Source organism: Rhipicephalus sanguineus, chromosome 4 (genome assembly GCF_013339695.2).
Source record: "Rhipicephalus sanguineus isolate Rsan-2018 chromosome 4, BIME_Rsan_1.4, whole genome shotgun sequence".
In the NCBI taxonomy this organism is placed as follows: Eukaryota; Metazoa; Arthropoda; class Arachnida; order Ixodida; family Ixodidae; genus Rhipicephalus; species Rhipicephalus sanguineus.
The window spans coordinates 180,370,550-180,442,638 of NC_051179.1; the positions used below are offsets into that span (position 1 = coordinate 180,370,550).

General features: G+C 47.9%; 1 protein-coding gene across 2 annotated transcripts; it reads left to right on the plus strand.

Moving 5' to 3' along the window:
• The first annotated feature begins 52,675 nt into the window (after positions 1-52,675).
• LOC119389144 (uncharacterized) lies at positions 52,676-58,669 on the plus strand. Of its 2 annotated transcripts, XM_049415506.1 has the most exons (5): positions 52,676-52,910; positions 55,834-56,124; positions 56,365-56,425; positions 56,490-56,655; positions 58,448-58,669. In XM_049415506.1, the coding sequence occupies exons 2-5, from the start codon at positions 56,065-56,067 to the stop codon at positions 58,563-58,565; spliced, it is 405 nt and encodes a 134-aa protein (XP_049271463.1). In that variant the 5' UTR covers positions 52,676-52,910; positions 55,834-56,064; the 3' UTR covers positions 58,566-58,669. The 2 variants fall into 2 exon arrangements, with proteins under 2 accessions (XP_049271463.1, XP_049271464.1); XM_049415507.1 differs by lacking the exon at positions 52,676-52,910 and having other exon boundaries at positions 55,136-56,124.
• Positions 58,670-72,089: the final 13,420 nt, after the last annotated feature.

A 72,089-nucleotide genomic window follows, 5' to 3' on the forward strand; every position in this document is an offset into this window, starting at 1 on the left:
CACCAGGGAGTAATATTTTGCTGATCCTCACCGCCTTGCATCATGCAAACCACAATTAAACTTTGCAGCGGGATATCTCGCAGCACAGACATGCTAGAAGAATTCTTCCAAGTGGAACTGTGTAGAAACACGACTGCCTCCAACTTTTCAATACAAAGATGCCCGCTTGCTGTAGTCACTAAAAATTTCATTATTTAATCTTAGTTAATTGGGCGGCTGACAGCAGTAATGTCTTACTTTGTGTCCCCATGGACACATAACTTACCTGCAAAGTTGGTTTTCATGTTTTTCCCAGGGCTGAATTTTAATGCAACCATAAAGCACAATCCTGAATGTGTCAATGTTGCTTCCTTAGCTTTGTATTTTGTCTTTTCAAAATCTATTGAGTGAGCGGCTCTCTCGACTCGTGTGTCATGTTTTAATTCATATCTTATGTGCAGTTATCATTTTTAAAAGTGAACTTTCAATTTTGTGATAAGGCAGTAGTGCATCAATTCACTATTTTATTTTCACCTTAATATTCACCGTACATTTTGTAATATTTTTTTTTTCATAAGGGTCATTTTTTTATTTTATTTATACAAGTACCTGCAGCGCCACGAGGGCATTATTGTAGGGGGAACTGCACAAACGCTTTTCTAATCATACATATTCCATTGTCTTCCGGAAATTCATTTCCTAAGTGCAATCATGTGATGTCCTGCTATGATGCCTAATCATATTTAACTTTGTTAATGATAACTTACAGAAGGCATTCTGAAATATTGAAATGTAAATCTCAGCATTGGGAGATGAATGGTGGCGACATTTTTTAAACTACACTGTTTTGTCTGCTTGCTTTAGTTGTGTGAAGTATAGTAATAATAAGTGTTTGGATTTAACCACAATATGATTATGAGGGACGTCGTAGCGGAGAGCTCCTGAAATTTCGACCTCCTGGGTTCTATAAGGTGCACCTAAATCTAAGTAGATGGGCCTCAAGCATTTCTTCCTCGATCGAAAATGTGGCCACCGCGGCCGGGATTTATTCGCGTGACCTTCGGTTCAGCAGTCAAGGGTGACTTACAGTGTACTACTTTTGTGTGGGCTATAGTTTGCTTTAAATTATGCATGCTAAGTATGGCATTTTGGTGCCAACCACACATCTCTGGTAGTGCACTGATGTTGTGTTTGCCACATTCCTAATTTATTGCAGTATTTAATTTTAGTATGCATTTATTGTGAGCAGCTCTGGGTAGCACACTGACGTTTGTCACATTCCTCATTTATTGCAGTATTTTTTATTTGTGTATTTATTCTGAGTTTGTTTTGAAGTTATGATTGTTCCACTTCTTCCACTCTAGAAGGTTGCATACATTTGTAATTAACCCATGAAGCCCAACAAGTCACTCTGATACACTTAGGTGTGCAAAGCTTATCTAAGAAGCCCATAGTGTTTATAATGCCTTGGAAAGTGCCTCTTGGTCATAAATTGCTGTCATGATGAGTTCCTTAAAACATTTGTTTTTGCGTTTTTCAGAAATGAATGTACTCTTCATTACCAAAAAAGATACAGAACAAGTTAAACCTTTTAAAATGTTAATGATGTGTTGAGGCGTTATGGGGTTAAGCCTGATCTGTTAATCTTATTTTTCTTCAGCCGCCGACATATGTACGTTGCCAGTTTGAATATTGTCTATGAAGTGCTCTAAACTGTACAGTGTAAATGATAATAAATGATTAATATTGCAGAGTTTTGTATGCGTGTACATCCAAATTATAGCAGCCGTAATATGCTGCATCATACAGGCAATGCAATGGCCTAATTTCTGGTCTGCGTAAAAGGTGGCTACTTATAGGACACATACAGGACGGACACTTTGAGGAGACAGAAAGTCAGCGGCCAAATCGTGACATCTGGGAGACATAAAGGACGGTTACATATCGGATACATACAGGACGGTCACAAATGGGACACATACAGGACGTACACTTGGAGGACACAGAAAGTAAGCGGCCAAATCGCGACATCTGGGAGACATACAGGTTGTGTCCTCATGCTGCCTCGGGGAACCATACAGTACACTTCCAGGACGTCACCATTTTCATAAGGGATATCCCGCTGAATACAGCTGGCTGACCTGGTTTTCAAAGCTCTCCTGTATCCTGTGAGGGCATGATCTAGCCAACGCACCTTCCAAACACATGCAAGCAATGGCTCTCTCAACTACGTTAGATTGGGCAGCGTCATAGGGCATCAGCTCTTTGCTCAAACGAGGCCAGTAGGCCCAATAGATATGTTCTGAGAGAGTGAGGCTCGAATCTAAAAACTGAATTTTGTCGTTAGTAGGTAGCTCATGCGTGAAGGACGGCCCATTCGTATGTCGTAGAAATTTCTTTCAGATTTCGTCCACCAAGTTTGTGGGTGTCAAACCTGGTTTAGCCTTTAAAAACAACCAAAAAGTCATCCAGATATCTGTACACCCTGTTCACTTTTTCATTGTCAAAAACCTGAGCTAACGCGATGTCCGAACATGCTAAAACATTAAATTAAACTGTTAGGGTTTAACGTCACAAAACCACCATTTTTTTATTATGAGAGACGCCGTAGAGGAGCGCTCGGGAAATTTTGACCATCTGGTGTTCTTTAACGTGCACCTAAGTGCAAGTACACGGGTCTCAAGCATTTTCGCCTCCATTGAAAATGGAGGGACCAGGCATGTTTTGTGCGAGTGAGCGCTCCCTTGGGTTGTTTGAATTTTATATCGAAATATTCTTAAAGTGGGGGGGCAACGTCAAAAACAAGCGCTTAACCAAGTGCACGAAACGACAGCACGAAACGACAGCATGAACGACAGCACGACAGCACGACGGCACGACAGCACGACAGCACAAACGACAGCACGAAATCACGACGCCAACGGTTAGCCTCGATAGACCGCGCGCATCGAAATACAAAACAAAACTTCTAACTGCATTTGCTTTGAGGGATGATTCTGTGGTTAATGTAGCCCTAATGTTGTTCTTGTGTAGGCTCTGGTGTAGTTCTAAATCCTGCGCTGCAAGCAACTCCACTACGGTGACCTTAGAGGCACGGGCAAGCCAGCTACTCCCTTGGAAATTGCGGAAGTCAGCAATCGCGCGCTTGTTGAGGTGGTAGCGCCCTCTCTTGCGAGGCGCGGGTATCAGCCGGATGTTTCAGAAGCATGTTTCGCGATTTTAGATAGGTTATTGCGTATAATTCTTGGGTATTTCTGTAGTTTCTCCTATTTTAGACACTGTAAGTTTATTTTGCGCTCGTTTTGAGCATTGTGTGCCGTTTCAGGCCTGTACTGACCACTGCGCCACCATGCGACATCACAGTGGCACAAAAATGAAATGGTTTATATCCATTTTTGACATGTTTGTTGTTTGTATCATATCAGACATAAGCATATCATATCAGGCATATCTTTCAGGCGTAGGGCGCGCGTTGGCTTATACCTAAAAGACCATGAAAACAATTTAACCAAAGTCTAGCCACTTATGCGGTTATTTATTACATAAGACCATGTATCTTAATTATCAGAAGCCACACACGACGCCTTTGAAGAGGTCTGCAGGCCCTTGACTACATTACAATTCTGCCCCTTTGGACTATGAAGCGGTTGCATATTACCTGCCCTTTGATGGTCCAAGGGGGTAGTACCATTCCATAATTTTAGGACTATTGCTATTTTTGACCTTATATACAGCAGTATTACCAAAAGAAGTGGCAGGCAGTTGTATGACTCGCATTATTTGCTACGAAAATGCCCCCGCTTGAATCCTGCGCTGACGTGCTATGCAGTAAAGGCGAGGCAAAGGAAAACTTCGTACGATCTTGTTGTTGTTCAGTTAGAAAATTTTTTCCGCTTAAAACAAAAACTACCCTTTTCAAACTTCCTGTACGTCATACCCGCAAAACATATTACACAACGATGCAAAAGTCATATATTTACTTGGACCGCTGCATTGTGAAAATGAAGCCACAATATGGGTCAACACGCTGTTTTTCCCAAATTTGTCACACTATTGTGTCGACGTTTCTTCTTCTTTCGATCCCGCAGTATTTTTATCACTTACTATAGGAACCTACAAAGCCCTCAATGTGAATATATTACTCGCGGAAAAATCGCTGCTCTTTCTAAGAAATGCTAAAGATGCAGCGTTTTGCGACTTTTCGTCAAGGCCAACAATAATGAAAGTTGAAACAAAAATGAAAAAGAAGTATCATAGGCATGAGAGAGCAGCGCCTTGAAATTAAGAAAAAGATTGTTTCGCAGTAATGGCTCAAACCAGTCATTTTATATAAATTGTTATATACAACACAGTTGCACTTGTGCGCGCTAAGTTCGAAGCGCCCTCTAGCTACATTCAAAACCCGCGATAACGAAATCCCGAGGGAACGAAATTCTCACCGCAACGAAATATTTTCGGAGCACCGGCGAACGCCCATAGGAGTCAATGCATTTTGTAACTCGCGACTACGAAAGATATTCATACCGCAGTCCCTCATTAACGAAATTTTTGAAACACAAGTGCGCAAATAATCTAATCTCGCAACATTAACTACATTCTAAAACTGCTGAAATGCATTTTTTTTTATTAAATGGGTTTAAGGAGAGGTTGGTGCCTATACATGGCTCCGGCTACTCATCTCCCTTACTTATTAATTAGCGTCACGGGCTTATAAATAAAAGTACACTCACTCACTCACTCACTCACTCACGGCAATGTCCTTTTAAAAGGAATGTTCACACGCCGTGCCTAATGTCCACGTGACGACAACAATGTTCACACACAAGACACAGAAGAATCGTTCGCACTTTGCCGAAGAGTTCAACTCACAGTCTTTTGTAGAACGCGATCACATCACACAAGAGTCACTGGGCATTGCCCACACTTTAAACACAGCTGTCTTGAATCACAAAAGGCAACGCGAAACATGTGGCCAGAAGTATGTCAACGTGACTCAATATCTTTCTGATACTCGTGACTCTTCTAAAAACTGTACTAGGGCTAAAATGCATTCATGCTACACTGGCTGAAATGCATTCATGCTACACTTAAATTGTGCAAAACTATCGCTCCAGCGCACTTGAGAAGCAGCCGCCATCATTGTTTACCAAAAAAAAAAACATAAAGCTGGCGACAATGATGATGATGGTGACTTGCCGAAACAACTGCTCGTTATCGCGCACTACGTAGCCAAATCCACATTCCTCACGGTACTGGTGACAGCGCAGTGCCGCGGTCACTGACCAGTGCAAGGGGCGAACTTTGTGCCGTGGCAAACGAGATTCATCGAGAGGCACGGCACATCGAGAGGCATAAAATTGCTGCATGGTAAGGCCCGCCAAAGCAAACTTACTGACTTTTGGAAATAAAATGTGTTTTTTTTAAATTCCATGTCTTTTCTGCCGCATTCTCGCGCCAACGAAATTCCCGCAAGAGCGAAATTTTGTGCTTTCCCCGCCGATTTCCTTATTGCGGGTTTCAACTGTAACAGAAATTTTTTTCCCGAAATATAACGCCTCAATAACTACTTGTGACATTCGCACATACCAGCCAAATTCTTTTCAGCATGATTGGAGATGGTCGAAAATTTACCTGGTACACTTGATATGGAATGACACAATATATATATATATATATATATATATATATATATATATATATATATATATATGTATATATGTATATATATGGATATTCACATGATATCACGGCCTTTCGATGTGCGAATTAATCCGGTGTTCTCCACCTCCCGTTCTCACGCCTACGGCGTACCTTACAATCAAATCGCGTATTTGTCCCGCAAAACACCAGATTTCCTTGAATGTTTGGAAACTTTTGATGGTCGGACAATGGTGTTGCTTGTTTGAACCAACCTCGACGGGATGCGCGCATAAGTTTGCTCTGTAAAAGGTAGACGCTTTTCGGAAACCACTGTCTATTGGAACCACTGTGTACACATGCATCACACACGACGGCTTTTCAAATATTGCGAAATGTCTTCGGGCAAATGCTCATCCTTTGCAGAACTTGACTACCGACATTGCGCAACAAGAGATGCAGAGCATTGTGTCTACTTGGGCAGCTCAATTGTTCTCGCGACGTATCAGTCGCCGCTTCGTAATTAGACATGGGTACAGAGCTTTATCATCACAATTGTTTTTAACTGGTCAGCTGTCAGCAGCACACATCTCGAAGCCAAGAACAACACGTTTTCTGTAAACACGCTTGGCACGCGCCACTTATCAGTTCTAGGAGTGGCACGCGCCGTGCGTGTTTGCCACAGCTGAGCGGAATGGCCGTGGAAATCCACCCGGTGGGAACAGCACTGCCTAGTGGACGGCGCGATAACCTCGCGTTATCGACATGAGAGGTTCAAGGTGTGTATGCTAGCGCGGACGAGCACACGTGATTGTCTGATGCTGTACGATACCGAACAGAAAGCAAGCGCATCTCGCTTCTCTTGACTCATTCACAATGGGATGCGAGAAAGATGACGCGGCGCGAAAGAGAGAGCCAAATCGATTCTACATTGTTCATATCGCCCAAGCAAATACGTCTGTTTGGCTACGAACGGCGGCTTGCCGCCGAATACGTGCGTATTTAGACACGGCCTGTTTGCCACTCGAAGCGGGAGTTCGTCAAAGAGACGAGACGCCGAAACTCTGTTGCTCTATTGTTAGGCTGCGGAAATAACGCAGGTGAAACTGATAATTATGCGCTTACGAGTGATCGACAACTTATATCACGATTGGTAAGCAAGTGGTTGCCGAAAAGCTGCCTCATCTGAATTCCTCAAAGCACTCAATTTTACTTACCACAGAATTCGCCTTCTTTCGGGCACCACTTTTGGTAGGCCCGTCAGAATATTAACAGAAAGTCTTGACTTTTCCGACAAGGAATATTGTCACGATGCTGTCGCTGCAAATGTGCAGCACCTACGAACAGCTATACATGTCTAGGTAGTGGAAAGTGCGCATTTATTCGAACAGATGTAAAATGTTCGACAATTTAAGCGGCCAGCATTGGAGACTTTGGAAAATTTAGAGGCTCCACTGATTCGAACGTTTCTTATCTAAGTTCAGGAGCTTCCCGGAACAAACACGTCCTCCCCTACATTCCTTCTTCCTCTTGTGGCAACCGCAAGATGTGGTCAAATGCCGCCCATCTCCGCGACAGCCGGGTGCAGCTTATGCAAATTAAGTACGCTCATGCCTGGTTATGGCTATATGTTTATCGTATGCGACTTAGTTGTGTGGAGGAAGTCACCGTTCGTCTTACACTGAGGGTGGTCGGACGAGAGCGTTGTGGAAGGGCGTGGCGAATTGTCACAACCCGTGAATGGGATGCAGTCATCGGGCAGATTTCAAAAGGCTGACGTCACCCGAAACGCCCCACGAAAACACGGACGATCTAAGAATAGCTCTTTGGGTGCGTCAGCGAACGCCGGTAGTAGTCCAAAGAATGGGTCAGAGCGGACATAGAGAAAACACACATATTCTTTTTGCAGGCAAACACGAACTTTTTTCACAGACATGCACACTTGGCTGGTTATATCAGAGTATAGTACGATGGTTTGAACAATAATCAGGAACCGTTAATCGACTCGCGCTACATCCACAATCTTGCGCATTCAGAATGTAGAACACTAAAGGCCATTTCGTTTTGAACAGGCGTGCAGTCTAGTCCACGGCGTCGCACGGCGTATGCCTGTGGCGCTGCTTGCGCAGGCGCGACGCATCACGTTCACTGCACCGCCGGCCGGAGGTCGGCGCCACAGACTGGTTGCCACTTCAGGTATAACATGCCGCAGCGCAAGAGACGAGTAGACGCTCCTCCCTGATGCCTCACTACCTCAGGTACTGGCGCACCTTTGAGCAAGGGACGATGTCACCTAATGACATCACAAGATGACGTCATCATATGACGTCATGATGACGTTACAGCATGACACAATGGCGACGGAACATGCTGACACTACGGCAAGGCGTCATTAATGGCGTAAGCCACGAGGATTTTCATGCAACTCTATTCACCTGCCATGTTTCGCTCAAGGGGCTGCGAGACACTCAAGGCTTTCGGCTTATACGAAAAGTTGTAACAGGATCGCTCACATAATGATGCACATATATACTTGTGTTGACTCGCAACGAAGACGAAACAATGTGGAGCGTTTATAAATAATTCAAATTCAGCTAAGACAATCGGCACTCATTCTACGCCTCGCTTTTCTCTCGCGTGCGGTGCTCGCTTGCTCTCTGCTTTTTTTTTTCTTTTTGTGCGTGTGTTCTTTACCTCCTTCGACTCACACAATACACTTTAACATGTAAGCTGCTGCGAACAAGGTTGATCAGTTGATTCATGTTTTGGCATCCTTAGATTTCACGATTTAATTGCACGGTCCCAACTCTTTTTTATATTAACCGCACAACGAAACGGGGGGAGTCGGGTCCAGGTGTTTCCCCAATGGTGACAAGCAAGTATATCTGATTACTGAATTTTCGACCTTGAAATCGATATGCTCACTGTGTGAAGTCGGCCTGCGAAACGTTTTCCGTTGTTTATAGCCACTCTCGGGGAAACTTGCCATAAATTTTTTTATTACTTTGAACTCGAGATATTGTTTTCAATGTAGGATTTTTTTCGTCTTGTTTAGCTGGTGACTAACATCGATAGGAGCACAACCAGTTAAGTGCATCAACAGTCGTCGCTGCTCATCTAGGCCACCGGTTTTCACAATGTTATCCATAGTTGGACACGCATCACAATTACGTGCTCCTCTGCGCTGGACCTTATAGTTACGAATAGCACAAGTCTGCTCTTTTCGGGCTGCATAGAGGGAGATACTAGTAACCACTATGTCTAGAAAAACAAATCTGTTCAAAGGCCATTTTAAAGGGTCGGCGGTAACTTATTTCTGAAGAGTGCACCGCACAATTTAGGAATCGCTCAGCTTTGGTAGACTGGGCTCCTGTATACATAGAAAACGCAGCTTAGTGTGTTTACCGCAAATTCCCGGAAATATTTGTTTTATTATACAACAACTGCTTTCATATTGTTGCCATAGAGCCATGTAAGAATGCTGGAAAACCAAGAATGACCGGTCGCCTTACACGACTCATTAAAACTCGAGACACGGATGCACCATCGGAATACAAATCACTACGCACACAAATGAGGCTAGCTAGGACTGCTTACTACAATAACTTATTTCATCAATATCTTTCTGGAACCCCACCCCCCCAAAAAAAACAACAAAAAAAAGAGGTACTAAACGTGCTTTTAAAGAGAAAGCCCATGGCATGAACATAAGAAGTTTAGTTATTCATGGCAAGGGAAGATCAGCATCGCATCTGGGCCACTCATTAAAAAAAAATCATCATTTCTGACAAAAGAAAGCTAGAGTTCTGCAGCCTGCTTGCGCTGTGTAAATTTACGTGAATAATTACTCAGTATCAAGCACCTTTACTGGCAAGAGCGTCCTATGCAGAAACATATGTTTCAATTAGGCTTAACTAGGCGTTATTTGCATAATTTTGGAACATCGAACCCGAGTGCCTCGGTTGGACTTGGTTCGATGTCACACACATTAATGAGTCATACTTATAATTAGTCTTAACGCTAATTACATTGAATTTACCTTAATGAGACTTCACTCGGCCAGGACTTGGTATCTTCCTGAGCTTGGATTCGCTGTGCTCCTGGGGAATTCCGAGGTCAATTGCTTTAATTAATTGGGTTTAACTATATATGACCTAATTAGACCTAACTGTACTCCGATCAGTTTGACGATGCCATGGTCAACCATGCTTAATAAGATTTCTCTATACTTACCTTGGCGCCATCTAATTAGCTTAGTATGCATAGTGTAATTATGTCACGTGAAGCTCCGGTATTTCGGGTCTGTTTGGTTCGATCTCAGTCTAATAAATCACACATAAGTAGTATTCGTACTGATTAACACTAATTCAATATAAATTAGCTTAATTAGTATGGAGTCGGTAATGAGTAATTAGTATCTTCCTGGGGTTGGATTCTTTGAGTTCGTGAGGAATGGGACTTGGATTAATTGGTTACGATTAGGTTTGCCTTATTTGGGCTAATTATGTTCGATTAAATTAAGGAATAATATGATCAACTTTGCCTAATTAGATTTGGTTATACTTACCTCGACTCCTCTGGGCTCATCATAGCTTAACTTGGCTTAACATGAAAAGAGCAAGCTGGAATAGGCTTAAATATAATCAGCTTAACTAAATCAATTTATGCCTGGCTTTATTCGGTGATACCGGCTCAACTAGGTACGATTAGTTTCGGCTAACGTTACTTTGGCTTAAAGGCCAATTCCGACGATTTATCGAGGTCAATGGATCTCAATGAAATTCGCTGAGTACGTTCCTTTGCACGTTTCCGTAATATACGCCAAATTACAGGCTTGAGACATGCGCAGATTGTTTGCAAATGAATTTTAAAGATTGTCTGCAAACGCCCTCCTGGCTTCCCACAATTATTGACAACATTGCGTCTGTGACGTCAGTATTGGGAAGGCGGTGGAAGTGACGCAGCCGAGGGCACCGCTAACTTCGGCGTTTCGGCCGCTACAGCGAGCGTCTGCTGTGCACAAGGCGACAGACAGCGTTGGTTTGGCCGGCGCTTCGCTGGTCGTCCCGGCGGTCACAGTTTTCATACTCCGCGCCGGCGTGACCGGCATGCCTTGCACAACTTCCGGTTCGTTCGTAACAACGTCTACGTCATACGTAGACAGCACACTCGGTTGGGTTTCGGTTTCGGTGTTCCGCTTTTTTGCTTATTTAAAATTATTCTCCAATTTGCCGAGTATTTCTGCTATCGGGCCCTTAACAGAAGCGTCTCAGGAACGTAAAAGCACCATTACTTTGACACGGCCAAAAAATCGCCGGAGTTGGCCTTTAACTAGGCTCATCTAAGTTCAACTTGGCTTAACGCGACAAAGGCAAGCTGGGCTCAGAAAACTTAAGTTTGTATGCTTGGCTTCATGAAGTTATGCGATGCTAGCTACGGTTACTTAGGCTAATTAACCGTTGTTAAAAACGATGTGAGCCCGGCGCTTGAACCGGCCCCGCCGCAGCCGCGAAAAGAGCGGCACAGATTCGATGGAGCAACGAAAGTTACACCCAGTCGTCGTTTTGGTTACGAGAGCCGTAACCCCTAAGACAGAGCGACATGAGAGGCCACCTGATACCATGAGACGCGCATGCGCACAGCAGCAGGAGCCGCGTCTGTGGATGGCGCGTCGATGCATGCTGCCGCGTGATCCCGTGGTCTGTATACTTTCGCTCACGCCTGTACCTCGCTTTTGCACAGCCGGCGTATCCGCCGCAGCCGCTGTCGTTGTGTCCGCTTATGTAGTGTCTGCTAGAGTACTGCGCGGGCCGGCACTCGTTCACGTTTATCCGCCCGAACTCGGTCCGCTGACTCAAAGCAAGGCCTGGGCCCGGCCCGAGCCCGCGAAAAAGTTTCACCTACATGGCCCGGCCCTGCCCGGCCCGGCCTGACCTGTCGGGGCCCGATCCAATAATTTTGGTGGTGTTGCCCGAACATGGAATCGGCAGCAAGTCGTTTTATGTAGCGGGTTCGTACGCTTTGCTGGCGCATGCTTCGCCAACAATTGTACTTTAGCCTACGGTAATTCCTTGTACAAAAGGGCCTAACGGGGGAACACAGCTGAGCGGACATACTGGGTACGATGATGTTTCTTCGGCAGCGTTATACTTTACGTTTTTTTTTTCTACAAATAGAATGGGAATCACCAGGAGAGTTTTGTAGCCGATATTGTAGCAAGGAAAGTCATTTGCAGCGCGAGTTCAGTTTGAATAGGGAGGGAGATAAAAACAGTGAGCAGAGAAGACAACCCTGTTCGATTTCTGTTTTTATTGCGCAATGTATTAAAACCTAAAGAATGCTCTACCAACATAGACATCGTGCAACCTCTGGATATGTGACACCTGTCTTCAGCATAGTAGAACCTTGCCACTGCAAGCCAAATAGAGGGAAATATCGAACTTTATCATCTCTGTTGGAAATACACTAACCAAGATAAAAATTATAATGTACTGCATGCACAACGTGTACATTTCGAAATACGTATAAACAGCCGAAAGTAAGAAAAAAAAAGACTATTTCTTATAGCATTATTTTGATATATCCCACCGCAGCAAGTATAAACAATCTATACGTTACATATTACATAGTTTACAGTTCACTTCACTTGTTATTATGCAAAAAATGAGATTATCTAGATTCCGCCTTTAAGCACGCCATGCGCTGTTACATCACATATCTTGTCGCACTAGAGTTCCTTGTGTTGAGGTGTTTATTAGACGGCAGTCGGCGACGATGCTCAATGGCGACAGTCAAGCAAGAACACGAGCTCAGAGCGCGAGCGGGAAGAGCCAAAGAGGACGACCCACTAGAAGGCTATAGAGAGCGCAACCCATTACTCATCTCAAAGGCTTCGCTACAATTACCCCGGGTACGAAAAGGGAGCCGTCCGGCGACCTAACAGCTCGTCACTATGAGTGTAAACAACGAGGACCCGTGGTCGTAGATCAGGAACACGTCTTTACTACATGAATGCTAGCTCCGAATCCCTTTCGTTCTCCTCTTCCTTTTCCCTGTCCCCACCCCCAAGACTATGCCCCACTATTCTATTTTCAACATCCTCCGAGGGGGAGAGGACAAAAAAACGTCACATCAGTCATTTTGTGGCTTCCATTACACACAGGTTTTGCACCGGCCGGTGCATCACGGGGCCCGTAGCCAAACTAACGGAACAGGCTGTGACTATCTCGTCCGTGATGCAGTCACGTCACTGTTCTTGCAGTCACGTCAGCTGTTCTTGCACTGTCACCGCGTCTCAGACGCCAATCGGTGATGAAGCCTGCTCATCCGACGTGTAAATGAGGTGCGCGCTTCCATCTCCGTCGTTTCCATCTCGGTGTGGCATTGGTGGTGTACTCCGCACTCAGGTTCTCCTGCAGACGGTTTGCTGCAGCGTTTGGGAGTCTTCTCCATGTGCCTAGATACCTCCAGCGACGTTTCTTGCTGCGGCCCGAACCCTGCGAAGTCCCGAATTTCGAGAAGGTTGCCGATATCGGCGCTTGTTCTCCTAATCGGTTCACCACGTCAGTGACGAGTCCCTGTGCCTGACTCTCCCGCTTCTCTGTAGGAATATGTTTGTTGAGATGCTCGCACAGTAGGTTCGCGTGCTGGTGGTATTTCTTCGCCTTCGTTTTCGGGACCCTCTACTTCTCTTCCCGAGGCAGAAGCAGCGCTTTCTCATCCTTGTGTACGCGCTCCTTCCTTCGCCCAGTCATAACCTCGTCCAGTTCCACGAAGCTGAACGGAACAAAATCCTGACATCCAGGCTGTGCATCCAAGGACGAAGATCCCAAAAAAAAACACGGCACGACTGCTAGCTCCATTGAAGGAGTCATTGTTGCAGGTGGGTAAGCTGTCGGCAACTTCTTCCTTTCCACGCTTCATCAGTTGCTCACTGGACACAAACTGTTCATCAACTTCAACCTCATTATTCATGCCACAGCTTCCACCGTTTTCACGACTGCCGCCTGTACTTTCGAGAATGCCTATCGCTTGATCCTCTTTCGGTTCTTTATCCCTCTTCGGAATACTACCACAGTTCTCCAATGGCTGTTCCTCTCTTGTCCAATTAACCGCGTGCAACGTTTGCTCAGGAGGACCTTCCACGCACATCATCGTCGCTTGATCACTGCCAAAAATGACCTTTCTCGGTGGCTCCATATTTCTGCAGGTCATCACCACCGATTCGATGTTATTCTCTTTTTCGTCCCCTTGTGGACTCGCAGACAATCCGCTTTTGTGGTTGGACTCTGAGCCTTCGAAACTTGTCATGTCTCTTTGCATGCCTTCGGAGATGCTGTCACAGTCGTCGGCGATTTTACACAAACCAGCTCGGTTGCAGTTTCCGCTGTCACGTCTGGCGTAAGCAAAAGGAGGATAGCACGTGTCACGCAGCAGAACAGACTGTTCGCGTTCAGACAGGAAATACTGCCCATCAGCGATGGCATACAAGACCTTCTCATGGTAATCTGCAGACTCATCGAGTTCCTTGTCAAGTTCCTCGTCTTCAATAACGTCGAGGATCTTCCTGTCCAACTGGCGGAGCTCAGCTTCTTTGCTCTTCAAAACGTTGACGTGCTTCATGACACGGCGCGCTTCGGCATCGGGATTCTGCAGCACTTCTGTCAAGAGCGTAATAATCCGAGAGACGCTGACCCTGAGAGTTCCACGCACCTTCCGAAGACGCTCGGCCGAAGTCATTGTAGTCCATGAATGACCATTCCTGGGTTTCGGCACCAAAATGTAAACAACGAGGACCCGTGGTCGTAGATCAGGAACACGTCTTTACTACATGAAGGCTAGCTCCGAATCCCTTTCGTTCTCCTCTTCCTTTTCCCTGTCCCCACCCCCAAGACTATGCCCCACTATTCTATTTTCAACAATGAGTGGGTCATACTAGGCCTTGACGCGCTCCACGTTGACTATGCGCCCTCGACGGCGCATGTCCGAAGATGCTTCGATGGGTTCGATCACATAGTTGACCGGGGATGTGCGCTCGACGACCCGATAGGGGCCTTCGTATTTCGGCAGTAGTTTTGAAGAGAGGCCAGTTGCAGTGGTAGGGACCGAGAGCCATACGAGCGCTCCAGGGAGGAACGTGGACTCAGAAGTGGTGGTGCCACCGCGAATGCTCTTCTGCCGCTCTTGTTCCTGCGTTGTAAAAGTCTTGGCAAGCTCGCGACACTCTTCCGCAAGCCTGGCTGTGTCAGAAATCGGCGCACACTCAGTTGAATCCGGCTTCTATGGGAGTATCGTGTCGATGGTGTGCGACGGGTGCCTTCCGTACAATAAGAAGAAGGGTGAAAACCCAGTTGTGCTTTGAGGGGCGGTATTATAGGCGTAGGTGACGAAGGGCAGAATGGCATCCCAATTTGTGTGATCGGCGGCGACGTACATTGAGAGCATGTCGCCGAGCGTACGGTTAAAGCGTTCGGTTAGGCCATTCGTCTGCGGGTGGTAAGCAGTAGTTTTGCGGTGACAGCATGGCACTTTTTGAGAATGGCTTCGACGACTTCCGACAAGAAGACACGGCCTCGATCGCTGAGCAGCTCCTGGGGTGGACAGTGTCGCAGCATGAACCGGTGGAGCAGGAAGGAGGCTACGTCGCGTGCTGTAGCCGCTGGGAGGGCGGCGGTTTCGGCGTATCGCGTTAGATGGTCAACAGCGACGATGGCCCAGCGGTTACCAGCCGATGTCAGAGGAAGTGGTCGATGCATACGCGCCCGAACGGACGGTTAGGGCAAGGTAATGGTTGTAGACCAGCGGGTGACACGTGCGTTGAAGTTTTTCGGCGTTGGCAATCGAGGCAGGAGCGAACGAACTTCTGCACATAGCGGTACATCCCTCGCCAGAAGTATCGTTGTCGAATGCGGTGGTAAGTTTTGGATACCCCAGAGTGCGCGCATTGTGGATCAGAGTGGAAGGACTCGCATATTTCAGACCGCAGACTGCGGGGTATCACAAGTAGCCACTGGCGGCCATCGGCGTTGTAATTACGTCGGTGCAGTAGGTCGTCACGAATGGCGAAATGGTGGGCTTGACGACGCAACGCGCGAGTGGTTGGTGTTGCCGACGGATCAGTGAGCAAGTCTATCAGCGAGGCGATCCATTTATCCTTGCGCTGTTCGGTAGCGATGGTGTGAACGTCGATGGAAGAAACAATAATGTTTGACGAGCAGGGGGTATCGTCGTCAGGCAAGGGCGAGCGCGAGATGGCGTCGGCGTCAGCACGCTGGCGTCCGTTGCGGTACAGCACGCGGATATCATAGTCCTGTAGGCGAAGTGCCCAGTGGGCGAGGCGGCCTGAAGGATCCTTCAATGACGACAACCAGCATAGTGCATGATGGTCGGTGATGACATCAAATGGGCGACCATACAAATAGGGTCGGAACTTCGTAAGGGCCCAGATGATCGCCAGGCATTCCTTTTCGGTGACGGTGTAATTGGTCTCGGCTTTAGTAAGCGTACGACTTGCATATGCCACGACATATTCAGGGAACCCTGGTTTGCGCTGCGCAAGGACAGCGCCAAGGCCCACACCGCTGGCGTCTGTGTGTACCTCTGTAGGGGCCGTAGGGTCGTAGTGGCGTAGTACGGGAGGCGACGTCAACAAACGACGGAGCGTTGCGAAAGCGTCGTCGCACTCTGACGACCACGAATGGAGGGGCCCGTTACTTCCGAAGAGCTTCGTCAGCGGCGATATGATAGTCGCGAAGTTTCGAATGAAGCGCCGAAAGTAGGAACACAGTCCTACGAAACTGCGCAGTTCTTTGACGGACGTAGGTTTCGGGAACTCGGTCATGGCCCGAAGCTTGGCTGGATCGGGGAGAATTCCGTCCTTGGACACGACGTAGCCGAGTATTGTCAGCTGCCGTGCTGCAAATCGGCACTTCTTTAGATTCAGTTGCAGACCAGCGTTGCTCAAACGAGTCAACACATGCCGGAGGCGTTGAAGATGGGTGGAGAAGTCTGGAGCGAAAACGACGACGTCGTCGAGGTAGCACAAGCACGTGTGCCATTTCAGGTTGCGCAGAATAGTATCCATCATGCGCTCGAAGGTGGCGGGCGCATTACACAGTCCAAATGGCATGACGTTGAATTCGTACAAGCCGTCGGGCGTGACAAAGGCGGTCTTCGGTCGAGCGTCTTCAGACATAGGTCAGTACCCTGAGCGCAAATTGATGGATGAAAAGAATTCTGCTCCTTGTAGGCTGTCAATCGCGTCGTCTATTCGCGGTAACGGATACACGTCCTTACGAGTGATCTTGTTGAGTCGTCGGTAGTCCACACAGAAGCGCACGGAACCGTCTTTCTTCACAACAAGAACGACAGGAGACGCCCAGGGGCTGTTAGATGGTCGAATGACATTGCCTCGAAGCATGTCGTCGACTTGCCGGTTGATTACGCGGCGTTCTGTGGGAGATACGCGATATGGACGTTGCCGCAGTGGCGGTTGGGCGCCAGTGTCGATGCGATGCGTAACGGTGGACGTGCGGCCGAGAGAAGTTTGAGCGATATCGAAAGAAGCGCGAAATTCTTCCAAGAGACCCAGAAGCTGGGAACGCTGGACCGGTGTAAGGTTGTCAGCAATGGAAGAAGCGAATACGTCATCGGCCGATGAACCAGACGTGGTAACAGCACTGAGCGTACTGGAGTTGGGGCAGTACGTGTCATCTGGTTCGGCCATAACTTGTGCGTCTTCGAGGGGTTCCACGCTGCCGAGACATTCTCCTCGCACCAACGTAACACTGTACCGAGATGGGTTGATAACAAAAATTGACGCGCTGCCCTGAGTGACTTGCACGGTCGCGAAAGGCACCAGCAAGCCTTTCCTCGTGCAAACACGGTCAGATGGCGAGAGGAGTGCAACGGTGTCGGAGAGACTGGCGCAGTAGACGGAAACCGCCGTTGACGAGTTTTCAGGCACTGTGGTGTCGTCTTTGACGAGTACCTTGCTCACAGACGATGGACTGTCAGCCGGCGTCAGATCAGAGAATGGTGAGAGCTCTATTTCGGCTGGTGCGCAATGAATCACGGCCTCGTGGTGGGAGAGAAAATCCCATCCTAGGATGACGTCGTGAGAGCATGCTGGAATTATGATCAATTCGACGGCGTACAGAGCATCGTTAATCATGACGCGGGCTGTGCACACCGCTGTAGGGTGAATACTTTGGGCGCTGGCTGTACGGAGGGAGAGCCCGGGAAGTGGCGTCGTCACTTTTCGCAGTAATCGGCTAAGTTTGGCGTCAATAACGGGTACGGCGGCTCCAGTGTCGATAAGGGCAGATGCGCAAACACCGTCCACAAACACGTCTAACACGTTCGATGGGCTTCGCTGAGGGCTTTCGCAGTTCGATAGCGTCGCAGCCCTTGCCTCGTGGACTGCGACGACTAGTTTTCCTGGTCACGTGGGACAGGACGTGGCCGCATCGGTGACAGTGATCGGCGTCGTGGTGACGGCGAACGGCGTGTAGATGGAGCTGGGCGAGACGACGGTGACATAGGCGGCGGTGAATCGTAATACGGGCGGCTTGACTAGCTGGTGACGGTTGAGCCGACACGAGCGGGCTGCACGCGATTGCAATAGCGGGCAACATGACCGGCGCAACCGCACGAGAAGCAGATCGGGCGGTTGTCAGAAGTGCGCCATCGATTCGTCGGGGTAGCTCCCATCCATGACGCAGGACGCGGTGGACGAGGCGTCTGCTGGTACGACTGCATGATGGGCTGCATCGGTGGCCTAGGTATGACGTCGGCAAACGCAGCCGGCACACTCGCTTCAAAGGCCTGAGGTCTGGCGACGGCTTCGGCGTAAGTAAGTGGGGCAGCCACAGGGGTCGCTTGGGGTGGCCTGGCTACAACTTGCGCGTAACTGAGCGGCGCAGGCGCCGGAGGGGGCTGGTGGTATTCCGGCATGACCTCCGCGATTTCCTGCCTAATAGCGCGGCGTAAGGGAGGCAGCAGCGTGGTCGATGGCTGTTCAACATGCTGCGGGTGAGGGAAGGCCAGTAGGGAGAACTGGCGGGCAATTTCCTCGCGCACAAATGACTTGATCTCGGCGAGCATGGCGGACTGATCAGAAATGGCCGACAAGCCAGCGAGATCGGCGTCGCGGGATGCAGGTCGACGGGTCAGCAACCGCTGCCGGCGCAGCTCCTCGTAGCTTTGGCAGAGCGTGATCACCTCGGCCACAGTACGAGGGTTCTTGGCGAGCAGCATAGTGAAGGCATCGTCGTCGATGCCTTTCATAACGTTGCGGATCTTGTCAGACTCAGGCATAGCTGCGTCGGCTTTCTTGCACAAGTCCAGGACGTCTTCTATGTAGCTCGTAAAGGACTCACCGGTCTGCTGAGCTCTTTCACGTAAACGTTGTTCGGCTTGCAATTTACGAAGGGTAAGGCGGCCAAACACGTCGATGATGGCGGTCTTGAAAGCAGACCACGTGGGGAAATCGGTGGCGTGGTTGTTGTACCACAGGCCCGCCACACCCGCCAGGTAGAAAACCAAGTTGCTGAGTTTACCTGCCTCGTACCATTTATTGGGTACGCTCACACGCTCGTACATCGCAAGCCAGTCCTCAACGTCGGTCCCATCCGCGCCGGTGAAGATAGGGGGACCGCGGATGCGGGGGACACCGGGGCAGGAGGTCGTTGTTGGAGGAGGCGTTTGCTGAGCAGCGTCTTGAGGCATGGTAGTGAGTAGGGTACGGGATCTTAGCTCCAGGGGCATCGAATGGGAGCACAGCACTCTCCACCAATTTGTTGAGGTGTTTATTAGACGGCAGTCGGCGACGATGCTCAATGGCGACAGTCAAGCAAGAACACGAGCTCAGAGCGCGAGCGGGAAGAGCCAAAGAGGACGACCCACTAGAAGGCTATAGAGAGCGCAACCCATTACTCATCTCAAAGGCTTCGCTACACTTGCAATGCTTGCGCTAGCCGCAAGGGAGCACTACATCTGCCTTGCGAATTGTGAAGGCGTCGGCAGCCGTAGTTCTTACACTTCCACCTCTGGGGCGAATTTCGGACGTCTCTGCGGACTTCTACAGAATGACCATAGTTCATCATTTCATTTGTATTGTTGCCGAACATCGTGGAACTCTTGAATATGTTCTATAAAACTCCTCTTTGAGGGCTTCTCCTTGCAGGTTTCAGCAGCGTGTGTTATGCACGGCTTGTGCCATGCTCTTTCGTTTTCATGTTATAATGCCATATGCCTTCCTAACGATGTTGTACCGGTAGAAGGTGGCCATTGGACTACGCAGCTATGACGGGCAGGAGGTGGACGAAGTGATTTCGACATGTTTTCGGGGTTCGTTCCGGTTTGATGATTCAGTGGTCTATGCATACTACAGTCGGACAGTGATGGGGGAGCAAGACACCCTCAGACTCTTGAAAAGCCTGGTAATCAGCAGAGTAATATACTTCCTACCTTACCATGCCATGAATAGAAAGGAAAACGAAAAGGCTGATCAAATAGTAAGGACGGCTTATAAGACAGCCTTGAGGTTGCTACGCAACACTTCAGGTGAGAAGCTTCTATCTCTTGGCCTCCACAATACATTTGATGAGCTGGCATGAGGCCCAACTCATAGCGCAGAGGAGCCGTTAGCGCAAGCGCCCGCCGGCAGAGCTCTTCTTTGTAGAGTCGGCCTTGGAGAATGCATACGAACACATCAAAGCATCAAAGAGCTACCCTGCCAGATCAGAGATTTGTATGGCGTATCACCAATACCACAAAACATGGATCCGACATTACACGCAGGGAGGAAAAAAGCTAGAGCAGAATACATAGACAAAACAACGACGTTCTTGGACACTTCAAGATTCAGGATGCTTCACCATACTGGGCCAACGCAAAGAATATGGGGGCGGTTGTTGCAAACAGAAGAGGTAAAATCACGGCCTGTGCTTCGATTTCTCGAGCAACCACAATAGGAGCAGAAGAGATCGCCATTACCTTAGCTATAAGAGAAGACATGAAGCGCAACGCTACACTGACAATTATCACAGACTCTCAGGACGCATGCAGGAATTATCAGAAAGGAAAAGTCGGCGCCAAGGCACACCGGATACTTACCGGAAGCAGCAGACAACTCGACACCATCTCTACCCAAACAATAACTTGGGCCCCGGGACACGAGGGTGTTACTGGGAACCTCATGCAGATGAGGCGGCTCTAGGCTTCACTAATTACCGAGCAGCCGATGGCAACATCGTGGAGGACCCGACACCCATCGATCCTAGTTACAAAGCGGTCTGCAATATTACAGGGAGTTGAGGAGAGACTACCCACTACCACACAACAACATTTCAGCCATGGATTCTGCGGCGTTACGTAGGCACCAAACGGACACATGCAAACATTCATGTATTACATGTGTACTCCCCCACAGCATACAAAGGCATATGCCCATGGTGTGGGAGCACACCGAGGCTCTACCACATCACATGGCAATGCACGGCTCACACCAAAGAGCAAGATGTGGATAATACCAGATTGAGGTGGGAGGCATTGCTGTCCAGCCCTGCCCTCGGGGACCAGCCTGAGCTGGTTAGAGCTAGATAGATAGATAGATAGATAGATAGATAGATAGATAGATAGATAGATAGATAGATAGATAGATAGATAGATAGATAGATAGATAGATAGATAGATAGATAGATAGATAGATAGATAGAAACGGCCAAACTGTCTCAGGTTCGCTAAGAAATGCTTCGCATTTAACATTTAGCAGAATGTTCACAGCTGTGCAAAGCTACAGTCCAAATACTTACGTTGCTGCAATGATGCTGGAATACCTTCACGCACGGATCCTAAATGGTCATCGCGCACAATTTCGTTCCTTTCTGGCTGTTCAAGGGCTCACTGGCAACGTCCGGGAACTTTTTGCACCATGCTAACTCTTCGAACAATCGCGAAGTCTTACATCAAAGCAATTTACCTGGCGGTATTTGTCGGGTAAATAATAAAAATAAAAAAACAAAAATAAGGCAGCTTCGCACTAGGGGTGCCAAGCCTGAAGGAAGTGCGGAGCTGCGCAGCCTGCTTTGTTTCTCTTCGGTTTTCTGTTTCTTTCCTCCTACCTTTCTGTGTTTTTCTCCTTCGCATTTTTTTTGTGTTTTTCCCTTTCTTTTTTCTATCTATTTCTATTTTTCGTCGCATTTGTTCCCTTTCTTGCTGTCTCTTTTTATTTCTCGCTCGCTGCCTCTTTTTTTTATACGTGGTTTTGCCTGCATTACGCCAAGCGACGACAGCATACATCAGCATACGACGGCCCGGGCCCCTAAAGTGCTCCGCACTTGATATCATCATCAAGGCGCTCGAAGAACAAGCGGCAGAAGACGTCTTGGCGCGAGCGCGCGCTCAATATGCTACCGATGGCTATGGTATTCGTGGTTTTGCCAGAGTCACGGCAATCTAAACGAGACGACGGCAGCATACGACAACCCAGACCCCTAATGGGCTCCGTACTTAAAAGTTCGTTTGCGTTTTAGATACACATGGCAGCAACGCTGAAAAGTCGCGTTTAGGCCTGCGTCTCGTTTTGCACCACCTTATCCTAGTAATTTAGTAGCTCTTGCCGCTCTAGCTTACATGCGGCGGAGATAGCATAGCTTTTTCAATTGCGTTTGACGTTCGTGAACCTATGTGTTTAGAAAAAGACACAGTGGATGTGAGAACAAGACCACGGTATTTATTTTAACAAACGCTCTCAATGGTAGTAAAGTTCGCAGTCGAAAAAAAAACATAATGTCTTGTTTTATTAATGATAGTGATAAAGACGGTTTTGCCGCTGTTGTCATTTTCTAGGTAACACAAAGAGCTTAGGACAGAAAGTGCTTTCTGAAGATGTAAATTTGCGTTCAAGAAAAGAAATTGTTATATAAGGCAAAGAAAACAGCACGCAAACTTATATTAAATGTTGTGTCACTGCGCGAGTCATTTAAAAAAATCCAGAAAAACAACGGTCCTAGCAAGGAACTTTGTGGCACCCAGCAGGCCCTGTGATGAGCTTTGGTAAACGACGCAAGTGGACGTCTATGGGAAAGGAAACTAGAAAACCAGCTGCGAAGGCGGGATTGACTGCAAATTAGTTTCGAGTGAATCAGCGTATCGAACCCCTTAGAAAGGTCTAAGAAGGTCGCGTCTATGTGGTTGCCCACGTCAAGGTTAATACAAATGTCACGCGTAAATTCACTTAGCTGTGCTTAAGTACTGAGTCCGCGTCTGAAGCCGTGCCGAATATTTGTCATTTATGTGGCTCAAGGTGCTCCGTTATGTGTTTGAAAATTGCGTGCTTGAACATTCTACATGAATGATGGGTAAGAGGTGGGACTGTATAATGAGGCCGTGCTTGTCACCGGTCTTGAATAAAAGAAGAAAGCGGGCAATATTTGCGGATGAGAGTGTCGTAGAGGATGCCACGCAGTTGAGAATAATAGGGGTCAATAATGAGGACGGTGGAAATAAGGTCAGCTCCTTTGAGAAAAGGCGAGTGGATGGAAAAGAACGGCTAGAAGCGCCGCATTTCGTAGTCCGCGCAGGTGAAAGCTGTAGGCTCGACTTGCAGCTAAATTGCTGTGAGTTCCGCAGAGGCCGCCAACTCCAGGTATACTGGTAGTGAAATAGTGAGCTAATGATAGATCCATATTGAGTATCGTATAAGTTGGAAATGCCGTAGCCCGGCGGACGTTTTAGTGTCGAGTTTCAATATTAAGCTTAAAACACCCATTTCGGTAATTTTAATGAGATTGATGGACACGTCACTACGAGCAGTGGTTTATGCCTGGATGGCATTTTCGTCTCGATGGAAAACTGACTGCTGGCAATGCTCATTAAATGCATTTGAGAAGACGGGACACATATATCCTCTCTTCTCGCTTTGTCCTCGCATAGCGCTGCAAAAGAACGATGGCATACCAACTTGCCCCCGTCGAATCCTTATTGAGACAATTCAGAAAGTCTTTTGAGATTTCCATTCGTTGACATTCAGTGATGTACAGTCATGCTGAATGCATGGTTTCCGATTTGATCATTTACCCAACCAGTAATTTTGAACCATTAACAAACTGTTCTTCTTGTGTACCGAACAGCAAGCCTCCTGAATCAAGCAGCACTTATGATAGGTGGCACGGGAAGGATCCAGAGAAGGAAACAACCAAGGGCCTGTCTTCTGCTTTTGTGCTGGTATAGCGCTGCAAAGGAACAACGATGCTGAATGGTCTATTTCCAAATGATTGAAAGACGTGCCACAATGTGCTTCACTTTTGTTGTTTCTCTCGGGGTGGTATTTATAAGGCCCCACATTATGTGTAGTTTCCTTCTTCATTTAATAGGGGCCCTCTTAAGAAATCATAGAATGACCTCTCCATATGAGCTCTTTGCCCCACGACTTTCTTGCGAAACATTTTCCGAACCCTCAAAGTACATGCGGAGCTGCAATAATTTGCGCCCTCTCTTGTTTCGCCCAGAAAAACGGGCGGGACGTTCGCTATACAGGCAGTAATGACAGGGGATAAGAACAGTCTTCAGTGCAAGCATTTTCTCTTCAACTGTTACTTGAACTTGTTTGCTCACTTGCAATAAAGACAAGTTTCGCGCCGGCATGCAGATGCACTCTGCGGAAGCCGCGGTACCTACGCAGCAAAAAGACACAGCTCTCACGTAGATATGGCCGAACTCCGTGCCCACACACATTGTCGTGTGTCACATTGAGCGATTTAAGGTAGCCATATCCAGATGACATATTCTGAAGTGCTTTCGTTTGACTAATAACGAAGTGGCATAGTATATTTTCCAAGGCACCCACCCTGCGAAGAGCATGGGAGAGAGCGCTGGCAAATGTGCCAGTGGTTTTCAGAAACAAAGTTATGCATTGCTATAAGTACTGTCGCGGCGTCCTTAGATTAACTACTCAGACACGTAGTGTTTAAAGTAGCACGAGTGTAGTGCCGCCTCGCGTGGGCGTGTATTCGATTTGACCGCTAAATGCCTACTTCAAAGTGCAACGTGAAGATATTCGATGTGAACTATACTCAAAGCTGGTAAGCAACTCTCTTCGCGGGAGTAAACATTTGTCCCATATTTCACTCCCTTATCAGGAGTGCCAGAAGCTCTCTGCTGCAGAAAATAGGCTGCTCTCTAGAAATAGTTCGATACTCTGGATGAACGAGACTAAGGAAGCGACTTCGCCAGACGGAAGTTCTGCATCGGGTACATACACTCCATGCATAAGTTGGAGCACGCCTTCTGTATGTAGTTACGCTACTCCCTCACAGAGTTTACAATGCTGGTTGGGTTGGAGTGCATGAACGTCATCCAAATGTTCTTGCTTAGAAAACTCGCAAACAAAAAAACTCACAGGGCTCCTTCTGCATTCGCCTAAAACGACACGAAGGTGAAAGCCGCCTTCTTCTTCTCGGATGGCTCTCCCCCACTCCCCACCTGAACCTCAACTGGTTTTACACCGCCTTCGCGATCGGCCCACGCTTTGACCAGGCGACGACGTGAAGTGATGACGTCATCATGTGCCATCACGCGATGTGACTTCGTAGCAACGCCATGGCGTCACAATTTTAGGCGACCTGTGCCGTCTTGTTGACGTCTTATGGTGACGTCGCTCTCGTGATGCTGATTGTTTGGAACACGGAGCTGGACGCCGACGCTGACGGTGAATTTTCGTGTTTGATGAGTCATCTAAGGCTTTCGCCTTAAAAATGAAAAGAAAGAAGACTGCCTTGAATTTTCTACAGTGTAATAGTTAACATGACATTTAGCATGAGTAAAGCTCACATCGCATACACGAAATAGACATCCGCACACATTATCCTACGAACCACAGCAAAATTCAGCGTGAAAATGGCCTGTGCTATACCGACAACCATACACGCAGTAACCGATATACAGCCTGTCCAAGTTATCAATCAGCATGATTTTAAAAGAGAGGAACGGCTCTACGCGAAGCACACCTAGTACATATTGTTCACAGTACACTACAGTATCCGCTAGTATTTTTTCGTTAATGGGGTAGAATAATTAGTCATAATCATGTCTCTAACTCCATAATTACTCAACTAATTATCAAAATGTGAATGAGGCATATGTAGGCATGCTCACACATCTCATTGCGTTAGCTTGAACAACGCAGTAATTACGGGCTCATTTTTCCAGGCTGATAAGGAAAGCCAGCGAAATATGAAAAAAAAACATGGCTGTTCCCTTTGTCATAGGAAGTGGTATAACACGAAAGCGAAACGTGTCTTCACATACGTAGTTGAGCGTTTCTTGCGCATTCTTTCGCCCCAAGTGCGAATGAATGAAGGCTACAGCGACATATTGTAATGTCACGCGAAGAACGGCAAGCAGATCGAAATTGCAACGCGCTGCTCAAGTAGAAAGGACGCACGGAACGAACATACACAGGATGAGCGCGAACTAACTGTCATTATTATCACTTATTTCTGTGTGAGCAGCGCGCTCCTCTCGCAAAAGTGTCCGCTGCAATGAGTGAAGTGACCTTCATGGTCTCTGTCACTTCAACGCAAGCTTGCGGTGACAGCAAAAGACGTACACACTACCGCCATTACGAGATAAGCCCGCAAACGAGCGACCACGTCCTGTAGAGGCGCGCGCTCATCCGCGTGGGGCGACGACCTTTAAAGCGCGCTATTCGAGCTCTTCGCGCCATCTCACTACTGATCATGAAAACACGCTCATTTACCACCGATCTCTGACTACCGCCACCGGCAAATGGTGTATATAAATAGCTCGCCGTCAGCACGGCAAAGAACGTGTGCTCTGTGGGCGAATCGTTTCGCGCCCCGCGCTGCGGAGAGAGGGGTCGTAAGTTCGACTCCCGGTGACGGAACTTTTTCTTCTGGTTTTTATTTTCTTTGTCAATTGTTAGTGTTTATATTTTACGACGTCATATCCGTGACGGAAATACGTCAGTGGAGCCATGGTGTACCCCTGCATAAAGCACTTTCGTGTTAAAATAACACGTGACTACGCTCCCACACGCAAAAGAAATCAGCACCCTCAAAGCAGCTTACTGCAAGCAAACCCTTCTCCTTGTGTCGATTGCCAGAGACAGCGTTCCACACTTTGGCAAGGGTGCAAGACGAGCGCCAACAACATGCGTCGCAGTTGTGGAGGTATTCCTTGCACTCGATTGCAAGCCGCTGTCCCTGTCCGTACCTCACGGCCGTCACCGACATTTCATATTGATAACGCGTTCAAAGCACTGTTCAGATTATGGCTGACTCAAGGCCAAAGCGGCGCGTTTCTTCGGCCGGGGAGTGTAGCTAGGGCGATCCATACATTTTTCTTAACTTGCTATCTCACCGTGAGCGTGTTTGAGGGCGTGACTTCCTGATGCCAGCTGCAATCTTGTGACGCGACACTTTTCAGATTTCACGGGCTTTGTTTATTAACCCCCCTAAAAAAAACTAGCACGCCATTAGAACGTTGTTGGAAATAGCTCAGTTAGATGTCATTTGAACATGCCTACGTATGCATCAATGACATTTGAATTAAGAGGTGAGTACTTCTCGAGTTTGAAGCATAGTTAGAACTAAGTAGCTTAACGTATTTAACGAAAAAAATTTGTTGTGAAATGAAATATTAACGAAAAAACCGTTGGCACATCCTCCTGCTATAATAAAGCTCCATAATATTCGAAGCCGTTTTCACAAGTAAATTGCAATCATCAGCTGGGACTCACACCAACTCAATGCTGTACATTAGAAGAATTGACAGCTCGGTTAGTTGGTAATACATCTTGAACACCTTGAAAACAGAGCATATTACGGCACGGACAAGAAGCGGTGGAAGGACACACCAGAGCGTCAAACTCAAAACTAAATTTTATTTTATACTACAAGCGCACATAACTAACAACCTGTGAATCCGCTTCGCATGCGACGTCAGAAGACAACCATTCATAATCTTTACAAAATCGGGGCAGCTACGCACTAGTGGTGGGGAGACTGGGGAAGCAGCGGAGCTTTTTGCGTTGCCCTCCTCCCCATCCTCACTTTCCTTTCCCACCACTTGCTATGTTTGCTCTCTCTTTTAGGCCTGTTTCTATCTCTCCATCTCTCTATTTCTTTCTCACTCTTTCTCTTTTTTTTCTCTTCGCTTTTTTTCGTGGCACATCTGATGTGCTGGGCTGGGGATGACCGAGCACTTTCTAGAATTTATAAGTTATTGATCAATTACTAATTGGCTATCTATTGGTTAGGACAACGTATCGGTAATGCATTTTCTTGTGAGGCTAAGCTCATCCAAGCATTTTTGATAATGCATTGATTATTGATCGGTTATAGATTAGCTATTGATTGGCCATCACTTGGCTATCGCTAGGGTTCTTCCATGTATTTGGGTCGCTGTAAGCTCATCCAAGCATCTTCTAGAATTTATTGGTTATTGATCGATTATCAGTTAGACGTCATTCAATATCAATATGCTAATGATTCGTTATGGATTGCCTATCCCCAGGCATTGGCCTGGTGATGGCCAGTCTATTTGGGTGATCAAGGTGTATTTGGGCCATGCTAAATACAGCGAAGCATAATGTAGAGTTTATTGGTTATTTATCAATTATCAATTAGTTGTTGACCCGCCCGCTTGCTATAATATACTGCCACGTGCACTCTTTTTTTATTTTTATGTAACCGATCCGTTACACGTATAGCCACTGCCTATGCAAAGAGTGCGCGAATGTCTGGGAAGCGTCCAGATTATTTTACAATCTGGATAGGCCTTAACGCGCAAACGACAACAGTTGAGTTTGTTCTAGAACTAGCGCGGCCACCAGAGCTAAGACTCGAATAAGAATAAGACTCGGCTTCCGATGTTGCCGAGTTTTTTATAGACCAGATCGTTCTTCGACAAGGCGCCCCGACGTGCGTAATTACAGACAGAGGAGCAGCTCTCACGGCCCAGCTCATTGACGACGTATTCAAGCTTAGCTACACGAACCGTCGCAAGACCACAGCATATCATCCCCAGACCAACAGCTTGACAGAGCGACTGAACAAAACCACCGCCGACATGGTATTCATTAGAGCACTGCACGGGCCGCGATTTTCGGCCCGGGCCCGGCCCGAGTCCGGCAGTCATTGACGTTTACCCGCCCGAACCCGGCCCGATGACTCCAAGCGAGACCCGGGACCGGCCCGAACCTGAGAAATTGTTTCTCCTACCCGGCCCGGCCCGGCCCGACCCCATATCAGGCCCGACATGGGCCCGAGCCTGTAATCAAGGTGCTGTTGCCCGCATATGTAATCGACAGCAAGACGTTTTAAGTAGCAAACACCTACGTTTTTCTGGCGCATGCTTTGCTGACATGTATACATTAACCTATGGTAATTCCTTGTACAAAACGGTCTCAAGCTGGAAATAGTTGAGTGGACATACTAGGTGCGATGGATGGTTGTTTGGCAGCGGCATACGGTACCTATTCTGTTCTGCAAATACAGATCGGAGTCGTCATAAGCGTTTTGTAGCAGATATTCTAGCAAAGAAAGTGATTTGCAGCATGACTTCAGTATCAGTTGGGAGTCCAATAAAAACATAGTCTGCTCCCTTTCTGTTTTTATTGCGCTCTATATCGAATGTTAAAGCATTCACACTTCTGTAGCACCTGTCTTCAGCGTAGTGGTACCTTCCGACAGCGAGAGAAATAGAGGAAAAAAAGCGAAATTTATTAAAATATGCTAACTTAGATAAAAGGTATTATGAACGACATGCACCACGTGTACTTTTCGAAAGTCGTATGAAACGCCGGAAAGAACAAATTCGGCAGATCCCAACGAACCGTGGGAGTCGATGTTATGCGAAGCATGCGGCGGGAAGGTGACTGTGGCGTAATTTCTATTGCTGAGCGAAACGTTACTAAATGACGCTAAAGATTTGTATAAATTTTATATGCACACATACATGTTGAAGAGCCGCATATGTGTTATATAACCGGTTGTTTACAGTTGGGTAATGCTGCCAACGGCAACGTGGGTATTACCAACACCTGAAGCGGTAAGCTGATAAGTAATGCTTATACTTGTCCCTTATGATGAAGAACGCACGCACGTTTCACGAACCCGTGTGCATGTGTGGAAGAGCTTCTTGAGAGTTCTTGAACAAGGTCAACATCACCGTGATCAGTGAGCACCAGCAGCTCGTCATGACTTGTTATGGGATCCGGTAGTGAGAGCGGGGACGAGGGGTCCACGTGTAGTGAAGTCTGAGGTATAGTAGAGCTGTTGGAAATTGTGAATGCTTCGGTCATTTTGTCGACAAATTGTCTGTCGATATAGGCCGTCGAGGCTTGTAGGCCTGGATAGTCCTACGTAGACCAACATCAGTGGATTGCGCTTGTCGTATTCGTAGACTACCTGGGCGTATGTGGCCTATGTAGCCTAGTCTACGAAGCGGCTGTCTATCAATCTGGCATCATCCTCGGTCAGCATGCGGCGGGGTCGAGCAATAATTTAATATAGCTTGCTGAATTATAGGAATACAAATGCAACGTTTATTAGACTGCTATAAAAGCGGAGCCGACACTGGAACCACGACGTTAGTCTGATATGACGCCTGTATCGAAGGAGTACACATCATACGAGTATCATGGAGTGTTTATTGCTTTCTTGTAAAATTAGATAGCCAGCACCACAACCACAATTGACGTTGCACCGATATTACGCCTGCATAGGCCGTTTTTCCAAAGCGGTTTATAGACCTGGCGTGGCTCTGTGATATAATACCTGATTGCCACGCAGAATTCTTGGGTTCGATTCCTGCTGGGACCCTAATTTTCATTCTTTCCATTCATAGGGTCAACGCAGGCGATGTCGGTTTTTCTTAAGGCTCTCCCTTGAAAATTGCCAATGTCTGTTCTCGCCGTTTCTGGGTAGATATAAACTGTCAATCACCTGTGGCGCATACCCGTACACCGCGGCCCGTGGTAAACGGGTATGTGCCGCACGTGTCTGGAGGAAAGCGTTTGACGACGTACGCGACAGGGTTTTCACGTCATTCATTTCATGACCCGATAATCATATTTGTCAAATCCTCTTACCCTCCCAGGCCAATTTTGGTCTACACCAAGCTAAGGGGGCTATCGTGAGAACACCCAGACGTAGGCAGATAGATAGATAGATAGATAGATAGATAGATAGATAGATAGATAGATAGATAGATAGATAGATAGACACGCTCAAAGTGCCAAAGGTTCGCTAAGAAATGCTTCGCATTTAAAAACGAACACTATTTGTGATACTATTATTTTCACGCATCGCAACACTGCTTGCATTTAGACTATAAGTTTTTGGTTGCATAGTGCAGTCTACGTCCTCACATGTTATTTTGCGAAAAAGCAAATTATGGAGAGATTTCGGCTTTAAGCACACCCTACGCTATTGCATCACATATCCTGCCACGCTAAAGTGTTCTTGCTGATTGCGGTAGCCGCTGGTGTGCTCAAAATCAGCCCTGTGAGTTGTGAAGGAGTCGGCACTCGTTTTTCTTAGACTTCACCGCTGGAGTAAATTTCAGAGGTCTTTGTGGACCTTTGCAGAATTAATATAGCTCGTTCCCTAAACCCGAGCTACACTTCAATATCACCCATAAATCTCCTCTTGGTCGGCTTCTCGTTGCAGGTTTGAGATGTGCACGGATTGGGCCTGCTCTCTTTTCGCTATTTAATGGTGTATGCCTTGGTAACGATGCTGTACCGGTAGAAGGTGGCTATCGGACTACACGGATAGGAATGGCAGGAGGTGAACGAAGAGATTTCGATCTATTTTGGGGGTTCGTTCCAGATTGGTGATATAGGCGTGAATAAGCTTCTCAGCGCTTTTTCTCATTGGGTGCATTCGGTTCGAGGTAAGGGGACATTACCTGGCACGAAATTCGTAATTGTTTTGTTTTTTTACAGCGAAAGCTGTTATCAGATCACAATGGCAGGGGGATAGATATCCGCCGCCGCCGGTGTCCGTAACCACTATCGCGCAACATAAGAAAGAATAAATAAGAAAAAAATATACAGGATCGAATGAGATTTGAAACCGGGCCCTCTGCGTAGCATTCGAGTATTCTACCACAGAGCCACGCTGGTGCTTGAAACTCCTTTGCAAAAATACCTTGTACAGGTGTCATGTCGGGCAGGGCATCGCGTTAACCTATCTAATATAGCGTGGCAGAAAAGTAAAATACCAGCCAATGATCACACAATGCTAACTGCGCAACGAGTGAGTGGTTTAATGCTTCCCACTCGCTGCAAAGTACTCAGCCACAATTCTTCATCGTCATCAGCCACATACAGCAGCAACAAAGTGCACATAATGCCTTACAGATGTGTAGCGGGTACCTCGCTATCGCGTAGTGGATACCTTGCATGTGTACTTGTATTAGTTTCCCCAAGATTGTTTTGAACGGGCTCTAGAAAGTCCGCTCTTGCAGCAGCAGCAGATGATGATGATGATGATGGCCTCTTCCTGATGGCGCTCACCCCCAAAGGGGGATGGGCCAAGAACCGCGCGGCAGGATGCTCAAGGGAAACACCTATAAAACTAAACAAATCTGGAAATTTTGATTAAAAATGAAACATCAAATAAGTGAAAACGCTTAACGAGCAAGCGGTCAGACTATCGTTCGGTCTTTCTACGAGAAATAATGACAGATTTCAAACCAAGATTATGAACACAGAAAAATATACCCACACAGTAATCTTTTTGTTTCATTTATGCAACGGAACATAGCAGAGCTGACCCCCTGAGGCTATAACCTAACGAAGTGCCGCCCAATGATAAAATTACTGGAAAGTTTATCGTTAATCCTAACTTCTGAAATGGAGCTACAAAGTATCTTTTTCTCTGATTGGAATAGCGGCGACAAAATAAAAAGAAATGATCTACTGTTTCGATTTCGTTGCAAAACATGCGTAACGAGGATGCCTTGAGTCCTGCCTTATGTAAGTAATATTTCAATTGCGGAATTCTACATCGTAATCTGGTGTAAGAGCCTTCTAACTGACGAGAGTTGTCGCTGTGACTGCGCTGCGCGCTCCGCGCAAGCCTGGCATTTTTTTCCTTTTTCTTAAGCCTGATATTTCGCCCAGTGAATATACTTTGCCCCTTGTTAACCTTATGCTGTTCCTGCAGATTCCAACGCTGTTGCTGCAGTAATTATGCAGCTCTCACGCCATATAGGGGAACAAGTCGAAACCTCGGACGTTAGCAATGTGGGCACACAGAGCAGGCTGTGCATGCGCATGTCGCGTCGCATGACCACTGGGAGCCGTGACGGAGCCACAGAAAAACGTTTCTCGATAGAGACTCTATGTAACGAGACTCCGCGGAGACCTTGTTTTAGTGGACGGCTGAAACACCCAAGAACGTTTCCCGCTCTGCAGCTCTGGGATCGCTTTTGCAATGATAAGTTATAGGTACCAATTAATTTATTACATTAAGTACTGCGATTACAAAATAACATTTGGGATATACAATGATAACCAATGCAATAAAGCACATATCAGTGAGATGTTAACTGTATAAGCGTCTCGTCTATTTACGCTTAGCTAGCCCGTTTCACATCAATCAAGTAGCTCCGTGCAATAAGCAAACGAAGTTCTGTGTTTGTCCCTCAGAAAATTTCACTAAATAGCGTCGCACACGTAAAAAAAGCATTCTCTTGAGACAAAATAACAACTGAGCGAAGTCCAAGCCCAGCCCGACCCTAGCCCGCCACCTGAAACCCGGGCCCGGCCCGAAGCCCGGAGCTTCAGGCCCGAGCCCGGCCCGGGCCCGCCGTTAAAACTACTTTACCCGGCCCGGCCCGGCCCACGGGCCGGGCCGGGCCCTCGTTTTCGGGTAGGCCCGAGCCCGTGCAGTGCTCTAGTATCCATGTACGTAGATGTCCTGCATAAGACGTGGGACTAGGCCCTGCCGTACGTCACATTCGCATACAACACTGCCATCCAGGAAACTACACGATTCACGCCTTTCCGTCTTGTCTATTGACTTGAGGTCGACTATGCTGGATGCTATGCTTCCACATGATTGCGACTCTTTGCTCACACCTGACGCTGCGCAACTTACTCAATACGCCGAAGAAGCCCACCAATTAGCGCGTCTGCAAATTACGCGACACCAGAGTGCAGATGCACGCCGCTACAATGATCGCCATCGACAAGCTGAATACAATCCGGGCGATCAAGTTTGGGTGTGGACCCCAGTTCGCCGCCAAGGGTTGTCTGAAGAACTGCTCAGTCGCTACTTTGGACCCTACAAAGTGCTGCGACGTGTTAATGACGTGAACTACGAGGTTGTCCCCGATGGGGCCTCGTCGCCTCGGCGTCGAAAGTTGACATTGTGCACGTCGTGCGACTGAAGCCGTACTTCACTTGGTAGTGCGATTCGACCTTGTTGCTTTGTTTTTTCTATGTACGTACTTTCTGCTGGTTTTCTCTTCTTCGTCTTTGCATATCCACTTGCAGAAAATCGAAAAGCTGCCTCCTTTTTTTAGGAGGGGGAGTAATGCCGCCTGTTCATCAGGTACGGCGAGCGCGAGCCAGCAATCCACAAGAAAAAAAGATGTTCTGGGACAGTGCGCACTCTAGCTCGGAGTTGTTGGTTTTGGCAGCCATCTTCCCAGTCCCGTGTGCGTCTCTCCGCCGGTGCAGTATTCCCTAGTATAAGACCTTCTGCAGCACGTGACAACATGCTTGCAGGGACCACAGAACACGACCGAAATGTCCAATTGTTTTAATTAACGGGGGCCGAATTAACAAGCTTTTACTGTACTGTGCTTTTATCCTGTTTTGACTATTTTTCCTGATAAATTAGAATGCTCGTTATATGCCGCACATGAAGGGCAGTGTTAAACGGCTGTTTCTTTGAGGAGCTGGCTCGCCAGGTTCTTAAGCTTGGACGAAGTCCCGCGCCATAAGCGTAACCTTAGTTCCAGAGGTGATCGCTACAGGCGCAGCCTGCGCGAAAGAGGGGTCTTCTTCCTCTTGTTCTTGGAGCGTCTTGATGATGATATTAACGCAGGCAAAACCACATATAGCATAGCCAACTGTAGCATGCGGCGCTCGACGCGCGCGCTACTTAGCGCCACACAAACTTGCAAAGCGCGCCATGCAATGCCGGCCTGCGCGCGCCACCACGCTGCGCCACGGGACCGGCACGAGACTAGAGGTGTGGGGAATAAGAGACCGACAAAGTTCGGAACAGCTAGCAAGGGACATTCTTTCTGAGGATACAATTCTTGAGTTTAAGGGGCACAGGTTCGCGATAAAGGACATTGTATAATAATGTTGTATATATACTCCATCAATGTGTATATATTTGTAAATTGTGTACATAGTTCATCAAAAGTAAATTAATAAAACATTGTGTATATATCCATACATAAGAACGCGTGTCACGTCTTCGTATGATTGTAGAGAACTTGTACGGAAGATTCACGGGGTTTCCCGATGTTCTCTGAGCCAGCTCCTCAATCATCACTCACTTCTTGGATATGGCGTGATCTTTTTTTTCTGTAAGGGTTATCTTTTTTATGCAAACTATTCAACAAACTGCGAGGTAACCATGGGTTACAGGGAGCTGAAAAAACTTTGTTTTTACAATTCGTTATTACGGTGGAATCTGCAAGAGCATTGGAAACTGTTTTTTTGAAAATTCATATAGGCAGTTTCAGGATTATAGCATGGATTACTGGATTCTAGTCTGTAGCGGAAATTAACTGATCAAACATTGCCCAATTGAACTTTTTCCTGATAAAGCCTGTACCAGTAGCACTAAGAGTATAAGTTAAACGCACGGATACTGGATAGTGATCAGTGATAAAAGCTTGGACAACACCACAGTCAGGATGAGAAAGAAAATTAGATAATATGTGATCAATAAGTGTAACTTGTTAAGCGTAATTAGGTTTTCATACCTGAAGCCATTTAGTCGGTTAGTGTAATCAATAAATAGTGAGTTGTTTGTATCTAGACTGCTAATATTAATATCGTTAGTATAAATCCGTCATCTGAATGGTCTGTTATTCGTCATCATCATCATCATCATCATTATCATCATCAGCCTGTCTACGCCCACTGCAGGGCAAAAACCTCTCCCAAGTTCCGCCAATCAACCCGGTCCTGTGCTTTCTGCTGCCACGTTATACCTACAAACTTGTTAATCTCATCTACCCACCTAATTTTCTGTCTTCCCCTCACACGTTTGCCATCTCTTGGAATCCAGTCAGTTACCCTTAATGACCACCGGTTATCCTGCCGACGTGCTACGTGCCCGGCCCATACCCATTTCTTCTTCTTGGTTTCAACTATAAAAATCCTTAACCCCCGCTTGTTCCCTGACCCGCTCTGCTCTTTTCCTGTCTCTTAAGGTTACACCTATCATTTTCCTTTCCATCGCTCTCTGCGTCGTCCTCAATTTAAGTTGAACCCTCTTTGTAAGTCTCCAGGTTTCTGCTCCGTAGGTAAGTACCGGTAAGATGCAGCTGTTATATACCTTCCTCTTGAGGGATAGTGGTAGACTACCGTTCTACCACTAGAACGGAAGGTATATAACAACTGCATCTTAGCGGTCTGTTATTCACCTATTGTCATATTCACTGTTGCATGTGGTCAGAAAAAGGCCAGCATGCCTTCTTTTTTTCAGCATCATAAATTGCTGTGCGCTGCATCGAGTAGGTCCGTGTGCTAAGACGTTTGCGGATCCTTCGGGATGTAGAGGGACTGAACCTGCCAATTCCAAAATATGGTACCGATAATCCAATAGCTTTTGGCGCGCACTCGCAGCCTACCTATACGTACCGCAGTAAGGCGCCCCTTTAAACGTGTATCAAAACAAAAAGTAAAGCAAACATAATGCAAGACTTAGAATTCTGAAAGTGACACTCGCACTGGCTTCGTTGGTAAACATGAGATTAACTGCCAGCAGTCTTCTTTTTCTTCGATGCTATAAAATCTAGATTGGAATCAGGCGCTAGTGTCTATGTAGGGCTCCCTGGGTGGCGTTGTAACCACCATGGTTATGATGGGAAGTAAAGGCGCCTATTTTGTAAGCGTTCTCACATAGAACGGAGGCGGTCCGTTCTATCGGTTCGCACGTGATTGGTGGAGGGTGGTTTGACGGTCAAGACGGGAGAATAGGCAAGAACGGTCATAGAACGGTCTCCGGCCCCCATCGAGTTTCTCACAATAATACCTACAGGGAAATCAGGCGCCACCATCTATGCGAATTTCTTAAAGGGCCCATCACCAGGGCACATAGCAAATTTTAGTTAGACGCTGGAAGTTGTTGTGTGCCGAATGAAGAGCAGTATGCCGCAAGAATTTTTCAAATCGGTTCATTACGAGCTGAGGAAAACAATAACTTGTAGCGGCGCGAAACCATGATGCGAGGAGGCGAGTTCCAAATCCTTGCCACTCGCCCTGTGTAGCCTTAGCAAGCCAAATCCCTTCCGTGCCCTCTTCACTAGACACACACGCTTGAACACGTCATGCGCACGCATGGTCACGTGCGCATGACGTGCCCGAGCCAGCCCGAGCACGCGAGCGGCGTTGCACGGCCGCTACCTTCTTTTATGTAGCGGCCGTAGGCGTTTTGTCGGCGTTCTCTGTGGTGTACTGCCTGTTTCTGCGGGACGGGCATGAAAGTTGAAACATTTGTACGGGCACGAGAGTGGCGGTATCATGAGCCAGTGCCGCATTAACGTTTACTTGGACGCGGTAGAATAAATGAGCATAACGAGTGCTCGAACGCGCCAGAACATTACTTTCGTTTCCAGGGTTGGCGTCTGCTCGATGCGCTAACCGCGGTGACGCGAACGCCTGGGAAAGGGAGACACATTAGCCCCGCATCTCGCTGCAATTCACGAAAAAAAAACGAATAATACGCACACATTCTCTTTGTGTGTCTCATTATTTCTCTCAAGTATTATTAATCTGTTCAAGCAACAAATTACACGAACTACATATGTCGTGTCAAATAATTATCGCAGCGTCACATGCTACTGCGCGCGACGTCAGAGCACAGATGTCTACGTAGAGGAGCGACGTCAGAGCACGGACAACTACGTAGGGCTATTTTCTCATGTACGTCATCCCCTCATTCTCTAAAGCGCACGCCCGCGAGAGGAAGGGCAAGCAGCGTTCACCTTGAAATTTAACCCATTTCCGCGGCGCTTAGCGTTGCAAATTTTGTCAGACGTGATCGTGAATGCCCAGTGCGCTCGTTAGCTCAAAATTGTCAAACCTGCTGAGGGGCACTTTAAAAAAGGGTCACTGAAGCACTTTAAAAAAAAAAAAGACTTTGGAATGTGTAATCATAGTTTGATCCTTGCTGAATACGAAAACCAATGCAAGAGTTCACAGACGTGAACGCAAATGGCATTTCTTGGCAAAAAAAGAGCGGCTGCAGCCGCAGGGCTTTTTGAACTGCTGAGCGAAGGCGGTGACGTCACCTTCGGTATGCCGCGTCATCGGCGCCATCAGCTCTGTAAAAGCATGGCCTTCGCGATCAGTACCACCAACGCGCGCAGCCAGAAGTAGTCACGGAGGCCACGGCTCCGCTAAAACCACGGTGGTAGAATAAAACAGGTGGTCAATCGAGCGCCGCGAGCGCGTCGCCGTACTGCTCGAGTTGCTCGCGGCCGCCGCTAGGTTCACGACGAGTTTTTGGGCCGAAAGACGCGCATTGCAAGCTCTCGCTGGGCATTAAAAACCGGTTTCTCTAGCTAATTTTGTGGCTTTAACCGGTTGTTTGTGCTTTTACTAGCTTGTAGTGGCTGTCTGCCAGCATCGACCGCAAAAGTGAGAGCGCCAGGCTTTATGAAGCTTAAAATTTTTTTAATCGGCGCGGGTAGTCCCGATATGACTGTCACAGGGTGCCGATTGCAAGAGACGCGCGCGTATTTTTTTTTTTCTTCGAAAGCGTGTAAAATTCTACCGGCGAGTGTATAGAGTAAAAAAAAAAGGCATTTAGTTTTCGCGCTATCGTATGTATGTCGGAAAACAGTAGCTGGCGGTCTTTCCGTGGAATTGCATTTCTCCACAACTGCAGTCGCTTTTCGTCTTTCGGCGCGGAGAGAAGACACAGATTTTCTTTGCACGTTTTGTAGCCAGATTTGCAATTTCGAGCGAAGCATTTTCGTCCCATGGTGGCCGCCGCATCAGCGGCACAGATCGAGCCACCGTGGTTTCAGCCGTGGTTCCAGCTTACAAAGTGAGCGGAAACACCGATGCGGTCGCGCGCGTTGGTTTGACAGAGCGCAACAAACGCGACGCGTCAGAGCGGATCTCAAGCCGTGGGGAGAGGAAGTTTTCGTCGCCCCAGGGGGAACGCGCCGGAGAGCGTTCATCGCAGAAGGCAGGATGCATCGGCTCCGTCTTTTTCGTGTGTTGTGACTGAAATGTCGCCTCGACATCCGTAGTTTTTGGACCACTGCTACTGCAGGCTACTCTGCTCTCGACGGACACCTTTTCAGCGGAAATTGGACTCGCCATCTCAATTTATCATCGATTTTCGCAACATTCGAACCTCCGCGTCTCTGCCGCGCCACGCCGGCAGTGTGCGTCGGTGGTTGTAGCGGCTGCAGCCATGAGCCAAATCGGCGTCGCCGACAGCGTCGATATGACTCCAGATGAAATCATCGATTGGCGCGAGAAGTTTGTTCACTCCGGTGCCAAGAAGCCTTTGCCCACCTCACCAAGCACCCTGACATCGCGTCCGCAAGTAAGCCACATTCTACCTCGTCCTCCTCCACTCCCGGCCGCTGAATACAAGGTCATTCTTCGTGTACGTGGCGGCGTCAACTGTGCCAGCATACATCCAGTCTCTCTCCGAGACATCGTGATAAAGTCCACTGGCCTCTCCGCGGCTGCAGCATCGCTAGATCGACTCCGGGCCAATGAGATTAACAACACAATCATCATCAGCACCCCCTGCATGGACAGAGTTGATCGCTATTTGAAGATTGCCACCCTCACTATCATGGGCAAGAGCTACGAGGTCTCCACGCACGTGGCAGACCCCAAAAATTCGTGCAAGGGCATCATCAAGCTTCCGGCCTCTCTTGTCGAAGGGAACGTGCTGGCTAACCTTCGAGAGTCCAATCCAGCAATCAACATCTTAACTGCTCGGCGAATGGGCACCACTGATTTCATCCTGGTCACTTTCGAGGGATTGAGGGTCCCCTTCTACATTGATTACCTCCGCACAGATCTCCGCTGCCGGCCATATCGGCAAAAAGTGGAAGCGTGTACTAAGTGCCGACAGCTTGGCCACCGTCAAGACGTGTGTCCCAACGCGACCACAGCTCTCTGCCCCAAATGCGGAACACCAGATCCTCCCGAGGACCACAGCTGCACCCCCACCTGCATCATCTGTAACGGAGCGCATGAAACTGGCTCCTCCGAGTGCAGACTTCGTTACAAACCGCCACGGACACCACCCCCGACACCCCCAGAAACTAAACCGGCACTTCCGGCCAAGAGCACTACCCAAGCCACCGGCCAACGCCCTGGACAAGAGAAGCCGCAGAGCAGCCCTGGTCACAAGAACCCTGCAACAGCAGCCCAGCCTCCCTCATCAAAGCAAGCTGGGCCTCCGCTGACTCCACGCAACCAGGAGAGACCACCCGTCGACCCAACAACGGTGAGCTGGGCAGGGGTAGTCTCCCAGAATTGTAGCTCCTCACAAGACGTTAACACCTCTCTCATTAAATACTTGCTTAATCAGAATGAAATGCTTAAAAACGAAATTAAGCAGCTCAAGGCAATGCTCCAACCCCGCGTTGATGTCAGTGAAACTCCTGCCGCCCCTGCCAACCCTCTGCCACAACAACCTGCTCCCACACCTACACATCCTCCGACAGAACAAATGGACACTGCTGCACCTGCACCCTCTGCTACGACTGAAGCAGCGACACCAAGACCACGTTCCGCAACCATGCATCCTCCACCGGCTAAAAGGAAGAATACCGAAATAACAGACACCGATAGCACCATTGAAAATAACCCTGTTTGTCCTCAATGACCGCATGAACGCCCTAGAAAACAGATTTGCTGCCCTTGAAAACCGGCTAGAAAGCAAGATTGATGCCTTTATCTGTGAGGTATCTACGCAGTTCTCGAGGTTACAAGAGCCAACTGACACTCGTGGTCGACCGCACGCGACGTCACAAGCCCCCCTCTCCCACAACGACAATAATAATGAAGCCAGCACGTAGCCTGAAAATCTGGCAGTGGAACTGCAGGGGGTTCCGCAACAAGCGAGCCAGTCTACTACTTTTTCTACAGAGTCTTAACGAACTCCCTGACATTATAGTCTTGCAGGAAACACACGGGAAAGCCACTCTACCTGGATACAGCACTTTTCAAGACCCTCACATAGAAAAGCCCAACACTGCCATACTCGTACGACGACATCTCACAGTTAAATGGGATACGTTCAGTAGTACTGACATTCCCCACGATTTTATAGAAATTATTCCTCAAAAGCTCAAACAACCCACCCTATACGTGTTGAATGTTTATAGCTCCCCCAATGCTCGACAACACCGATTTGAGCAGATGTTAGCACAAGCCAAAGCTAACGCCAACAAACAACCGCTAGTCGTCATGGGCGACTTCAATGCCCCCCACCAAATGTGGGGCCACTCCACATCCACTCCTAAAGGAAGAGCGCTGTGGCAGCACATACAGAATCAGGGTTTGACCATCCATAACGACTTTACCCTCCATACCCGGCTAGGAAATAGCGTCAATAGGGATACATCCCCCGACCTCACCTTAACTCACCGCATCACTCAGGCGACATGGCGCAACTTACAAAACAACTTGGGAAGCGACCATTACATCCTGGAACTCAGCCTAGATTTCATGCACCGACCGCTAGCCACGAAGCCATTACGTCTGACTAATTGGACGGAATTTAGGAAATCTCGCAGCAGCCTTAACGAAGAAGACATCACTGACATAGAGCAATGGGCAAACACCTTACAAGCAGACGTAGAGGCCTATACCACCACTCTGCCGCAAGACACCGCTTTAGCTCAAATTGATCCGAAGCTGCTACACATGTGGGAAGCGAAGCAAGCATTGCTCAAGAAATGGTTAACAGCCCGTTACAACCACAAACTCAGAATCAGAATCGCTAAATTGGACTGTCATATCCAGCAATACGCTACCAAATTGGCGGCACAGCAATGGACGCAGGTATGTGAGGGGACACATGGTCATCTTAGCACTAAGAAAACTTGGCAATTGCTTCGGCATCTACTCGACCCCACTACGTCTAGGACCCATAGCAACAACCACATCAATAAGCTACTACATGACCACGCAGCGGACCTCTCGAGCATGTTCAGCAACCTGGCCTCCAAACATATGCCCCCTCCTACGCAAATCCCCATGCCCGATTATGTTGGTGCACCAAACGAAGAACTTGGCAGGCCCATCACAGAAGCAGAGGTTCGACATGCCCTCAACAAAGTGCGAACTACCACAGCGCCCGGTCCAGATTCGGTGACGAACAAGACGCTTCGCAATCTCAATGACCAGTCAATTAGCAAACTCACTGAATATTACAACCACTGTCTCGAGAAGGGCGAGATACCCCAACAATGGAAAGTAGCCAAGGTAATCTTCATTCCCAAGCCAAATAAACCTATTCATATCGATAACTTCCGTCCGATTTCGCTCACTTCATGCATAGGGAAGATCATGGAGCACGTCATCCACTTACGCCTCACCAAATACATCGAAAATAATCACTTCTTTCCTTCGGAGATGACTGGCTTTCGCAATTCTCTTTCGTGTCAGGATGTCATGCTAAGAATCAAACAAGATATTATTGACCCTAGCGACGCACGTGACACACAAGCATTGCTCGGCCTAGACCTCAAGGGAGCTTTCAACAATGTGTCCCACTTAGCCATTCTGCGCGAACTTAACAGTATAAACTGCGGAGAAAAAATCTACCGCTATATACGCAGCTTCCTCACGAATCGCACTGCGACGCTCCAGTTAGGCAGCGAACAGTCTGCCCAAATAAGCTTAGGAAGCACTGGTACACCCCAGGGTGCAGTGCTGTCCCCTATCCTCTTCAATTTGGCTATGCGCCCTTTAGTTCTTACATTAAAGAAGATCCCGGACCTCAGATTTGCATTGTACGCGGATGATATTACGCTGTGGATGACTGGTGGGTCTGATGGGCACATTCAAGACACCTTGCAAACGGCAATTCACGAGATCGAGCAAGTAGGCCACGAGTTGAATCTCAGGTGCTCCCCTACGAAATCAGAGCTTCTCCTTCTACCTCCTACTAGACGCTTCAAGACGTCGCCCCCGAATGTTCAACTCACAGTTGAAGGGCACCCTATACCCCAGGTAGATATAATTAGGGTCCTAGGGCTGTACCTTCAACGCAACCGAGCAAATCACCATACCCTACAAACACTACAAACAACAGTGGATAATACGCTCCGCCTCATAGGGCGAATCTCCAACAAACACGGAGGGCTTCGAGAGAAGGAGCTGATTCAGCTCATCCAGGCTTTTGTCTTAAGCAAAATCACCTTTACGCTACCATATCTGTCGCTCTCTAGGAAGGAAGAGGAAACTGTAAACTGTTTGATCCGCAAGATATACAAAGTCGCTCTTGGTGTTCCAATTAGAGCGTCCACACAAAGAATTATGGCCACAGGCACAATCAATACCCTTGAAGAATTAACTGAGGCTCATTTATCATCCCAATATCACAGACTTACCACCACTGAAGCTGGCCGTGACATCCTCAGACAGCTCCGCTACGCTCCGCCATTCAACGAGAACAAACGACATCAAATTCCTCCGAACATACACGATCAGTACAACATCCCACCACTACCGAGAAACATGCACCCCGAATTTCATATCGAACGCCGGAAACTTCGAGCCAAGAAGCTAGAACGCAGTTACGGCCAAGCAGAAGGAGTATACTATGTGGACGCCGCCGCCTACACCACTAAACACCGCTATGTCCTAGCGGTCGTGGACAACCAGGGCAACATTGTTCGTTCAGCGTCAATCAAGACCACCTCGGCAGGCGACGCGGAAGAAGCCGCCATCGCACTCGCATCGGGGCTACCTGATTGCGATGTCATAATTAGCGACTCTAAGACAGCTATCCGGAACTTCAGTAGTGGTTATATTACCAATACCGCACATTCCATACTCGTCGCTCACCCACCACAAAACAACATCGCCCTAGTCTGGACTCCAGCACACCAAGGACTCCGAGGAAACGAAATGGCTCATGCAGCTGCTCGAGGATTCACAGACCGAGTGGCCGCAAATGTGCGCCAACCTCTAGGGCCCAATAACTCCTCACAAGACCCCCATAAAGACTCGCTGATCACATTTCACGAAATTTGCACACATTACAGACACCAACGCTTAACATATCCACCTCTTTCCCTGCCTCGCACGCGCCAGAGAGAAATATTGTGGCGGCAACTACAAACTCGCACATTTCTTACACCGCGAACTCTGCACTTATTTTTTCCTGCCACATACCAGTCACCCAAATGTCGCTTCTGCCCTGTCCAGATAGCAGATCTCTCGCATATCATGTGGCAGTGTCCCATGAAATCTCCCGCCCGCACTCTCAAACCATTAATTAGTAGTGAGGAGCTGTGGGAGACTGCCCTGCGCAGCTCCGATCCCACTCTCCAGGACAGAGTCCTGAGGTGGGCTGAGGAGATAGCGGAGGCCTACCACGACTGGTAGTCTGACGTTATGCCACACGAAGTGGTGACGGACGCTTACTGGGACTGGATCACAGACCTCCCTCTCTCCCCTCCGGCTCCTCCCCTTTCTTAAAAAGGGAAATAAAGTTTCTTCACTCACTCAAGCCGTGGGATCACCTAATCACGACCACAGCGATCTGGCCGTGATCATGACTCGAAGGCTGATTGCGACTTCGCGACGCTGGTTGCGTCACATAGGGACGCTCTTGCTCTTCGGACGCTTGCATCCACGGACGCCTCCACATTTATCGAAGATGACCAAGCAGAAAGGAAGAGACGCGGCTGCAACGCTGGTTGCGTTGCATGCTTTCATTAGCGGCGCGTCCGTTCTAAGCGACGGCAACTCTTCAGTGTTGCTCTAGGCCTCTCTGGTGTAATATATTGTTGCGCGTACCTGCGAGGACAACGAAGAAGAGTGAATGTGCTGGCCGCCCCGCGCTGCAGCTAGAGGGAAGACGACGACGCTGAGGGAGACAACCTGTTGGCCGCTCCTGCGCTCACCTTCGAGACCTAATAAACGGCCCTTCAGCTGTAACGTCTCAGTCGCCTTCGCGCGTAACAGAGTGGTGGAGGTGCGGGGTACGCGTTTGCAACGACGGAACCACCATTGCTACACCTTCGTCGAAGCCGTCGACTTGCCGGTCTCCCGCCATCTGCCACAACCGTGTCCGACATGCCCGAAGAAGGCGACGCACCCAGGGCTGCGCCTTGCGGTCCATTCCAGTACTATCGAGTTCCACCGCCCTTCGGAGGAAAAGCGCGAGAAGATGTTGACGCGTGGCTCGTCCAGTACAAGCGAGTGAGCAAGTCCAACGGCTGGGATGCCGCCGCTCAGCTCACCAATGTGGTCTTCTGCCTTACCGACACTGCGCTCGTGTGGTACGAGAACCACGAGGACACGCTGACGACGTGGGACCGTTTTGTTCAAGAACTAAAGGCGTGTTTCGGCGACTCAGGCGTCAAAGGGAAGCGTGCGGAGCAGACACTGTCGCAACGCGCGCAGCTACCAGGTGAGACAATCACCACGTATATTGAAGATGTGCTGAACCTGTGCAAGGTGGTCAACGCTCAAATGTCAGAGGAAGACAAAGTCGGCCATTTGCTGAAAGGCATTGCCGAGGATGTCTATAATTTCCTCATCGGAAAAGAAAACCTGAGCTCTGTGACCGAGGTCATTCGGCATTGCCGTACTTTTGAACAGCTCAAAATGCGCAGGATTGCTCCAAAGTTTGGCCGGCTGACAAACGTTACGACGGTTGCAAGCGTCGACACGAGCTCCTGCCAAGACCTGTCTTCGACGATCCGACAGATTGTCCGCGAAGAACTTTCCCGCTATGAAGAGCTGTCACGTTCAGCAGTGGACCACCATTCCGTCCATGTGCCACGGGAGGCTGTGACTGCTCCGACCCCTCCGGCCCCTTGGCAACCGATGGTTAGCGCAGCGGCTGTAGAGTACAACGCAGCCCCACAGTCAAGAAGGACCTCACGCTTTCCAGCTCCCAGCTATGACCGGCGCGCTCAGCGTCCGCCTTCCTCGCGACGCGACATCTATCGCTATGATGTACGAGACGAACCGGTCCACTACACCAGAGAAGATGATGCTCGGTGCATCGAAGAACAATCAAGCTTTCGACCTCTCCCAGTCTGCTACTCTTGCGGTGTCCCAGGACACATCTCGCGGTTTTGTAACCGTCGCGTAGCCCCACGGTATGGCCCACCACCGCAATTTACACGACCTTCCGAACGACCTCACGACGTCCCGCGAGCAACACACCTTCCGCCTAGCGACGATTATTGGGCACGCAGCTTCCGGAATCGCTCCCCGACATCTGACAGGAGTTTGACGCCACCACCACGTCCTCGCGCTCCCCGTTCACCCTCACCGCTGCGTCGCACCACGTCTCCTTTGCCATCGGAAAACTAGCAAGCGCGGCCGATGGAGGTGAGGTCGCCGGAGATGTGCTAATGCGAGAAATACTTCCTGTGTTAATGCTCAAGAACAAAGTGCGTGTTTTTGTTGACGATGTGCCTGTGATGGCTTTGGTAGACACGGGGGCAACAATTTCGGTCATGAGTGCTTGTTTTAAAAATACGCTGGGACGAAAGGTTGTATTTAAGTGGGAGGAAGCGTCGAAGTTTTGCGGAGTGAGTGGTGAGCCGCTGCAGGCTGTTGGTGTGTGTAGTGCTGACGTGTTTCTGGGAGGCCACGTTATTACGACGGAGTTCGTGATTATTCCCCGGGCGACACATGATGTTATTTTGGGTATGGACTTTTTGCGGGAGTGTGGTGCCACTGTCGACTGCCGCGAAGGGACGATATTCTTAAGTGGACACGTACCGTCAGCACTCCTGGAAAACCCTGCGGAGGGCGAGACGGCATTGTGTGTCTGTGGCGACACTATCATACCTCCATCATCAACCGTTCGTGTTCCTGTTGTTTGCTGCGGCAGCCATTCCACCAGCTTTGATGCCAACGTTGAACCAATGCACATCAACTGTATGAAGAAGAATGTCCTGGTTCCACATTGTGTGGTGTCGATCAAAGGCGGACGCGCTGGCTTATGGACTGTCAATTGTTCCACGGAGCCGGTCATGCTTCCCGATGGCCTGAAGTTAGCCGTCGTTAGCGGAAAACACGCGGCCTTATCGGTGACGGAGCTTACAGATGTGCCGGAAGGATATCGCAGTCACAGTTCCGAAACGGCTCTTCTGTCAATGGTGAATAAGTCGCTGAGTACGAGTGAACGCCGAACGTTGGTGGATGTGCTTTCGAAGCACGTCTCTGTATTCGACTTTGCGCAGAAGGACAAAGTGCCCTCGATCCCTGCTTCTCGGACACGTCATACTATCAACACGGGTTCGGCAAATCCGATTAGACGGAAGCCATACCGCGTTTCACCAACGGAGCGTCAGATTATTACCGAGAAAGTGCAAGAAATGATGAAAAAAGGAGTCATACAAGAGTCGGCGAGTCCATGGGCAGCTCCAGTGATTCTTGTTAAAAAGAAAGATGGATCTTGGAGATTTTGCGTCGACTATCGCCGATTGAATGCAGTAACAAGAAAGGACGTGTACCCACTTCCCTGTATTGATGATGCCATCGACTGCCTTCATTCGGCCTCTTACTTTTCCTCCGTAGACTTAAGATCCGGCTACTGGCAAATTCCGATGCATCCTGAGGATAAGGAAAAGACTGCCTTTGTAACCCCTGACGGCCTTTTTGAATTCAACGTGATGCCATTTGGGCTGTGCAACGCTCCGGCGACTTTCGAGAGATTTATGGACACTATCCTTCGCGGCTTGAAGTGGAACATCTGCATGTGCTATCTCGACGACGTCGTCATCTTTGGCCGCACCTTCAGCGAACACAATTCACGTCTGGATATTGTACTGAACTGTATCAGAAACGCTGGCCTTGTTCTCAACTCAAAGAAGTGCCACTTCGGAGACCGCCAAACCCTTGTGCTCGGACACCTCGTCGATCAGGATGGCATCCGCCCAGATCCCCAGAAGACAGCAGCCGTTGAAGCGTTCAGTGCACCGCGCTCTGTTAAGGAGCTCCGTAGCTTTCTTGGGCTTTGCTCCTATTTTCGTCGCTTTATACCTAAGTTTGCCGACGTCGCGTATCCGCTGACATGTCTGCTACGAAAGAACATTCCCTTCGAGTGGACTCCGGAGTGCGACTCCTCTTTTCGTCAACTGAAGTTCCTCCTGACGTCACGGCCTGTTCTTCAACACTTCAACCCTTCAGCTCCGACAGAACTTCACACAGATGCCAGTGGCATAGGAATTGGCGCCGTCCTAGTTCAACGCTACGGTAACTGCGAACACGTGATCGCATACGCAAGTCGCTCCCTGAGTAGGCCAGAGCAGAATTACACTGTTACAGAACAAGAATGCCTCGCGGTAGTATTTGCGATTCAGCGGTTTCGGTCTTACCTGTATGGGCGCCCATTCACAGTCGTCACCGACCACCACTCATTGTGTTGGCTTGTGAACCTTCGTGACCCGTGTGGCCGTCTAGCACGCTGGGCGCTTCGGCCCCAAGAATATAGTTTCACCGTCTCGTATAAGAGTGGTCGACGACACGCCGATGCGGACTGCCTTTCACGTATGCCACTCAGCAATACCGAGTGTGATGCCGATGATTTCGACCACCTTGTAGCTTCCGTGTCGCCGAAATTTCCAGACCTCAGCACTTTCAAGGACGAACAGCGAAAGGACACTAAATTAGCACTGCTCTTCACAGCTCCTACAGCACGCAGTTTTTGTGTACGCGATGGACTTTTGTATAAGAAGAACTTTTCCAGCACTGGCGCACGTCTCCTTCTGGTGGTGCCGGAAAGCCTTCGGCCAGCGATTCTAAGTGCCATGCACGACGATCCTACGTCCGGACATCTAGGTTTTGCGCGGACGCTCTACCGTACCAAGGAACGCTTTTATTGGCCTGGAATGCGACAGTCTATCGAGGTGTATGTGGCCAGTTGCACGCAGTGTCAGCGCCACAAACGCCCATCTGCTGCTCCGGCTGGTCTCCTACAGCCGGTGCCACCTCCAAGCACACCTTTCCAACAAGTGGGCATTGACCTCGTGGGCCCTTTTCCAAAATCAGCGCAAGGCAATCGCTGGGTAACTGTATGTGTCGATTACCTCACACGCTACTGCGAGACGGCAGCCGTGCCCTCCGCAACTGCCATCGACGTCTCGGTGTTCCTGTTGCAACACGTTATCCTCCGACATGGCCCACCTCAGGTGATCATCAGTGATCGTGGACGACAATTTACAGCGGATATCGTAGAGGAGCTGCTTCGACTGTGTGAGTCCCACCTGCGTCACTCGTCTCCATACCACCCGCAAACGAACGGGCTCACGGAGCGCACCAATCGAACAATTGTAAACATGCTCTCTATGTATGTCTCGTCCGACCACAAGAACTGGGATGATGTGCTACCATTCATAACGTACGCGTTCAACACCGCTAAGCACGAGACAACTGGTTATAGTCCTTTCTTCTTGATGTATGCACGCCCGCCACGGCACACACTCGACACAGTTTTGCCTTTCTCTACGCACGAGAACATCTCTGTCGCCGAAACACTATGCCTTGCGGAAGAGGCGCGTCGTATTGCTCGTCTACGCACTGTGGCATCGCAAGACAAATCCAAAGCACGCTACGACATCCGCCATCGTCCTGCAACTTATCGTCCCGGCGATTTAGTGTGGCTATGGACTCCGGTACGGAGACGTGGGTTATGCCAAAAGTTCTTGGCCACATATGACGGACCGTTTGTTGTCATTAAGAAACTCACGGAGGTCACGTACATAGTAGCTCGCCTCACGAAAAGTGGTAGAAGAACTGCTAAAACCCAAGCCGTTCATGTCGCTCGCCTGAAGTTGTGCACACCAAGATGAATCAATGAACTCGCCCGGCGGGCTTCGTCTGCGAGGAGAGGAATGTTGCGCGTACCTGCGAGGACAACGAAGAAGAGTGAATGTGCTGGCCGCCCCGCGCTGCAGCTAGAGGGAAGACGACGACGCTGAGGGAGACAACCTGTTGGCCGCTCCTGCGCTCACCTTCGAGACCTAATAAACGGCCCTTCAGCTGTAACGTCTCAGTCGCCTTCGCGCGTAACAATACACACCGCGGATCTCTTTCTCTAAAGTTAAAGATGTAAATTGCAGTTTAAATGCTCACGACGCACACTGGTCACATGCTTTCAAATGCGCCGGAGCGGAGATATCGGCCCAGAGTGTACCTTCTGCCACCTTGCGGAAAAGCGGCGGCAACTCGAGCACCTCCGTGACACGCGCGGCGCATTGGCGGAGCGCCGCGTCGGGCCACCTGTTATTCTACCACCGTGGCCAAAACTACCGACGATGACGTAGTTGCGGTCACGCCCACACTTTCGGCGCGTTCGCGTGGGCGGAGCAAGACGAACTTTTCTTTCGCGTATTTTAAAGCTCCTGCTGCCACAACAGCGAAAAAAGTTACGCCATCGTCGACAATAATGTTGGTCCTTGTTAACAACAAAGTTTTACCGAATTGTAAAACCACTTCAGTATCCCTTTAAGGGGCGCCGTTGGCGCGATGGGGCTGACGGTATACGTGCCTGCGAGGCTTGCGTGTGCTGGTGTTAAGCGAGGCTTCGACTAAAAAGCGGATACGACTGCGCAAATAAAGGTTCGCTAAAAGACAACTTTTATAAGCGAATCTCAATCACGCGTATTATATTCTAAAATAATAGTCTACTCACCTTTACGGCATAAACGAACAACGAAATAAAGAAACATACGACGAGCAGTCGCAGAGTGAACGCTGGCTTTGTCGTCTGCCTTCCAAGTTTAGCGACAATTCGTTACCTTTTACGCTTTTTGAAATTGTACATCAACGCATAAGTTTCCAAAGGTAAATAAAGATCGTTTCTGTAGAATGATAAAGAAAGAAATAGCTTACTACGTGCCCCATCAGTACGAAATCAACCACTTTGATACAAGGAACGCGTTGGATCCAGATGCGTCTCGAGGCGTCCGGGCTCTTCGTGAACGATACCAATGCAAGCCAAGTGCGAAGCTCACATATACCGTCATTCCCATGCACACAACAGCTCACTAGCGCCAGATTTCCCTCTAGGTAATTGTGAGAAACTCTGCGTGTGTTCCAATACTCACCGTAGACAGCTAAATAGACAGCTAGGTGGACAGTGGCCATATTAAGTCCCAGTCCAATTCTCACGTAGCCGGAAAAATAGACGACTTCGAAAAGACGCCATCTCAGACAAATACCATGCAGGCTACTTTACTGTCCAAACAAGATGGCGGCTCAGCGAACTGCTCGAATTGCTCTGATGTCGCCGGTATGGTCGTCCGCACACCAGCAGATGCTTTTCCATGCGCTCAAAGTGAGCTACGTTCAAATTTTGATAGATTTGAACACGAAAAAAGGTTAAGAAATAACTCTTACCTTTGTTTTTCTTAGCTTTTTCTTGTCAACGCGAAGTGGCGTCACGTCGCGCAGACGCCATCCAGACGCGTACCATTTCTCGGAGTACCGGGGCTCGATGCTGTCTTCTAAGCTGTCAGCGTAGACTCTCTACGATGCTGTCCAGAATTGGAACACAGCCTCTATGCGGGCCCCGTTCTATCGATAGAACGGATACAAAACGGTCTCCTGACGACTTGAATTAGATGGAAATTCAATTCTCCGGCCCCAGCGATTACGTTTCCATCCAATCCAAGTCGTCCGGAGACCGTTTTGTATCCATTCTATCGATAGAACGGGGCCGGAGACCGTTCTACAACCGCTCTCGTCTATTCTCTCGTCTTGACCGTCAAACGAGCCTCCACCAATCGCGTGCGGCCCGATAGAACAGACCGCCCCCGTTCTGTGACAGAACGCTTACAAAACAGCCCCTTAGGATTCGGATGGATTTTATTCTTGAGATTCGCGACGCTTGTTTACCGAGTGTAAAACAAAGTGATATGAAGTTATTTCCAAATAAAACTAGCTTCCTTCTTCGGTACGTTAAACTTGTTGCAGAAGGTTTGCGTACCGTGATAGTGAAGCGAAACCGATACATATTCAACCATCAGGGAATTATACATTGCTCTGACATTGCATTCCAGATTTGGTATTACCAAATTATCAATTATTCTCTTTTACAACTGAAAACAAACATGCGTGTTTTTCACTCGAAAGTACGCATCATATATTTGTGGAAATTAAAATGTTTATCGAGCGAAAAGCGCAAAACGTGTTCTGCTTTGACGCCAGGCGCGTCTGCTTGTGCACAGAACGATCGTGCAAGCAGCAGTACGTAGAACGCATCTCTCACTCCGCTGTCAAGACGATTCAGTAGAGGATGCCGGTGTGTTCTCTTCGCTTCTTCGTTTTGCAGACAGATTGGCCGTGTCTTGGCAAGACACGCTTATAAAAAAGGCGTGAAATCTGTGCAGTTGCCTGCATAGATTTCGGGACGCTACATCAGTGCGAGCAGTGCGTGAACGAGCTTTGCTAAAACTGTCAACCACACTGTAAAAAATAGTTGTAAATTTACAGATAAAATACATGAAATTTCTGTACCGCGAAAGAAACTTTCTGTGAATGTGCCATGAAGGAAATCTGTTAAAAAGAGAAACTGAAATTTTCTTTTATTCGTGACCTTCAGCAAAACAAACGACTCAAAATTGAACCTACACAGTTTTAAATAGTTCAAAGATTACAAATGTCCATTAAATAACATTTCATGTTTTTCTGGTTATTCCCACAATGCTATTTTGATTTATTAATATTCAGAGCCTTTTCTGCGGTTCTACGTTCATGCCTCGCGGGCCCCTACATTTACAACATGGCTACCGCTCACGTCGAAGCGCGGCTACGCATGGCTGCAGTGTAAAGCGCGGCTACGGCACCGTCCTGCTCCTGCTTTTTGTGCATCTGTCATTGAAAGGTGAGTGGTTTGCTTCTAACTAGAGTTCCTTACAACAAGAACTCGTTGATATGACTGCCCGCTTTCGAAATTCGCTCTCGCGTAGTTTCTAATTCTGCTTTGCGTCGGCAGCGCGCGCGACCACAACGTTGTGCGAGAGCCGGAATTCCTTCCATGCTTTGGTAGAAATACTGAAGAGGCCTTGTAAGTGGGTGCTTGAGGGAACGCCTGCTGTTGTACCCCAATTATTTCTTTGCTGTTAGCGGCAGCGTACGTCAAGGTATGCGAATTTGTACTTGGACGGTTGCAGAGCGCATACTACAGCGTTCGCAGCGCACTTCATGTGCGTTCTCTGCGGGCAGCCATTAACGAGGTTTCGCTGTACAGAATAATGAGAGGTATTTGTTCACCTTACCCGCTTTGCTTCTTATTACATCAAACCTGTGTATTCTGTGTTTCTGCACCTATTTTTTTCTTGATGCTTGGACCGACTTCCTCTAAAAACTAATGAAGTGCATATAACTCAACTCAGCTAAACGAGCGACGTTACAGAGCATATAATACTTTCTTTTTTTTATGAAAGTGCAAACGTTTCCTATTTTTGTGTGTTTATCTACGTGTAATAGGTACCTTTCTCCTGCATAGTGAACATGGCCCTGAGCAATGATGTTGTGGCTTGGTGTACGGCGTTTAGTGTTTTGTGGTGGTCATACCATGATAAGTTCTGCTTGGTTGCATAATGCTGTGTATCTTGAACATTGCTGGCGGGAATGTGCGAACGCATAGCTTCTTGGCGTAGTATCATTCGATGACCTTCCTTACGAAGCTTTAAGTTCCTGGCGGAAGATAGATAAACTAGGTAAACTTAGTTTATCGAATGGACGTGTGGGGCACATCCACTCGGTAAACTGATACCTCGATTGACTAGCCAATGGGGCACGGGCTTGACGTGTACACGCGCTACCGTGCGTCATCGCATTTCGCCTGCGTTGCGGTGCAGCACGTCTTCTCCTCGGTAGGAGAAACTCGGCGCGTTTCGGATTGGCGTGTTCCCTGCTGAAGCTCATGTTAGATACACGGTCAGGGGCGTAGCCAAGGGGGGGTTGGGGGGGTTCAACCCCCTCCCCCCCGAAATTTTTCAGTTTTGCTTGCGTATATAGGCACGCACACATACAAACGCACGCACAAAAATACATAAAGTATGGTTGAACCCCCCCTGAAAAAAATTTCTGGCTACGCCCCTGTACGCGGTTGTTATCCGTGGTTTACACACAACGGCGTGAAGCCGTGAACACCTCTGGAAAGTGGGCTTAAGTGCGCTCGTAGTACAGGCGGTGAATCGTGGCACATGTCACATGTGATCTCTCAGTGAGCACCAACGCCGACGCCGCTGTTCTAGCCGTGCGTGAAGGCTTATTTTGGACATCGATCGTGACTACCTTTAAAGAATCCCGGTTTTCGGAGAGGCGGACTTTGTTTTTAGTGGCGTATTGAAGGGCGAATGAATCTTTCGTTGGCTCTCGCCCGTTTTGTTCACCAGTGCTTCGCGGCAGTAGTTATTAGACTTCCATCGTCGAACAAAAGTACCGACACAAATTTTGAATGACGCAACCAAGTGTGTTCGAGATGGGTGTACGAGATGTGTTCGCCGCTGAACGCAAAATTTTAGCTCTTTGAGGCGCACGTTCTGTCGCGCGTGAGGTTTAGGGCGTTCGAAAAAAAAAAAAAAAAAACATGTGCACGTTTTGGTCGACAGCTTCAGAAGGACAACCGTTCTATACCTCCGCCCTATCGACATGTAGGCCATAGAAAGAGAAGCTTGGCAGATAACAGCGGCTCCCGAACTGCTCAGACGACTGGCATATGACGGAATGGTCTGTGTGTTTTGCGAGCCATGCTACCGCGACAGATGGGCTTTGTTTATTTGACGGTGTTGTTTCCTGCCAAATGACGTCATGCGAAACAAACTGTAATTACGCTAACATTACCACTGAAAAAATAACATCTACTTCTTTAAGCGCATCACTCCTTGAATGAAGCGAATTGCTCATTAGAAATGTTCTGCGATTTGTAAACATTCACAATATTCTATAGATTTTGAACATATATATTGTGTTGCTCTTTTGTGGAGAAGCAAATTTCATGCTATGTATAGTTTACAGCACGTAATAGGCAGGAATTGGCGTACCAGGGTGGGGGTTCAACCCCCCCCCCCCCATTTGTTAGATTGAGCATGTGTAAATATGCACGCACGAACATACTACATAAAGAGCGGTTGAACCTCGCCCCCGAAAAGAACTTCTCGCTACGGCCCTGCAGGCAGTGCAACTCGTCTTCTGGCCCAATGGCTTAGCCCAACTCGAAGGAGTTTTTCAGTAAAAATATAAACCAATTGACCCTCTGCTTTTCATAAAACGAAGGACAGTTTGCTCCATCTAAGGTGGCAAGTTTTCCCAGATTGATACAGATCATTGGACAAATTTCCCCACCACGTGCCATTTATAAATGAATTCCTGGTAACGAAAAAAGTGTGACAGAAATCGCAACTAGGTGGCTCGCTAGCCCAAATAATGAAATAGTCGACGCGAAGCAACCGTCATTGCGAACGTCATTGCGCATGCATTGTTGATTCCTTACGTAAACACTTTCTGCAATGGAGGTTCACTGAGCGCGCCCACGTGCTCTGGTGTTATTCGTCTGCATGCGCAGCCTCACGTCCGTGCTAATGCGCATGCCTTTAAAGGCTTTTTGAAAGCATTAGGAATATGTTTCAATTAGGTATAGCATTTAATGTTAATGATTCATTCTCTCTGAATTGGCAAAAATGTCTGTTACAGTCAGGCATTAGCCTCCTTTCCTTTCTCTTTAGAGCTTTACAGAAGTGCTTACCGTTATAAAGACTTTTCTATTTCTTTCGGTAATTGCAGTTTTTTATTTATTTCAGCGATGTATGTCTGCAGTCTCTTTGGCACCACCAAGACGACTGTGCCACATTTCATGAAGTATGCCGTACTGCACAAAAGCATGAATATATTCTGCATGAAGTGCCCAATGGAACAGCACAGAAAAGTGTTCCTAGAGTTCCTTCTCTGAGCTAGTGCTACGAGATACCAAGGACGAAAATAGGACTGACGAGAAAACGAAGATTCCAAAAGGATTTATATGTTTTTGCGTCATGGAAGCCCTAAGGTGTCATAGTGCCCTGAGGTGGTGCTGCATCTCGAGCTACCAGAAGGTAAGAGAATAATTTGGCAGTGGCCTACTCCTCAAATTGTTCGCTGCTTTAATTTACCTTCTCTTATTGAGAGAATTTATTTATTTATTTTTATTTTATATCACATCTACAATGTCTGTAGTTCAATAACAATATTGTCTAACTTTTTAATTGTCTTCGTATGCTTGTTTGAACTCCAGGGTACAGGAGTTTTAATGACTACTTATCGCATAATTAACTTCATAACTTTTATTATTGCAGGCAAGTACAAGTGAAGATAATGTCGGAGACGTGCCGTGCTCCCCTTTCATCATTGCCAAAGGTACTGTTATGGATATTTGCAATATATTGCTGAATATTTCTAAACAGGAAATATTTTGTTCCAGGAGAGAACTTTCTGACTGCCGGGGTATTTACCATCTGTATTGATACCCATGCTGTGATTGAATCCACCACACAGTGCCAGGCATTCAAGTTGATGTTCTTTACACACTTCGCCTTTACTAATGAATTCCGCAAGGAGGTCAGCCTAAACCTGGAGTTCACACAAAGGTAAAGCCTAATATGATTTTTCTGACTTTTTCAACAAGATTCATGCAACTAACTTAGATAAAGCCACATTAGATAGTACGAAAGTAGACAAGTACTGGGGAATTTCCAGTCTCTGATACTACACTCCCATTTGGCTAAGTCATTGAGGGTTCTGATGGAGGGTATAACTAATTTTTTTTTTTCGAAAGTCTGCCCATAGGCATAATAATTATTCATTCAGAAATACACATACAAATTTGCTTCGTGTATGAAGTCCAGTAATGAGTGGTGGTGAGGTCCTCTAATCCAGCGGTCAAGGCCGGATGGAAATGTTCAGCTTAAGTGTAAAACTGTCTACGGGAATCCTGAGCGGTCATGAAAGATTCTAAGTAATAACGTTAGTATATGGAACGGTTGACGTGTGAAGTATTTTTAATCACTGTTTAATGAGGATTTCGAAGGGGCACCAAGTAACACGACAATTTTCATTATATTAAATAAGAGCTAGCACTTTTTTATGCAGTTCTGCATCCGGAGAAAGGTGTGTGTCCGGGATAGTTGGTATACCATAATTGTGAGCACAACGCAGAAAGAGAGACACAATAAACAAAGGACCGACGAGGATTGGTGCAATAAAGCGAGAATTCCCTGTAAGCAAAATGGGCACAGATTGCATCAGCAACACGTCTACAAGTTTATTTGGCATCTATAGCTACACACGACTTTCTCATATCTCTTATTGTTTGCAATGGAGAACATGTGCACGCATGCGCTTCAGGATGAGTATGTTCTTTTCCTGATTGTCTGGGGCAATGCCGTAAATTCCGTGGTGAAAATTGTGCCTGTGGTGTCCCATCATCCACTCTGTCCGTGTCTATCGCGCTACAATGGTTTCAGTGTAATTTTTAGCAAATCTAAATTGTGAAATCCATAGTGCCTACCATACAATCATGCGTGTGCACTTAAAAAATCGGATAGTTCGGCGGTGTTCTCTGGTCCCAGCAAGCGCATGCATTATTTATTAACACCTTTGTTTTGTTTAATAGCATGGTAGCTTTGTTTCGACTTTGGGCTATGCGCGCACAATGTCACAAAGCTCATACATGGTGGAAGCTGTTGAAGGTGAGGACCTTCAGCGGCACTCCGCAAGTCCACATAAAACTGGCTTGTTACATTCCGACTGACAAACGATCAGTTGCCGACCAAATTTCGGCGACAAAATGATCACCACCTGGGCGGGGTGGTGTTGCTCGCGGAGTTACGTAATAAGGGATGGGTTGAGAAGACGTTTCGGCTTAATACACGGGGTCTTGGTCCGCGGTCTCATTGTGGACGATCAACCTAATGACAGAAATTGTGGCTTTTACTCTTGTGCAAAACAGGTACTGGATTTGCGCATTCATCAAGAAAAATGTGTTTATTTTTTTTCTTGATACTCTCGATAATTGGGAATTCGGTTAACTCAGACGTTTTTTTCGGACCCGTGAAATGCGAATTAATGAGCTTTTATTGTATTTGGGTGAGTGTTTAAAAGCACGTGAACCTTGCTCTGTGAGGAGCATTATTTCCTTTAAAGTCCTTACACTGCAATAAATGACATTGTATGAACCATAATGAAATTTTATAGAAATGAATCTCCATCTGGATCATGAGGTTATTTTTTTACCTGATTCCACACACCTTAAAGTGGCAATGCGAGGGTTTCTTGAGCGCTCTACCAAAATAATCAATGTTGTTCTCAGTGAGGTCCATTATGTTCAGCATAGTCATGCAACAGCTTGGTGCACCTAAAAATATCATTATTCGTTTTTAGGGCAGCCGCAGCAGTCAACCCTGACAGAGGGAGCAAGGTCGAGAAGTCAAGGAATCAGCGCCGCCTCACACCACAAATGACCAACTTAATCAAAGCTCTGCGAGACTATGAATGCTAAGTGTTACAACGAAAAATTTGCAGTGTCATTATGAATATACCGTATGTACTCGAATCTAAGCAGATGTTTTGTTTTTTTTTTCCGAAAAAAACGATGTGCGAAAGCGTGTGTGTGTGTGGGGGGGGGGGGGGGGGGGGGGGTTGGCTTAGATTCGAGTACAATGATTAAGTTTTTTTTCTGGCCTTGCGAATTTCGCGGATCGGCTTATAATCAGGTACGGCCTAGATTCGAGTAAATACGGTATATCTACACATTTTCCCAACCAGTTTGAATCTACGGTGACAACATGTACGCAGTTTTCATTATTTTGAAGCTGTTTACATGCAGCATTTCCTGTGCTTAAATAAAGATTCGTTTCTTTTATCATGAAAGGAGAATCCACTGAAACGTGCCTGTTTTTATTGCGTTATTTACTAGAGTGCTGGAGGCAACACCTCGCGGGTGTAGCTCCAAGAAGTTCACAATGTCCGCTCGGTGCTCGGCTGCTTATACCCGAAAGTCGCGGGTGCGACCCCGGCAGCGGCGGTCGCATTTCGACGAAGGCGAAATGGTAGAGGCCCATGTGCTGTGCGATGTCAGTGCACGTTAGAAACACCAGATTGTCGAAATTTTCGAAGCTCTCCACTACTACGCGCCTCATAATCATATCGTGGTTTTGGCTTGTAAAACCCCAGATATTATTTTTAAAAAATTGGAATATATTTGGACTATGCGAACGCAATATATTGGTATTTTTGTCATTGCATTTGGCTAAACAAAATATTTTTGCGTATCGCTTGTACAAGTGACATAGCTACTTTTTAGTACTGAGGAATGCTTTTCTAAGAAAATATATATAAGTTCATCTTTATGCATAAAAAATATGTTCCAGAATTAAAATGCAGTAATGAAATAGCAGGAGGGCTGTAGCAGAAAACACAACCTTTGTGACTCGATATCCGAACTTATACTTATAGATAACGTTTCTGTAAACGATAACAGACACTATTAGCGAAATAACAGATAAATGATAACAGAAAACAGTTTTTTTTCAGTGTCTGAAAACTGAAACGTGTTTTTAAACATAAAATTTCTGTACTGTAAAAGTGAAAGTAACAGTGAAATAACAGAAAGAAGACAAACAGAAAAACAAGTTTTTTCTGTAACACAAAACTGAACATTGTGTTTATGCAGAAAAATTCTGTAAAGTAAAACAGAAAATATCTGTTAAAACACAGAAAAATTCAAAATAGAAAACATAGCTTTACAGAAATTTTGTGGCAAGAGAGCTGCCAGACAATTTCTGTTTTTTTCACAAAATATTTTTTACAGTGCAATAAAGCCGCAACGTCACCAGAAACCCAGGGACCTAGCGGCCTTCAGCCTATTTCAACAAAAAAGGCACCGCTTGAGTGCTTTGCACCGCACCTCGCCACCTACGCCACCCACGCCACGCGAAAAACAAAGCTGAAACTGTAGAAAAAGACCAGTAGACAGTTCACTAGCTAAAAAAATCCAATCCGAAGCCTGCACTTTCCATGATCCCCATGGTGTTTGAACGATTGTAGAGCCAGATCCCCTCTAGCTTTATAGTGTGAAACTCTATGCTGCGTTAATTCCTAAGTACAATGTAAGCTATACAGGAACACAAAAATGCAGTGTCAATGAACAGTAATGTTATCAACACGAAATATAATATATGTCAACAGGTTCCTTGCTACCCAATTTGGAAAGTACAGTTTAAGACACAGAGCAACACGAAGTACAATATACATAGGCAGTTTCACTAATGCCTGAATTACCGTTTCCCCGATATTCACGATTAAAGTACTTTCTAATGTCACGTCGACTGCATTTTTCACTGGTTATTTTTCTTTGAAATAAAAAAAAATATTCTAAAGTTCTGAAGGTCTCTACGATTTCAAATGCCACGCTTCCTATACGTAACCTACTATCTAGAGAAGCAATCCGTTTCCACGAGTGAAAACTGCCGTTTTTGTCTTTGTTGCATTAATGAGTAAGGAATTTCGTTCACTCCATGCGTTTCAACTTTCTAACGAAGTGTTTATAAGTGTGGTCGTGGCATCCCTATTGTTACCTATGAAGAAAAGGATAGTGCCGTTTGCGTACATTATGTACTTTGGTTTATCACTGATTTTGACCATGTCATTTATGTATAAGCTAAGGAGCAGCAGCCATAAAATGATACATTGCGGAACCCCTGTAGTTGTTGCCTGGAGAGAGTATAATGAATCTTTATTTTATGCATATTGCGAGTGGTACCTAAAGTATGATTTCAAGAGGGAAAGCGGGATGCTGCTTATATGTACGATACCTTTCTAATTATTCAAGCAAAGTATTATGACTACGGCGTGCGTTATTAGCTTCCCAAGCAACGCTTAGCGGCGCTGCTGGATGGAAGGATGGATGCTATGAGCGTCCCCTTTAAAACGGGGCGGTGACATGTCTGCCACCAGGCTCGAAGAAAAAAAAAAAATAAGGAAAAAACTTCCTTCTTTCATGTTGGCCTAATACCTTATCTACATTGATTAAATCTATGTTATTATACCAAAAAATATAAATTCACGGTCCATCTCTCTGCCTCTTAAGGCAGAATGACCTTATTTTTCCCCCATTATTTATTTTTGTTCTTTATCTCTACTTTTCTGCCACGAATACTCTAACCGTCTCTTACTTATTTCTATCGCGGACGTGTTCAGCTTTCCATTGTTGTCCCTAAAACCCAAGGCATCATGTAGACTCGTGCCCACACGTATACCTGGGTGAATATCGCCACATTCAATCAGTACATGTTCCATCGTTTCCTTAGTTCCCCCGCAGCATGTACATTGTTCTTCTTCGTTACTAAATCTCGCTTTATAACTACGCGTTCTAAGGCAGCCCGACCTTGCTTCAAACAGTAAAGCGCTTCCCCTTGAATTATCATAAACCTTTCCCTCCTTATTTCGTTTTTTCCTTTTCGGTAGTTACTCAGAGCCGGCTTCTTTTCCATCGCTGTCATCCAATAAGTCCTCTCCGCCTCTCTGACCTTCCGCTTAATGCTCCTTGTTGCCATATCGCCCGCACTGCCAGCCGTATATTTACTGGTGAGCCTCCTAGTTCTTTTTCTCCACTGCGTGTCAACGCTTTTTCTATACAAATACCTGAAAACCTTCTCTGCCCATCTACTCTCCTTCATTTTCCTCAGCCTCTCTTCGAATCTCATTTTGCTCTGCGCTTCCCTCACTTCAAAGCCTGTCCATCCCATATCACCCTTTACCGCCTCATTTGTCGTCTTCCCGTGAGCGCCCAACGCGAGGCGGCCCACCGTCCTTTGATTTACATCCATTCCTGATTGCACCTCTGACTTCATGCACACCTTCATGTACTCTTGACAGGCAGCGCCATCTCTGGCAGAAAAAGAGAAACTGGGGCGTGATCAGCGAGCGCTTTCCCTTCTCGCCACCGCGTTGCCGCTCGCTTCCGTGCACGTGCAGAGCTCTCGCGGTGCACTTGCGGCGTCTCACGATGTACCGCGTGCAGTGCGGCTCCAAAAGGATCTTCAAGCTTGACTGGCACTTCCGCAAAGCGAACTTGATAAAATGAGAAAGGCTATCACGTTAACGGTGAAGAGCAGACGATCGACGACAACCACGCCCGACTCAAAGCGAAATGCATTTCCCAAGTCGCGATTACGCCGTGTAGGACGTATACCTCGAGGTAAGTCTCATTCTGTCACGTTAAAGATGAATAATGGTCCACATGCACTCCGAAATGAAGCCGTACACGCTATCGATGTTCTGCGGCGTGGACTACGAATCATATGATTGTTGTTTTGATATGGCATGCTTACAGTAGCAGCCGTGTACTTTCGTGAACAAACGTTTGCGGCGTGCGAAAAAAAGATTATACGGCCATGGCACTGCTTCCTGAGAAGGATATAGAGTCAAGTCCTCCGTGCCGCTGGAGAATCACCCGCCGATTAAGACGCGAGGCAGTAGCTGAGCTTCAACCACTGTGAAGCAAGATGAACTGCTCGCCTCGTTTTTTCGGCTCTCGCGTCATGCTTGCAGTCTCTTTTTATGATACCGACTTGACAGGCGTATAAAACCTGTTGCGTGAACGCGGCTAGAAAATCGCACGTAGTCAGAAGGTGGTTAATTCAAGGTTGCAATTGCAAAGCATGTATGAAGTGCCAGTTATATTTAGCGGCTTAAATATATATCACCCCAATAAAGTGACAAAAACAAAGCAAACCTGCAGAACGATGTCAAAGCTTGCTGAAAATGCACAGACGTCCGTTCTGGCGTGATAAAGCAGCCTTCCCGACGCGTGAAATGCAGGCGCTGAACTTCTGACAATGTGCGGAGTTCAGTTGAGTTCAACCAACCGCGCAACGCTAACGGTATAACGCGAATGTGAACGTTCAACAACGACGGGTAGGTCTCACGAGCACGGGGAATCAAAACACAAAGTTGCTTCACCTACAACCGTAACTGGACTTTAACAATGCGAGAAGACAGCGAGTAATCATTACTGTAGTCACTGCGTGCATGCGCCCTGTTACTTACCGATTCAGGCAGTCGGAACGAACGAAAGCGATGAACTCAGACAGCCAAAATAGAAGGCGAGACAGCGCTGTCAGCTATCCACGCTTGCCGCCTTTATTTCTCGTGCGACACGCCCGGGAACCGATACAGTTTAACACGTGAATCGTGTGCCTTGTCTGCACTGTTGTGGCTGGCCACTAAACCGCAATACTTCGGACCACGCTTGCGCTTCCGCGGGGTCGCTTCTGCCATCGTGGAAATGCGCAGCTTCGCACAGCAAGCCTCTCGGTTCAACGTGCCGAGCTGACGGCCCCACAGTTACCCACACCGAGAGAAGAACGCGAGCGCACGTGCGCTACCGCTACTGTGAAAGGGGCTGAGTCGGCCGCGCGACGGCTCTGTCGGAAAACACTGAACCGTCGCGCGGCTGGCGCGGCGCTGTCGTCGCGCCGCAAACTTGAGCTTGGGTTCCCTATAGTCATATCGTAGTTCTGGCACGTAAAACACCAAAAATCATGGTATTTTTAGGTGTCCTCTAGGTGTGTACGGTACCTATTTGAGGTTGTGAAGGTATATATGCGCAACATATGCATAGTATACAAGCTATCAATAACAAGCTTTTAGAAAATGAGGACCTGTGTCGACAAAACAAACTGCATATTAGGTGAAATATGAAAGCGCGTAGTTTGTCTTGTGTTTGTTCCAATATTTAATTTGTGAATATTCGACGTTTTAATGACTGCGTTTATGACCAACGTGTTGACATTTCTTGATAAAGCCATTTTAACGCACGTACTTCATTGGCTCGAAACTTGGCTATTTTTGCACGCCTGTTCTCTGCGTGTTGAACTCTTCAGGCACCTTCTGCCGCTACAGCGACATTGGTTCTATATACCCGTTGTCCTTGTTGGAAGACATATATTGTGGGACCATTGGTAAATAACACATAGCGTTTTTTTTCGCTTCCTGAGGAAGACAACATGCCGACAATCCCCACGAGTAGGCGTCATTGCGCTCAGGTCTGAGGAAGTTAAAGGAGGCGAACGAAGTATAAAAATATAGTACAACGTGCCTACGTGCCGTTTCAACAGTTCCCTTTGACGAGCTCAGTGGGGATGCAAAATTGAACGCGCCAGCATGCTGCTGCTAAGCGATAAGAATCACGCAGAGTACAACTGACTTGTATTTTTTGCCCTGTCACAGTGAGAGCCTGCGCGCACGTTATCGTTCTGTCGTGGCCACGCTCACGCGTGAACAGCTGGCGCGCAAGCTACTCCGGACCCAAGAAGCATCTCGTACGAAAATTTCTATCGGAGGGGGATGATGTAATGTAGGCAATTAGATAGGTTAAAGACAAACTTTGTCAAGTCTGCTTTGAATTCACCAATTTAAGATGTTCGACAGAACTTGAAAAGTACTTGACGCTTAATAGGTTGCTGCCAGCGACATGTGTAATTGGTCGCATATAAATAAAAGGCCCCCGTTCATTTTTCAAAGCATTTGCGATTGATAACTGCGTTACATAAAGTATTTACTATTGATAGCATAGTGCTGAACGTTGAACTCAGTACGGGCGCAAAGCCCATGGTTAACGCATGCACACTGCAATTTTGGGGTCGACTGTGGGTACCGATAAACCCGAAGATTTTTTTTTCATCCTTGAGTAATCTATTTTTTTTTTTGTTATCATACCGAACACGTCTTCCCTCATCATGAGTATACTCACTCATACACTCATAAGTGGTTTTAGATATGAGTGAGTTTACTCCTGAGAGGGTGCGCTGACCCATGCTATCAGTTGCTGCGTTGGCTAACGCTGGCAAATCGAGGCCATAATAAGGTAACAATATAATGCACGTGCAGTATACCACGCCTCTTCCCCCTTGCATTAAACGGTTCCTGAACTTTACAACAATGCCAATCAATGAATTTCGCCGCCAAGTGGTTGCTCATTAGTTTCCTTTTGGGGTACTATCAGAAAACAAACATCACGGTTTCATTGCCGCAACGGCGTAGCAATGAATACAATGGCAACAAATTGGAATGCTTTACGAGTTAAGGGTGGCGGCTAATTTTTTTTTTATCCGATCTCGCGTAACTCTACAAAACGGTAGTTCAAGCGAATGCGGCCGCTCTAGGAAGAGAAGCGGTTTTCGTGCTGGACGCGTTTGGCAACGCAAAGCTGCGGACGCACTTCACGTCGGCTCTGCCTTTTATGAATGTTTTCCGCGGACTTATCGAGATAAATACCCGTAAATCAACCACCATCGGATAGCGCCAATCGGCCCGAGCCCTTGGACACCGAGAACCTTGGTGAGCGACATTTTTCGAAGCTTTTTCGATGTGAAAACCACCCGAGCTGCGTGTGTGCACAGCTAAGCCTAACGCTGACCAGGCGGGCGTCGGCCTCCAGCAGGGTGAAAAACGGTGACGCGCTGTAAATCAGGAGATCGGAAGCACCTCCGAAATGGAGGTAGATGAGTCAGAAGTGGGAGACACTCCGAGTGACAATTCCGGAGAGGACAAAAGCGATCCTACGAGAGGCGCCGAGGACGGCGACGCAGAGGGATGGATCGAAGTTACGTACAGAAGAAAGGACCGCGCGATCCGTAACGAAGAGGCAGAAAAGCAAGGCACCCGCTCGAGAAGCCCGACGCGCAGAGGCGGGAAGAGCATAATGAACAAGATTTTACGAGCAAGCAAGATGCCCAGGCTACCTAGAAACGACATCAAGGTAATCGTCAGACCAAGAGACGGGCTGAACATCAGAAACACGTGCAGAGCCAGCCTCGACGAAGCGATACGCCATGAAGCAGGAGTGAGCAGCGACGAAATTGTCACGATCTGCCCCAACCCCATGCAAAATATCCTGGTGATAAGCACACCGGACGAGAAGACGGCGACGAAAATTGTCAAAATCCAGAAATTAACAATCAACGAGAAGAAGTACGAGACCAACGCGTACATCTCGGCGCCGGAAGAGATAGCCAAGGGGATAATCCGCAACATTCCCCTGAAGTACACACAAGACCAGCTCATGCACGCACTGGTGAACGCGAGGAACCCTTCGCTGGCGTACGCCAAGAGACTGGGCAGCACGACCACAGTAACACTACTGTACGAAGGAAACAGGGTCCCCATGTGGGCGTACTTCAACAGCATCATGATGAGAGTTTCCCTCTACCGGAAACAAATAGACTTTTGTAAAGAGTGCGGCAGGCTCGGCCACAGACCCGACGTGTGCCCAAGACCGGACGATAAGCTGTGCCCGGCGTGCGGCGCGAAAAACCCTGCCGAAGACCATGAATGCACGCCCAAGTGCAAGCTCTGCGGAGAGGCGCACCCCACGGCAGACCGGACTTGCAGGGCTAAATTTAAGACGCCGTACATGGTAAAACAAAGAAGATGGACAACGAGAAGAAACGAGGAAGAACTCCAGCGGGTAGCCGGCTCCCATGACTCGGACACCTGCGGAAGCAGCAACGCACTACCACCCCCTGCATCCACATCAAGGTCCAGATCAACATCCAGGTCCCGGCCGGGAGCGAGGGGCCGATCAAGCTCGAGGTCAAGGTCCAGAAGCAGAGCCAGGGCCGAGCGCGGGTCGAGATCCGCCTCAGAGGGGAAGAAGCCCGAAGTGATGGGGAAGAAGCAAGAAGAGCAGAAGACTCCAGACAAGGTGAGCTGGTCAAACAGAGTGGCCGATCGCGAATCGGGAGGGTCCGGCAACACCACTAACGATAGGGGTAATTACGAAGACATACAGGAACGCGTGGAGCAATATAGGACGGAAAACAAGCTACTCCGGCAGGAGCTCGAAAAAGCAAAAAAACAGAACAGCGAATCAGCCAAAAAAATAGAGCAACTACAGAAAACGCTTAATGAAATACTCACGAAAATGCAGACACAGTCGTCACCTCCGTCTAACGCCATCGCTGCCGTCTCCACCCCATCCACCAAAACCATGGAGGAGGAGGAGGTGGAAATGGTAGAAGAGGTAGCACAACAACCGGGCGCCAAGCGAAAGATACCGGTGACCAAGTCTAAAGAACAGGACGGTTCAGAACAGGAGGTCAAGAGGCCTCGCCCTAGCACAAAGAAAACAGATGTCCTCGAGGACATGATAAACAAGCTCTCAGACAAAATGGAGAAAATGTTCGAGATGCTGGTGGTACGAATTAGCGACAGCGAGGCAGAAAGGAAGGCGCAAGCCCTAATGCACGACAAGCGGCTCGAAGAGCTGGAGAAAAGGATCTCGTAGAGATGGCGGGCACCAAAAGGGGAAGACTCGTCATCTGGCAGTGGAACTGCCGCAGCTTTTCAAATAAAAAAGCAACGATGGCGCAACACATCAAAACGACCACAAAAACAAAAAAGCCTGACGTAATAATTCTCCAAGAGACATTCGACCACGCCAGAATTGCCGGTTACGCCAGCCACAAACAACGTACAAAAGGAAAGGGGAGGGACATAGTCGTGACCACATTAGTTAAGAAAGGACTGGTCGCGATTCCGCGCGTAATGAAAAAAATCACGGACATTAGCCACATCCTCACAGAAGTCCTGCCACGCAGCAACAGGGAGAGCAGCACTTTCGTCCTGAACGTATACAGCAGCCCGTCTAAAAAGGGCCTAAGATATAATTTTGAAGAATTAATTAACGAAACGATGACCATCACGGGCGACAGCAGGCTCGTCATCGGAGGTGACTTTAACGCTCCGCACACGCAATGGGGATATGGGCGCTCGTCAAAGAAGGGAAAAGACCTGGCCGACCTCATTGAAAAGGCCGGCCCTTCTCAACCCTCCTCAACGAGCCGGCCTCGCACACCAGAATCGGTGCGGGCCCCCATAGGGACACCACACTGGACTTAACGCTGTGTAAGAACGCCGGGAGAATCACCCGGGAGAACACTTTCGAGGACCTGGGAGCGATCACAGGATCCTGAGCGTCGCCCTAGGAGAACCTCCCGCCATAAGCAGGAAACACAAGGTCAGGCTTGTAGACTGGGACAAATTCCGCAAAAGCAGAGACGAAAAAGAACAGGGACCCATCAGAAACATAGAAGAATGGAACAGGGAGCTGCTACGAGACATATAAAAGGCCACGACCGAGATGGAGTGGGATGACTGGTGGGCTCGACGAGAAACAGAGGACGACGATGACGCCGGCGGCGGTAGTCATTCACCGCGGATGGACAGCAGACTCGCACACCTTGTAGAAGCCAAAAAAATCCATTCAGAAACGCCTGTACAGGCAAAAACACAACAGAAATCTACGGCGAAAAATCGCGGAACTAAAGAAGCACATCGAAACACACTGCACCCAGCTATGCAATCAGGAATGGGACGAGGTGTGCGACGCTATGGACGGTAACATCAACACGGGAAAGACGTGGAAGATCATCAAGCACCTGCTCGACCCGACGGCCACCAAGACGGCAGCGAAAGCGGAAATGACCAAAATCAGACACAAGTACAAAGGAAACATCCGTGAGATGGGTGATCAAATTGTCAAGCTGTACCTCGACAGATCCCCAGCAGTCGAACACCGGGACTACTCGGGCTCTCCCAACGAGCATCTTGACAGAGATTTCTCCCAGCAAGAAATCAGGGCAGTCCTGCCGACCATCAAGGCTAAGTCAGCTCCAGGTCCCGACAAAGTGACCAACAAGATGCTCCGGAACCTGGACGACCAGGCAACGAGCCGTTTGACAGACTATATGAACGAGTGCTGGCGGAATGGGAGGATACCCGACGAATGGAAAAGGTCCGACGTGATCCTCATCCCTAAACCGGGTAAACCCCTAGAAATACAGAACATGCGGCCAATCTCCCTCACTTCCTGCGTCGGTAAAGTGATGGAACATGCTTGCCTGAATAGAGTTAACGGCTACCTGGAGTCTAACAACATATACCGCAGCAACACGATCGGCTTCAGAAGAGGGCTCTCTATACAGGATGCCATGATACAACTCAAGGAGCAAGTCATAGACACCACTGGACGAGGCCTGAGGGCGATACTCGGACTAGATCTAAAGAAGGCTTTTGATATGGTCGAGCACGCGGCCATCCTCGATAGAATTGCGCAATTCGGCCTGGGCGAACGAACGTACAATTACATTAGAAATTTTCTTACGGGAAGAAAAGCCAGGATCAGACTGGACGAGGAGGAGAGCATCCAGGTGGATATGGGCAGTGCGGGGACACCGCAAGGGTCCGTCGTGTCACCGATGCTCTTCAACCTCATCATGAGCGGATTATCAGAAAAATTAGAGCGAATTGAAGGTATTAATCATACAGTTTATGCAGACGACATTACGATTTGGACCACGAAAGACGCAAGCGAGGGCGAGATGGAGAACAGACTTCAAGAGGCGGTGGAGGCAGTCGAGAATCATCTGGAGGGCACAGGACTGGAATGCTCGCCGGGGAAGTCAGAACTGCTACTATACCGCCCCAAGAGACACCATCCAGAGACGTGGCAGAACTACACAAACGGGGAATCAGATTAACCACTAGAAATGGCACGGAGATACCCATGGTTCAGAAGATCAGAGTCTTGGGTCTATGGGTCGAAGCAAGGGGAGCAAACGCCGAAATCGTAACGCGCCTGGAAAAAAAAGTCGTGGCGGCCGCTAGGCTAATACAGAGAGTCTCCAACAAAAGAAGGGGCATTAAAGAAAGAAACGTTGTACGGCTCGTCCAGGCCTTTGCGATGAGCCACGTCGCGTACGTAGCGGCATTCGTCCACTGGAACAAGGCCGAGAAGGCCAAGATCGACGCGCTCATTAGAAAAGCGTGCAGAGCAGCACTGGGTCTACCGCAATACACAAGAAACGAAAGGCTGCTACAACTCGGAGTACATAACACGCTGGACGAGATCGCTGAAGCACAGAGGATACCGCAACTCGAAAGATTGTCCGGAACCAAGGCTGGCAGAGAAATTATGGAAAAGATCTCCATAAACTACCACGGAATGAGGGGCCGGAAGATGCAAATTCACCCGGACGTCTGATCAGCAATAATCACGGAAAACATCCCGAAGAATATGCACCCCGTACACAACATCGAGAGAAGAAAATGCCGCACGAAAACGATCCTCAAAAACCACGGAGCGCGGGAGGGGGTGCTTTTTGTAGACGCCGCCCGGTGTCCCCGCAACCTGGACATCAATACTGATGTTGTCAGCAGCTCTGTCTTCGCAATGGCAGTCGTAGACACGAAGGGGAAGACTGTGACAACGGGCTCCGTAAGGACCAGATCATCAGAGGCAGCGGAAGAAACGGCAATTGCATTGGCCGTAATCAATGGTCGAAAACAAGACAGAACAATAATCAGTGACTCCAAGACGGCCATTAGAAATTTCACAAAGGGATGGGTCTCCAGCGAAGCAGCCAAAATCCTGAACCGCAGAGCAGAAAACTTCCGGAACGGCCAAATTACACCCAAATACCTCAAATGGCACACATGGGGGAAGTTAACACAGAAGATCCGAGTATCCCTCCCAACCTCAACGAGAAGGCCCACCGAACCGCGCGAGACCTAACCCACCGCGGCTCGATCAGTGACGGCCCCACACCTCTCATCCACCCCGGAAGGAGGTATGACTGCGGTGGAGGCGATGGGGAAGACGGAGGAGGCGACAATGACGAAGTAGCGATTCAAGACGACAGAGACAGACTCATCACGTACCACGACATACTGGCACACTATAAGCAACAACGAGAAGAATACCCACCACCACACAAACAACTAGACAGATCTCAAGAAACAGATTGGAGAAGATTGCAAAGCAGAACTTTCCCAAATCCAGTACACCTAAACAGAGTAAATTCCAGACAATACCCAGAAGCGAGCTGTATGCTCTGCAAGCACGAACACGCAGATATGGCACATATCTTATGGAAATGCACACGGATCAGCACAATATACAAAGACGACAACATAGGACCGGACCTTCTCGAGGAGCGATGGCTAAGCGCTCTGACTAGCTCAGAACTACAAGAACAACTGTGGGCAATCCAGCGGGCCCGGGCAGCGGTGGAAAGGCTATGCCTCACCGCACATAATGCCCGGGTGGCCTGAGCCCGGGCCGGCAACCTTGCAGGTGTTTTTTTTTCTTAATAAAGTTTTTTCCGTCCGTCCGTCCGTTTTCGTGCTGCCTGTAGTGTCAGTGCTAAGTCAGCGGAGAAAGCCCAGCACGTATACAAGCTGTCTCCTCATGTCTGTCGAGATAGCGCTTGCCCCAGCTCTCGCGACCGTCCTCTTGAGATCAAAGTTCGCAGTTGGTGCTCGAGAGGTGCAGCTCCCCCTCCCCCCCCCTCGCCCCCCCCCCCCCCAAGCACCCGTTCATGTTCCTTCGCCCGACGAAGGACAGGCGGGGCATTTCTTCCTTGCTCGTGGATTCATTAATGATACGCGTCGCACGCGAGGCGATGTTATCGCACGGCTGGCTCGTTGATGGAGATGACCGGCTTGATTCATCTCTGCTTCAGCAGCACCTGGCTTAATTTTGGCGATTTTCACAGTCTTTAGTCTGCCTGCACTTGGCTTTGGTTGCTTATCAAATGCAAAATTATATCGAAAGCATGCACATAAGCGAAGTTCCGATATTGGTTATCTTGAAATTTCTGCTAATACTTTCAGCGTAAAAAAAATGAATATTTTGGTTTTGGGCGCCATAACTACGATGCGCGTACGAGGCGCAACGTAGTGAGCGTTGATAGATTAATTTTTGGCATTCACTACGATGTCGCGTTAACACGAGTGACATTATTACGAGTCACTTTCACTACTGTAATACATACTGATATGCAACAGTTATCGTACAGGTACGGTGACCGTACCGAAAGGTGACGCAGAATTTTTTAGGCTTCAGGGATTTCTAGGCTTGAATGTAACTATTTCGATCAAAGCGCTCACATGACAGAAGACAGTCCGAGGCATTCGTCATCTGAGTAGAGCTCGTAGCAATGCTATTGGTGTACGCAAG

Excerpts from the sequence above, each read along its gene's own strand:
- LOC119389144 (XM_049415506.1), top strand. The coding sequence starts at position 56,065 with ATGGAAGCCCTAAGGTGTCATAGTGCCCTGAGGTGGTGCTGCATCTCG. Across the intron at positions 56,125-56,364 it reads GCATCTCGAGCTACCAGAAG|GCAAGTACAAGTGAAGATAA; the intron begins GTAAGAGAATAA and ends TTATTATTGCAG. Across the intron at positions 56,426-56,489 it reads CCCTTTCATCATTGCCAAAG|GAGAGAACTTTCTGACTGCC; the intron begins GTACTGTTATGG and ends ATTTTGTTCCAG.